Source organism: Jaculus jaculus, chromosome 17 (assembly GCF_020740685.1).
Source record: "Jaculus jaculus isolate mJacJac1 chromosome 17, mJacJac1.mat.Y.cur, whole genome shotgun sequence".
NCBI lineage: Eukaryota > Metazoa > Chordata > Mammalia > Rodentia > Dipodidae > Jaculus > Jaculus jaculus.
This window is the reverse complement of record NC_059118.1, coordinates 60,150,569-60,221,319: the sequence shown is the minus strand read 5'-3', so window position 1 is coordinate 60,221,319 and position 70,751 is coordinate 60,150,569. Positions and strand designations below refer to the sequence as shown.

The window sequence follows — 70,751 nt, the reverse complement described above, 5'->3', positions numbered from 1 at the left end:
TACTTTCAGTCACCCACTGATAGCCTAAAGTACTGGTCTTGCTTTCATTCAGCTTCAGTTCTCTCATTTAAAAAAACATATGTTTTTTTTTTTAAATATGAGAGATGGCTTAGCAGCCTAAGGACCCAGGTTTAATTCCCCAGTGCCCACATAAGCCACATGCACAAAGTGGCCCATGCCTCTGGAGTTCATTTGCAGTGGCTAGAGGCCCTGCTGTGCCCACTGTTTCTCTCTCTCTAAAATAAATAAATAATATGTAGAGTTGGAGAGATGGCTCAGCAGTCAAAGGTGCTCGCTTGCAGAGCCTGACAGCCTTGGTTGAATTCCCACATAAATCCAGACACACAAACTGGAAGCACATGCAGCTGCAGAACACCCTCACACACCCACATGCACCTCCTCTCTCTCTCTCAAAAATATACTTACAAGCCAGGACTGGTGGCGCACACTTTTAATCCCAGCACTGAGGAGGCAGAGGTAGGAGGATTGCCGTGAGTTTGAGGCCACCCTGAGACTATGTAGTGAATTCCAACTCAGCCTGGGCTACAGTGAGACCCTACCTCGAAAATATAAATATGTATATATGTGTGTGTGTGTATATATGTATATATATATATGTATATGTGTATATGTATATGTGTGTATAGATAGATAAATAGATACATACACACACACACACATACATGCATACTGAAGTTAAAATAAAGGGCTGGAGAGACAGCCCAGTAATTAAAGCAGACTTCCATTCCCCAGTATCCACATAAAGTCGGACTCAAAGAATGAATGGTGCATGGGTCTGGAGTTCCTTTGCCATGGCAGAAATCCCTGATGACCCATTCTCTCTCCCTACTTTCCTCCCTCCTCTTCCATCTTTTCTTTCTGTTTCTTTTCTCTCTCTTTTTGCTTTCTGTCTACCCTCCCTCCCTAATAAATAAAGAAAATATTTTTAAGCTGATGAGCAGGAAGAGGGGAGTAAGTAAAAATTTAAAATGAGAGAGAGATAGAGCAGAGGAATACCTGAGACAGAACCGAGCACTCCCTGGGGAGAGGTAAGGGCCAGCAACGGGGAAGCAGGGTGATGGGGGAGGGCAGTAGGGGAAGGGATGAATGAAAGCAACCATGACATATGCGTGCGAAAATATCATAATGTTACTCAAAAATAAATACAATAAATAAAGTTATCAGCATTAGTACTTGTATTTGGATGGCACGAAATATTAAGTAATATTCACAAAGCCAAAATGACTTGATTTTTTTTGTACTTCTCGAAGGGGAATGGGCATAGTTAGGCATTCCTGTAATCCTAGCGCCTGGGAGGTGGCAACAGGAGGATCAGGAATTCAAGGGCAGCCTGGGCTATATGAGAACCTGCCTCAAGAAAAGAAAAAGGAATAGGACATTTTAAATATTTATTTATCTATTTAAGAGCGAGAGACAGAATGGGCCCACCAGGGCCTCCTGCCACTGCAAATGAACTCCAGATACATGTGCCACCTTGTGCATTTGGCTTATGTGCACCCTGGGGAATTGAATCCGGTCCTCTGGATTTGCAGGCAAGTGCCTCAACTGCTAAGTCATCTCTCCAGCCCCAGGAAAAAATTAAAATTGTTTTCAATGTCTAAAAAAAATAAACAAATACTTTTTTCTTCCCTCTGCAATAACGCCATAGACAAAATTTTAGCCCATTAAAGAAATAGAAGACATCTACCTTGCAAATATCTTATTTCTGTGACTTTGAAGCCCCATTTAAAAAAGAATAATCGAGAAGGTAAAACTGAAATATTTTCCCAAAGTTAGACAGGAGGCCTTCTGATTGGCTGTGAACGCAAAAACACAATTATCAAAACATGCCAAATCAAAAGCTTTGTGAGAGAAGGGTGTGAAAACAGGCCTGGTGGCATATGCCCGTGCCTAGCACGTGGGGGGGTGGAAGGCAGGGGAGCAGGGGTTCAAGGTCACCATTAGCTACGTTTTGAGGTTAGCCTGGGCTGCATAAGATATTGTCTCGAAAAGGAGTGGGGGATAGGATTTTAATTGTTTTGTTCTGTTTTTGCTTACTGTGTCCCCATGTTCAAAAACATTCCTGGGTCAATCATGGTGTCTCACACCTGTTATGGTAGCCCTCAGAAACTGAGATAGAAGGATCACTATGAGTTCAAGGCCAGCCTGGGTTATAATAAGACCCTGCCTCAAAAAGAAGCAAGTAAGAGCCGGGCATGGTGGCACACACCTCTAATCCCAGCACTCGTGAGGCAGAGGTAGGAGGATTTCAGTGAGTTTGTGGTCACCCTGAGACTCCATAGTGAATTCCAGGTCAGCCTGGGCTAGAGTGAGACCCTACCTCGAAAAAATAAAATAAAATAAATAAATAAACAAGCAGCAAAAACAAACAAAAATATTGTAAAATATTGAGTTGCCTGCGTTTCACAATTTCATCTTTGAATCTTAACAAGCAGACTGTACCTTAAGTTTTTGCCAACACACACCTACCAGCACCCACTGTGGGCTAAAGCTGGGAGAAGAAATGTCAGAATAAGGTCTGGGCCGAAACTCTGTGAGCAGTAAAACAGGTGCTTAGCGAGTTTGTAATGGGCCCTGGGTTCAATCACAGGAGAAATGGAGGGAGGGAGGGAGGGAGGCAGAAGGGAGAGACGCAGGAAGGGAAGGAAGGAAGAAGGGAAGAAGGAAGGAAATGTCAGAATGAGTTCTTATTTTGATGTGCAGAGGAAAAAGCCAAAGAACTTAACGCAAGGTGGACGCGGAACTTCCCCAGGTCTTTCCGGGGCACTGCCCGGGGCTCCCTTCGCTACACGCGTTCTAAAGAGGGGTTGAGTGGGCCGGGCCGCGCCCCTTGTAAGTCACAGGAGGAATGAAACAAGAGCATTCATCCACTCTTTGTCCCTCTGACCACCTGCCTTCTGCACTTCTACGTTTTTGGTTGAGTTGCTGCTGCCTTAGGCTGTCATTGTTCCTGTCCAGTGAAGAGCCCAGTGGCCAACCCGGATGGGGCAGGACGGGCCTGCAGCCCGTCAGCCGCCGGTGCTGGCGCGGCAGTTATTTTAATTATGATTGCACGTTAAGCACCACCTTCCTTCCTCTGCCTCCCTTCAGTGGCAATGATGTATGTTACTTTTTGGTAACTGGATTTCATTAACATTTATGAACTCTCATAAAGTAGTAGAAAAAGCAATTTGTGTGGAAGAATTTTCCACCTCATTAAACAGTGTTCTTTTGGGGGTCAAGCTGATATTTTTGTTGTTGTTGTTGGATTTTTTTTTTAATAGGTCCTTTGTCCTTGCCCAAGCCCTGAGGGAGGAGAGTGGTTCACCTACAGCCAGGGCTCATCGGCCTGTAGAGGGCGCTAGACAGAGGGCGCGTTTCCCATCCCAGGACCCCGGGCCTCACCTGATGCCTTTTCCAGCTCCCCAAAGCCAGGTAAGCGCTTTTCGCTCCTTGGCCCAATCTCTTTAACCGCAAGTGGTGACAGCGGGCTACTGTACCCGGGTGTGACTGTGACACGCTAGGAATCTACAAGGTTTTATTTTTTTTCTTTTCTTGAATGGAGGATGTGCAACTTTCTCAGACCGTTTTAGAACCTTCCCTAGGAAAGATCCAGCTCTTTCTTGATCACCTCTCTGGCCCGAGCATGTGAATGGGCCCATCCTAGCCACCAACCAACCTCGGGGAAGCTAGGCTACTGGGCACCGGGGAAGAGACTGGGGCAGAGGCCCGGGCTCTGTCTTTGGAGAGCTGAGTTGCACGCTCCTGCCCTTTGTTTATCCGGGGTGCTCCCCCACACCACCAAGCTCCGGGCTAGGAGAGCAGATCTCGCCCAGGACGCTAGAGACGACTTCACTCTCCAGCTGTCCCCTGACCGGCATCCACCTCCCAGTCCCGGGCTCTGGAGGGACCGCTGCATCTCCGGAGCCCCTACAGTGAGGTCCCGGGGCAATGGAGGTGTAGCAGCTTACTGTCAGGGACCTGGGTTAGGGACCCTCTCCTGGCCCGATCTGTCCCCAAGCTGTTACCCACCTCCAGGTTCCCCACCAGGAAGGAAAGGGAACCAAGCAGAATCTCCCCACCCCAGGCAGCTTAAAGTAAACGAGGACCCCGGGCGGGCGACAGGTGCGGAGGGAAATTCGCATTTAAAGGCCCGCGTTCTCTATTGTTAATGTCACATAGTGGTCCCCACTGCATGCCCCTTGGTAAGAAACCAAGTCAGCCCGCCAAGAAACCAGCTATGTGGTGCTTTGGGATACTGCTCCCAGTGAGATCATGTGAAGCCAGACCTATGAGGCCTGTTCGCAGGTGACCGGGACGGCGCGGCTGCTTCCCACCCTGGGAGGAGGCGCCCCGGGCCGGGTTCCACGCGTCTAGGGGCTTTCGGATCTGCTGAGTCAGGCCCGGGCGCCCGGGCGTTCCAGCCCCAGCCCCCAGCCCCCAGCCCCTGCGCTTGGCTGGCTGGTGTGTGGACGCGGCGGTGTGGCAATCGTTTTGTTTTCTGATATGTAATTACTCTTCGCCGTCGCGACTGTGAATTCACCGAGCATCACTGGAACAGCAAGACGGATTCAAGTTGGAGGTTGGCACTTGGCGCAAAGGAAACATGCCGAGAACCTGGGTGTTTGTACCACACGTCGTGCTCACCGAGAAAGAGGGTCCTGAGAGGTCCCCCCACTGACAAGAGGCCCTTAAGCCTGATCCCCACACTCCGCACTCCCCGAATGGTCATGAGCAGGAACTCCTGTGGATTTTTTGTTGTTGTTGTTTGCTTGTTTGTTTGAAAACACATAGTTTCGTAGGTTCCAGACGGACTTAGAACTCTCTATGTAGGGGAGGATGGACGACCCACTTCCCAGGTACTGGGATCTCTGGCCACCACATCAGGTTGATGCCGAGATGGGAACAGAACCCAGGACTAAGTGCACGCTCCGCCACCTGCGTGGGCTACATCGCCAGCTCCTCCTTTTCTTGTTTGTTCTCTGACTCTCCCCAGCATATTTACAGAAAGAGGGTAAGGAGCCAGGCAGCTGTCGCTTAGATTCATTTCCACTTGATTTACTTCTCCCGGCTTTAGCCAGCCCTCAGAGCAAGTACAGCTGCATCCCTAGTCACCCCAACCACGCTTCCTTCCATCCCCACCCCACAAGGTGACCCCACAGTAGCCTCAATTGGAGGCCCTGAAAATTCCAGAACAAAGAGCAGGAGGCGGTGGGGGCTTCAGGCAAGAACCCAGCAGTCTGGGCCCACTGGCAGCAAACCTCACCAGGTCCCCAAAAGGCCACAGGAAGAAAGAAGCCCAAGGACGTGCAGTATCCGCAAGACCCGCACTCAGCCGCTGTCCCTCCCGGGTCAGTGCCCTGCCTGGGCAGGATGCCGGACCTTAATGGTCAGCCTTACAGAGGGAACCCCCCCCCCCAGTTGAAAACGAGAGGTTCCCGGCCCAGAAAGCAATCCATTTTCCCTAACTATTTGCCCCAGAGCTGTCAGGGTGAACACTGCCTCCTCTGCGCCTCAGAAAATGTTTTAAAATTGTCTTCGCTTAGGGAGTCTTCCCCAGCCCAAAGCCACCATACTGTGGCTTTGGCGCGGCCACTCCCTAACCTTGGCCACCTTCTCCCGTTGAAATATGCACGTCGCTCTTCAATAATTTAGACACCTGAGAGATTGGACAAGTATAATTTTTTCCCCAAACACATGAGCATCAATCATGCTTTTGTTTTATGTGATATGGGCTTTGTGTGTTTAGCCGCCTGGCTCTGTCCATTTGCATATGGCTATTCAATGGGCATTTATTCCAGCTTTGAAGATCTGTTGAAAAATCTAAAACCCAGAAAGGGGGAGGGAGAGGTGCCCCTCTTGTGCTTTCGGGTGGATTTGCCTTGGGGCGTCTTGCTCTGAGGAGCCGGGTCCTGTGGGTCTCCATTCCAGATAATTTTTTGATTCTGAGGTGGGGCAAGTCATGGACCAGAAAAGATACGTTCTGTTTCCCAAATCTCGGTTTCTTCCTAGCCAACAATGCTCCAGTCAGTATTTGTGTACCGAGACGAGTAATTGGGCTCCAAACGTTTAAATAAATCATGGATGGGTGAAATCACACGTGCTCACTTAAAGTGTAATGTGATTAAGAGATTATGAGATTGAAGCTAATATCTTGCCTCCCAGCTCCTGGCCCCCAAATCTTGACATCAGAAATTTATCAACAACTGTCCTGAAATGCACAGATACAATGGGATTCTGCGGACAAGTGAATCCAAGAGACTCTCTTAAGAACTAAAGCAGAGGGGCGTGCGTGGGTGTGTGTGTGGGTGTGCATGGGCGTGTGTGTGTGTGCCCGGTGCTGGCCGCGGTGTGGTTTTGTCGCGAAGAGCTCGGAGCGGGTGGGGACAGGCTCTCGGCTTGTTTCATCTTTTCTGTTCGAAAAGTCCACGGAGACGGGGGGGGGGGGTGGCGGGGGAGGCGGGGAGTGGGTGCCGGGGCTGCTAGCTGATTACAGCGCCCTGCGAGCCGAGCCGAGCGGAGCCGGCCGAGCGGCTCCACGTCGCGCCCGGTGGGTAAGTCCTTTATCGGGGGAAGCCCCGGCCTCGCCCGCAGCCATCCGGCGCCCCGAGGCGCGCGCTGGGCCGGGGCGCGCGAGCCGCTCGGAGACTCGGTAATGACCCGGCTTCGTCGCAGCTGCGCCCTGACCCTTTGTGATGGCGGCGACAGCGCTCGGATGAAATTATGTCCTTCTCCGGGTGTGAAATTACCATGTTTATTAATTGAGCCAGACATTAGCTCTACCTTTTGCTTTCTAAGCCGTGAAAATTTGTGATTCAGGGCGAATGATGCTCCGACAGACGCGGCGCTGGGCATCCCGCCCCTCCCCACCCCGGGTCCCCTGTGTGCCCCGCCCACCCCCACCACGTCCCCCGGCAGTTCCAGAGCTTTCTGGATTCCCGTGCTGGAGCACCCTGCGAGAAAGAAAAAAAAAAAAAAAAAAAGGCTGCAGGCCAAGAGGCCCTGGAGCGTGGGAGCGCGTGCGCGTGGGAGTGCGCACGCGAGGGTGCCGGCCCCTCCTTCAAGTGTTAGCAAACAGTCCTAACGACCCCTGACTCTGAAGTACTGCCTTTCCCTCAGAATTCTTGCTCAGTAAAACCCAAATCGTTTCCAAGACAAAGAAACATCAATCAGCGACAGAGACAGATTTAACGTATTAAATCTTTATTAAAGTGAAGTCATTCTTATTGGAATGATGTATTGGGTCTCAGAAAGATTGGATACTTTTTTTTTTTTTTTTTTGGACAATGTATATAGAATGGGAAAGGTGGAGAACCGCTAGAGCTGGCTTGTTGACCGGGGCTCTGGTTCCCCTGTGGACTTTGGACAGATGTGCCACCTCCTTACAGCCTGCACTTTGATGACCCAAGAAACATGACCCTCACCCCGGAAAAAAAATCTCCCCTTGGTCTCAGAATTAGGGAAATTGAGTCACTGCAGACCAGATTGTCCATAAGTTTAAGAAATTCGTTTCTGGAGACCTAGAAAGCAGAATGTCATGGGAACAAGACTGCTCCAGGCAGAGCCTAAGGTCCCTGTGCCCCAGGTCGGAAGGGAGAGTGGTGTGCTCCCAGAGGGCTAGCAGGCATCTCCACAGTCCTTCCCTACCTAGGGGCAGGATTGAAGGATGGAACTGGCTGCTGTCCCCGCCTGCGGTGGACTTTCAATTAAATTGGCCCTTCAGACCTTATCCTGTGGACTGCGAAAGCAGACCAAGAAGGAACTCTAGGGAGAAGTCCTCTGCCGAGGGATGACCCAACGAGTTTGCTTCTGAAATGGGTAGAACTTTTATCTCCCCAGGATCAAGAGCAAAGGCGGGGGAGGGGGGAGGGAATCTAACACAGCAGGCGGCTTTTCGGAATGGCAGTCTGAACTCCAGCAAGATGTATTTCTGTCTCCACCTTCAGACACGCAGGCATCCACGCCGCCTGAAAATGAACTGTTGGAATCAATTTCCTTGGAATACCCAACTTATTTTTTTCTATCATATTTCAGCAATGGGCTGAACACTCTAGCCAGTTGATTCAATTTAGCGTTTGCATAACCACGAGAAGACGGTGGCTTTGCAGGACTCAATGAATGGGTCTCTTGTGTGTGTGGGGGGGGGCGGTTGTTGTTGTTGTAGTTGTTGTTCGGTTGGATTTTCAGTACAGGAAGGGGAAGGGGACTTAGGGGTTGTGTTGATGTCCCATACATCAGAGACAGAGGAGCTACTGCTGAATGGACGACAGACTATCCTCCCCACCCCAGGTGCTGGCTGCCTTTTCTCCTACCCACACACAGAACCCTCCACATGCCAATTCCAGTATTCACTACCAATACATTTCATTCACTCCATGAAGCCTTGCTCTTCAATTGTTTTGGTAATTTGTCCTGTCAGTGGCAAGACAGGACTATGTTGTCCCACACGTTACACATAGAAAAATGACATGCAGAATTTTCCAGAATAGAGCCTATTTTAATAGGATTCCAACCAGTGCACTAATTAAATATTTCACAGTTTCCTGAGTTAATGTGCTAACACTGAGAATTTTTTCCACCAAATCATACAAATTGGCCTTCTATAACACCATCCCCCACTCCCAAACCCACCCACCCACAGACACGCACTCTGCCACAAACTCCTACCGACCGGTTTTCTGAATGGTATTACAAAGAATTTTGTTAAAGAAAAGTCAGACTAATTGCTGCCAGAAGACCCGACTCTTAGAGAAGTCTGGTTTTCATAAGCCAGATTCAGTAAAGGTTGTGGTTAAACCTAAGCCTAGTGGAAGGTTCTTAAGGTTTTCTCAGCAAAGAAGGGAAACACAAGGAAACATTAAGTTCAGTCAAAACACTAGGCAGGGAAAAGAGAAGATGCTGGGTGGGAGAGATATTCGAGAGAGTTCTGTGAGCTGTCCTGTCTCTTTCTAAATTCCTCCCTTTAGGAGAGTTTTCTCAAACTTACTAATACCTCCTGACATGGTTGTCTGAAGTAAGATCTCAAAATTGCCAGTGACTTTATTCTCTTATTTTGGAAGGGCAGGACTTTGCACAGAGGATACAGAAGGATTTTTCAGGCCCAAGGTTTCCCACAATACCTTGATGATGAGTCCCTGCAGGCTTCTTTTGGTTAGCCCCTGAGAAATGAGCAGGTGGCTTCTCCCTTCTCTAAGTTACACCACTAGGAAGCAAGGGAGTCCCTGGAGTTTGTAGAGCACCACTCTCAGGCAGGCTGGTGATGCTGGCCCTCAACTTGGCTTCCTAGGACCAAGCCAGCAGGAGACTCCTTGGTCTTGAAACAGACAGTTGGGGGGGGGGGGGGAGTGATGATATAGATGGATATTGAGTGGAGAAGAAATGGAACTGCTCTATGACTCATCTTGTTTAGAGGTTGGATTCATTCTGTGTTTTCCTCATCTAAATTTTCCTCTCTCCTCTCATTCTTAAAACTTTCACTGGTGCAACCCTGGGAATGATGATCCAAGAAGTGGGAACTACTTGATCATGCCTCAGGATACAACATGACCAGAAACTGGTGGAGTTTCCCAGCCTCTGAATATCCTGAGAATTTCAAGGCCATTGGAGCTTTGAAGAAACACCCTGATTTTAGATCATGTCATTCCTAAGCTTCCTGATTTGCCAAGGAAGCACCTTCCTTCACTTCTGTGATCCATCACCTGGAATTCTTTCATTTAACTGTCTATGGAAGATAGAGTGGGGAATAGTTTTAGTAGAAACTAATATTAATGCACATGATACCTCCCAAAGGGGAGGGGGGCCTCATAGCCTTTCTGTCCTGATGGTTGGTACTAAGCTTCTCTTTCTTAGTGAGATTGTTTCTTTTCCAGCCATACTATTCTCCATATAACTTCAAATTAAAGGCTGAAGATCTTGCTGTAAGAGTCTTTTGTCCTATATTTATAAAACTGTCATCATACAGGCAAATGGATAGAATAGACAACCCTTGAGGTTGAGATCCCAGAATCTTATCCATTCTTTACTTTCCTACAACCATTAGCAAGGCAGTGTTCTTGTTCCAAAGATGTGAAGCCACTGAGCAAACAATATCTCCCATTTTGTAGATCCCAAGAGGATTAAGGACAGCCCTTTCTCCAAAATGTTGTCACTTGCCATCCCAGAGCCTAAACAGTTTAGAGGCTTAAGGAAGCAGGTTTCCAAATTCTGGCTAAAACTCATCATGAAGGTTGCCTTAACATACAGACCTAGACATTAAGAGTAACAGTGAACTGGACCCCTCTCCTTGGTCCATCCAGGAGACCTCAGTTACCTCATCTGACTCCGGAAATGGAATGAGAGCCATGGAGCTGGCATTGAAGAGCCACGCAAGTGGGAAGACCCTTCAAGTTCTTCTAAAGCCCCAGCTGTGTGAGCTGGAGGAGAATCACCAGAGAGCTCCAGACAGCTCCGTGCCATAAGGATTCGCTGTATCCTGGGACTGCAGGACAAAGGACAGGTCCATTCACCTGAAATAAATAGTTGCAGAAAGAAAACCACCCAAGTCACTGAAATCAGTCTCAACATAGGATGACTTGAGACTTTAAAAAAAATAAATAAATAAACTATTCATTGCCCTGGCTTTCTCGTTTTATAAACAAGTAACAAAACTGTGTTCTCATAATAGAACTGCAATCTCTCCTGCCTGTATGTATTTGCATAATAATTGCTACACAAAATCAAACCTCATGCTTCCTTTTACATTGGCCTTCCTGGTTTGTTTGTTTTTGGTTTTTGTTTTTCCTTTTTCTCTAGCATCAAAAGTATGTTTTCAATGTACTTCTAAGGTGCTTCCTAAAGTTCTTTTCACTCTGCCATCCCATCGTTTCTTTACTCGTGAATTTCAGACCTCAGAACATTAAATAGGGTGTGGTAAGAGACATGTAGGGAAGTAAGGTAGAGATTGTCACATGCCGCTTTTGGTCACCAGCAACAATAGACATGCAATGTGTATGAGAGAATCGGCCTGGGGCTGAGGATGAGGCTGGGGATGATGATGATTTGTCTCCACTTTCAGAGGCAGAATCCACCCCCCAGCTGTTCAGTTAGGGCCTGTTCCTGCACCCTGTCCCTGAACCTGCCTCTGCCTGTACTGTCAGGATTGCTGAGCTGCTCAAACACTCAGCAGAAGCAGTGGATTTCTGAGATTTCAACGAAAATATAAATAAATAACTGAGATGAAACATGTTTTTACTTTGAGGCTCACCTTTGACCTTCCTTTCCAATACACCTGACACGGAGCGGGGGGGGGGCAGCTTAGAAAAAATACTATTTGTGTCTGCTCACGCTCTCGCTCATATATCTCTCCCTTCTCTCTCTTTCTCCCCCCCCTCTGTCTCTGTCTCTGTCTCTCTCTCTCTCTCTCTCTCTCTCTCTCTCTCTCTCTCTCTCTCTCTCTCTCCTTTCCTCCCTCCCTCTGCCTTCCACTCTCCCTCTCTCCCCTCTCAGAACTGAACTCTGAAAAGTTGGGGCAATCATCTGGGCTCCCCGCTCAGGGCCCAGGGAGGCCTGCGGAACAGGCAGGGTGTTTTGTTAAATGCTCCCGTCGTTCGCAGGGGCTGGGACTTGATAAAAGGAGACAGTTTTCTGAAAAGATTTGATTGAAATGGCGTGTGCCGGGGCTGATGGGAGCCAGCGAGGGACAAAGCGCAGAGAATCCGTGGACACTCGAGCAATTACGCCTCCACGCTGAAGGAGGATTAGCGCGCTGGAAAGAAGCATATGTTTGGCCCGGGGCGACACTTCCCCCCGGCTGAGCTTAGAGAATGGGAGCGCGGAGAGCGGCTGGACCCGGAATATCAACGATCTGCGAAGGCCCCCAGCCTGGCTCCCCGCCCCCGCCCCAAGACCACGGCGGGGGGAGGAGAGGGAGGCGGGGAGGGAGGGGCTCCGAGGTGCCCACCGGCCCGGGGTGGCCCCGGGGCAGCGCCCACGCCTGCCCACTGGGGTCATCCTGAAGGCGCTCCCGGCCTGGGAGTGGAGACGCAGCCCGGGCTAGATAAACGCTCCCAGTGGAATTTCCACCCAGCAAGGGTCGCTCCAGGAGGGGTGTGCGCTCCAACTAGGCTCGGAAGGAGAACCAAACAGTTGCAAGAAAACAAGGTCTTAATGACTTTGCAAAATTCCGGGCGCCAACGGGCCCGAGGTGCTCTGATGGGGCTGGAGCCGGGCGACGCCCCGGGTGTGTGGATGGAGGGGGAAGGGGCGTGGGACGGTCCTTGTGTGAAATGGGCAGGGAGTGGACAGCTCTGACAGACGGACGGGGGACAGAGGGGAGGACACGGGGTGACTCGGAGCCCCACGCAGCTCCGTCGGTTTAGAGCCACGGTCCGGGGAGGCAGAAACTTCGCACGGTCGGAAACTTCCCAGGCCCGGCCTTGAGTCCTTCATTAAAGCGCTATCCCCGTTAACGTGGCCTTCTACACCCTGACTCGACGCCCCCTCACCCAGCTCTCACTCCCTGCACCCGCGAGCACTCGCAGTGGGCTGAGGGGAGAAGGCAGGTCCGAAATCTTCTTCCCAGGGCTTCGCAGGGTGACCGTGTCTAACCTGGAATGAAGCGGGCCCAGCCGCCGGCCAGGCTTCACGCACCTCCCTCTGGGGGCCCTCAGGGGCCCCGGTTCAGCCCAACCCCAGGTAGGGTTCGAACCTGCCGCCTCCTGCGTTTCACCTCCACTGCCAGGCCATCAAAATCGAGTTGAGAACTGCTCATAGCAGGGTGGGGTGGGGTGGGGTGGGTGGGTGGGTGTGCTGCACGGAGGCAGATCCTGGTGGGTTGGATACAAACCTTCCCCACAGGCCACCTCCTCCCAGGGCAAAGAGCACAGCTCTAAGAGCCTGGGAGGATTCCAGGCTGAGGACAAAATCGCAGCCCAGACTTGGGGCTAAAAAAAAAAAAAAGACTAGAGACAACCTGAAGTGGGATTTGGTAGCTGACAAAGCAAACGGAAATTTGATCCTAGCATTAACTCAGTGCCTCAGGAAGAAAAATTATTTTAAGCTATATTAGCTAAATTTAGTTTGACCAAAAATATATCCCATATCCCCAGGATAAGTTAGATTTTACAAGGGTGATGAGCAAGAGAGATCTGAAAGATTTCTTCCCAGACCAAAACAAAGGCCTGGGCTTCTGGCTGATAAAAGTTGAGAATGAGGGTGTAGTCTGGACTTCAGGCCTCCGCAGGTTCCCTCACAGTCCTAACCGCTCTTTCTGGGGCGGCTAGTGTTTAAAGTCGCTATTGAAATTCAAAAGATGGAGTGGGGTGCAGCTTGGTTGGTTTTGTTTTCACAGTGGCTGGGAGTGTGGACGCAGCTAGGTAAGTGCTCTACCACTGAGCTACATCCTCAGCTCCAGGACATGATCTTTATTTCCACAAATAAAAAAAATCCTTTATTGCAGTTGACAATATTCCCACTTCTAAGTAGATGTTAATATGGAAAGCAAAGCTTCCTCAAAGACCGTCAGACTCACTGTGAGTGGGAAGAAGGGAGGAAGAGGGAGAGAAAGGGGAGCCTGCTGGAAGTGTCCACAGTGGACACCCCTTCTCCCTGGGCTTCCTCCCATGGTCAGCAGATGATGCCAGCATTGCTGCTTTGTTCAGAAATAACCCTCTCTGAGAAAGCTGCATTGCTTCTGTCGCTTTTCAGTCATCAAAGATAAAATGAAAATGCAGTCTAAACTTTATACATGAATTAAACACATAGTTTAGAGGCCCCCCAATTCAGCCTATAATCTCTTATCTCCCCTCTTTTTATTCACAGTAGACTGTAATTCTTAAACATATATCTGAATCATATAGTTTCCTATCCCAGCACCTTCCTCTCTGCCCACTCTGGAGGCAAGCCTGCTGTCTCTGTCATGGGAAACACCAGGGACTTCTCTGGAGGAGAGCAGGAATAAAGCTGCTCAGTGTTGATAAACTGTCCACCTAGCTCATCCCTTTCCACCAGGGGGGGCGGTTAACGAGACTCTGATCACTCATAACATCTTTAGCTCTGACTCATGGTTAACTTGGCCAAGGGTGTTATTAAAGAAGAGCTTCTTCTAGAAGGACTGCCTAAGAGGGTCACGCTTTTTCTGTTTCTCTTCCTAGGCAGGTCACTGGGAAGACAATGTCATTAAGAACACTAGAAAACTGAGATGACATACTCAGCAACATGCATACATGCATCTTGAGTCTGAGGCCAGGTTTCATTGCTCATTGAAACTCAGAAGGAATGATATTCCAAAGTATCCTAAGACCGGATGCAGAGGTGTGAGAACCTGCTGTGTTCCATGGCTCCATTCTTCTGGGATGGCGTGATTCAGGCATGCTCAGCATTGCCTTGGATTTGTCTGTAGAGAGCAGGATTCTCTGTCCACATCCCTCCCTCCCTCCTTTGCTCCCCTACCACCCAGCAGCGACCAGTGGGGAAGCATGCTTATGTTGCTTTTGAAATCTCCAACTTAGATAATCAAATAACTTAAAAGGGTCAGTGGCACATGCCTTTAATCCCAGCACTTGGGAGGCAGAGATAGGATGATCACCCTAAGTTCGAGGCCACCCCGAGAGTACATAGTAAATTCTAGGTCAGCCTGGGCTAGAATGAGACCCTACCTCAAAAAAATAAAAAGGAGTAAACTTCAATGTTCTTGCCTTAGAACCTTTCCATCTCTGCACCTGTACCTCAGAGCATTGAAAAACCCTGTTATTTATGAGGTGTGGTCCACCTCTGACATCTCTAGTGGGTTGACCCGGTTTTTACAGCCCTTTTCCCCACACCATGAAGAGTCTCCCCCTCTCTGCCTCCCCTCCACCCCATAACTGAGCGGCTTAGGCTCTCCGTAACTGGGATAAAGCAGCTGCTGGCTGCATTCCCTTCTCTAACTTGATTACTCTTTGGACACGTTAGGCAAGCTTTAGTGATTGATAATGACGCTAATTAACCCCTTTCCTTCCCAAAGAGTGCACTGCTGCCAGCAGGAGCTGCGAACAATAAATATAAAACACTGCATACATCAATATCTGTTTAAAGCACAGCTTCATTGGAGCATCCTGGATGGGCCTGCTTTGCTTAACAACTCCTGTTTATCCCTGCTCTTCTCCAAGAGCCAGAGGGTGGAAGGTGGAGGAGGACAGAGGGTTAAGAAAAGGAGCCTGTAGCTTGAAGAGCTGGAATGCCTTCGTACCTGTCAGCGGGAACACAGTTAAGCTCTAATATAAACCATACAGGATGTTTCTGCTTTTAAAAAAAAATTTTAATCAGGTTTATACTTTCTCTTTAAAAAAAATTAAATTAATCCAGCTTTGTTCTTAACATATTTAAATTTAGCACAAGGTTGATGACCATATCTGATTGCTTCTTTCTGGGGAAACTCAGCTATCTAGCCTGACATAAAATTAGTGTGAATCTACTTTTAGTTAAAAGAGTAATGGGGAGATAGTGTTTTGTACAGTGGGTAAAATTAGGATTTTGGGAAAACAGGGCATACTGGATCTGATTGAAAAGTCCAACATAACCTGAGTTGTAAGAAAACGTACATTAAATTTGGAATTTTGATAAATGAATATTCCTAGCAAGTGAATAAAATGTATTCAATTAACTAAAACCCTGTGCACTTCTGAACTGAAGTGGAATTGACTGTAATTGATTTATTTGAAACCAGAGGTTAAGGACTGAATTAGCTAAGTACAACTGGGTATTTCAAGCCACTGACTTCTCAAATGTCAAATCCCTTCTATTTTAAATATTATTTCAGCTGCGGGGCATTGCAGTCCTGATGGTAGCTCCATCAAGGACGCAAATTATATTAATATTCGATTTTGGGGAGGAGTGGGCCAGATTGTGATTTTTAAAGCGTGTTGGAGAATAGAGTGGGCAATGGTGACTGTCAACCTAGAAAGAGCTTTGTGTTTCCATAAAAATTGGGTGTGGTAATTAGCATAAGCATCTTTATCATTCAGCTATGTATCCAATTTGGTTTAATCCAAAGAGAATCACTAACGTTAGCATATAAACGCCTGACATGTCAAGCAATCCCCACAGCTTTGGAGAAGTATATATTGGTCACAACAAACCCAAAATCCACTAAGGTTTTGGTTAGTTAGTCCAATTTTTTAAAATAATAACCTCCCAGAATCCTCATCCCTTAAATACATAGAATTCCTGTTAATTTTTTCATTTAAAAAAAAGTGGTACTAGCACGCTCTTCAAAAAATGCCCAACTACAGAATAAAAATAACTAATCTCCAGCATTTGGAAACCATTGTTTATTACGACCTTGTAATGTTCTAACCACTGTTTCCTTTCTGTCTTTCTCAGGATGCAAGGATTATACTAGGTTCGGGTTTTCCAACATAACAAGCATCTGTAAATCCAGATATGAATGGATGGTATTTAATAAGATTGTTTTCGTTTTAAAATGAGTATTTATGTGTCGTTGGAGAAAGAGCAGCAATGTATAGCTGTTTATGAATGCTATTGTGCCTGAGGTTAGGATCCCCACACAATCTGAGATGCAGCCAAGAAAAACAGTCCTGATAGACAATGCTTCACTTCACCTGCTACGATGCTGTGTGCATTTCATTTCTGTCAAGAGTATGTACAGTTAGGGTTCATTCGCCTCATTATTTTGTTACATCTACATTATAGTTAACCAGTCTCTCTAGGAAATAATAAATAACCGCTTTAAAAAACAATTGCTGCCTTGCGTTCTGAGAATACACTTTCCATTTGAATTAAAAAAACAAAAACCTCACCATTGTTATGAATTCTTTTTTAGAAAATAGAATTTAGACCCTCACCAATTCTTGTTGGTTTGTAGACGTTGATTTTACACTGTCTTCCATTAGGAGATTAGAAAGCAAATGGCTGCAAAATGGACACTCCAATGGTTTGCTTCCTCAGTACTTCCAAATGCCAAAGCATGTGAACAAATCTCAACCCCCCACCCTCTATGGCCACCTACACACCTTTTCTACTTAGCTACCCCCACTTTCTTGTTTAAAAACCCTTTTCGCTTCCAAAAGAAAGAATTCCACATCAGCTGACCAAGCTCTGAATTCGCCATCTTTTTGTGCAGAAGTCCTCACTTTACTCAGAGCAGGCACCCAGACCTTATTGTAGCAGATCGGGAGGTTTGCAGTAGTGGACTTCACAGCCCTCCCCCACACTCCACCCAGGACTGTTTTGTGTTTCTGAAAGGTCCAAGGAGGAAGCCAGTGGTGACAGAAATGGGTGGCTCTGCATTTAGGGGACAGCCCTGATTTCCCACTCCCCTCTGCTGGCCCAGGAGCTGCTGAAGAGCACAGCAGTGACTACATAGCTGGTGAAATATCAAAGTAAATGAAGGACAATTTGCCCTCTGCGTGTTCTATGCATATTTCTACCACTGTTCCTTTATTCCTCCCAGAAAAGTAAAGCCAGTTTCAGTCACAGAAGCCTGAGCAAACAAGTGAAGGCTGCAGTGGGTATTTCCTTTATGCTAATGCACTAATAATTTGAATTTCAGTTGTCTTCTGAGACAGATTCCAATGCAGGTGGGGGAGGGGTTCTTCCGTTCTTCCTGCTCCACCACCCTTGTCACTCTTAAGGCTTGGATCTGAGAGTTTCATATTATGGTTTCCAAAACGTAAATGAAACCCTAAAGGGTCAACATAAATAAAATAAAACTTTATTTTTCTAATGATAAAAATTAATGCTTCTGATAAGGAAAGGAAAGTATGTCATTCCTTTAGCAGTACAATCTTTCATCCAAAGAATACATTGGGTTTTATTGTGTCATTTGTCTGAGTACAGACTCAGTGGGATATCTAAGTGATACCCTGCTCTGAACTCCAAGTTGAAAGTAAGTTTTTATTATACTTGAGGGAAACAATGGGTTCAGCTGCTTATTGCAAGGAGCAATTGCCAAGGGAGAGTTAAACTCAATTACTGTAACCATACTGAATAAAAAATACTGCCAAGAACAAAAATACGCCTGGGTAAAGACAGCCACTGAATAAAAAAAAATCAACATAAAGCGTATCAAATATTTATTTATCTGGGCAACAAAGGCCTATGGTACATTGACAGGCATGGAGACAGACTACTGCCGCACGACTCAACACAGCACAAGGTTTGCTTCCAACATGACCAGGGCAGAGACGGAAGACCAGGTGGCCCCAGATGCTTGATGCTCTTTGAACAAAAAGAGAGAGAGAAAGAGAGAGAGAGAAGAAAATCCCTAACCCTTGGTTTAAAGACAATATTCATTTATTGCTGAAATGATGTTTTTAAGAGAGGACAGTGAGATAAAATAAACTTTTTTTTTCTCCATACATAGAAGGTTATCAAACCAATCAAATTTAAAAAAAAAAAACTCTCCAGGGTTCAATATCACATTTTTTTCCCTTTCAGTTCAATGAAAAGCTAAATGTTATACTAATTATATATATAAAATTTTATTTTACTTCTTAGAAAATTTATTCAGCTGTTTCATCGTGGTCTTTAACATGCTACAGCCGGGGTAAGTTCATGAGTCTTGGGGGTGGGGGTCACTCAGACCTTGGATGTCTAAATAAGTAGAAACACATGAAAAACTAATAGGGAAGATTCAAACCCCACTAAACAAGAGGTAAACGAGATCACCAGATAAATAAAAAAAAATGCTTAAAACAGACTCACCATATTTACAAATCCCATTAAATTACACATAAATAAATATATACAAAGACATGAACACTGATTCCCTTATAGAGTTGTGAATCGTGTTGCCAGAGAAAGTTCAAGTGGGTGGCTTTACCTTGCAGAGGGAAACCTCCTACAACTGAAGACAGGACATGGAACTTCGTGTGTTTCTGTTCAAGTTTATTCACAATACTGATAAAAAATGTCATTATCCTCTTTGACTTTTTTAGGTATGGCTACAATCTGAACTGAAGTAGCGAGGGAGAGCGATGATTCAGTCCCATGAAGCTCATATGATTTTTTTTTTTAATTTTTTAAGATCTTTTTTTAGAAAAAAGAAAGTTTTAATGTTTGTTTTTTTGTTGTTGTCGTTGCTGTTGTTGGTTTGATTTTTAAAAAAAACGGGGGTGTGTGGGGGGGGAAGGTTCATGAACTCAACAGAACTTTTCTTTGCTGGCTTCACGGCCTGTTCTGTTCTCTTAGGCTCCACATGAGGGCGCGGGGGGCTGTTGGTGCCGATGGGGAAGTTGAGGCAGGGCGCTGAGTCGGCGGTGGGGGGAGCAGTCGCTCCCGGGGGCGCGGGGGGCGCTCGGCGGCGGCGGCGGCAGCGAGGAGGAGGAGGAGGAGGAGGAGGAGGGTGCGGAGGAGGGCGGCGGTGGGCACCTGCCGGGGCGCCGGGAGAGCCTCACTTTCGGTGCTTCTCTTCTTTGTCACTGCTTTTGGCGCTGCTGTCCGTGTGGCTGTTGGGGTTGCTGCTGAGGTACATTTTGTCCATGGCCTTGAGGGCCTCGGTGAGATAGTTCTGCAGGGCGGTGACCGCGGCGCACACGGCCGGGCTGCCGAAGCCGTGCGAGATGAGGTTGAAGTGGGTCAGGCAGCTCTGGATGCCCGGCTCCAGGATGGGGTTGGGCCGCGAGTTCCCCAGCGGAGATCGGTCCTGAGCCAGCAGGTCGGTGAACTCTTTGCAGATCTGTCTGCAGCCGGGCAGAAGCAGAAAGAGAGAAAGAGAGAGAGGTGAGGAGCCAGCCCTTCTCCCAGTGCCCCCGGGGCTCAGCCAGCCCGCCCGCCGCCGCACAGGGCCGCAGGCCACGGCGCGCACCGCGGCCCGCCTGCCCGCCTGAATGCACAGCCAGACCCTTCCAGCCACACGAAAAAGGGACCCCTCCCTCCCACCACACACAACAAAGTTCTGTCCCCACCTTTCTCTCCACCAAGCATCCCAGACACGGGAAAATATTCATATGACATGAGATAAGTAAGAAAAGTGAGGCCAGAGGACAGAAATGGAAGTGCATCGCTCTCCAGCATGCTGGAACCATCAGCCTTGATGCCCCGCGTGTCATCTGGGGGGCACCTCCCGCCCCTACACAGATCTCAGCAACAGTTGTGAAATGAAGTCTCCCCTCATTCAACTTCAAACCACACAAGGTTTGCACTTGATCCGAAAGGCAAAACTGAGATTATTTTGCCTAAAACTATCTCTCTCTCTCCCTCTCTCTCTCTCTCTCTCTCTCTCACACACACACACACACACACACACACACACACACACACACACCACGGGCTGGAGAGATGGCTCAGCAAGTTAAGGCACTTGTTTGCAAAGCCTAACAACTCCGGTTTAGTTCCCCAGTACCCATGTAAAACCCATGTAAAGCCAGAAGCACAGAGTGGAGCATGCATCTGGAATTCCTTTGTAGAGGCCCCTGGCGTACCCATTATGTGTCTGTCTTTCTCTCTCTCTCTCCCTCTCCTAGCAAATAAATAAATAAAAATAGAAGTAAAAAAAAAAAAAAAGCCAGGCATGGTGGAGTACTCCTTTAATCCCTGCACTTGGGAGGCAGAGGTAGGAGGATCAACGTGAGTTCAAGGCCACCCTGAGACTACATAGTGAATTACAGGTCATCCAGGGCTAGAGTGAGACCCTACTTTGAAAAACCAAAAACAAACAAAAATCATGGGCTGGAGAGATGGCTCAGCAGTTGCTTGCAAAACCTGATCTCCCAGGTTTGATTCCTCAGTATCCACTTAAAACCAGATGCAAAAAGTGGCACATTCATTTGGAGTTTGTTTGCAGCAGCAGGAGACCCTGGCACACCCATATTCTTTCTTTTTTTCTCTCTCTCCTTGCAAATAAATAAATTAATTAATGTGTTTTTCTTAAAGTCACCTCCCCCCAAAAACTTAATAGGTATTAATCAATTCAAACTGTTTGGGGTGGGGGAGAAATAAATATTTCACTTTCCTATTCCCCTCATTTAACACATAACCCCAAATAAAAGTTCTTTAGGAAGCTGTGAATATAGGGGGAAAATTGGCATTTTTGAAAGGCATGATGGCTAAACGGAGTGGATAAAAGTGCTTTCCTTCCTTCTTTTTTTTTTTTTTTTTTTTTTTTGAGGTAGGGTCTTGCTCTAGCCCAGGCTAAATTGGAATTTACTCTGTAGTCTCTTTCAGGCTGGCCTTGAACTCGTGGTGATCCTCTGCCTCCTGGGGGCTGGGATCAAAGAAGGCATGCGCTTGGCTAAGGGTGCTAGTTACACAGCCTGCAGACCCCAGTCCAATTCCCCAGCCAAGCACATAGAAAGAGCCTTTGGAAGCCAGAAATCCAGGCAAGTTTCACCATCTTCTAGGAAACTCTGTCCAGACCCTGGAAGCCAAGATTACTGGGGTCTTCCTGAGGTAGCTACAGCCTGCTGGGGTGAGAGGAGCGGGAGGAACAAATAGCGACACCAAGGCTAGCTGGTGTCCCCAGGCCACAAACAACAGTGTGCCGCCCAAGGTCTTAGCTTCTACCCTCTGCCACCCTGCCCTCCCGTGACACCGACTTTTGATAATTAAGGGCTTCCAAACAAGCCTTTTAATTTTCAGAAAACATATCAAAACAATCATTTTCTTTTCACACACCACCTGGAGAAGCCTATTCAGCCCAGGCACCTATGGGAATATAACTTGAGCCATTTTGAAACCCATTTGACATCTCGCCTGTAGGCTAAAACTTGCAGTGGGGGGGGGGCACTTAACAGGCTGGCAGAGCAGGAAGTCAAGGATCAGGGCCCAAACTAGGACAGTTTCTGCCTGGCACATTTTGTAGCCCCCACTTGATCTTGACCTTTGGACAACACTGATAGAGGGCCAAGTGGACCCTGTGGAGGAGTTGAATCTGTCTTCTTTTTTTTAAAACATAGTCACAAATCCACATTCAGCTTACTTGAAACCTCTTCTGACCATCCCCTACACCCCCATGCACATTCATGTAAACTTTAGCCAGTGAGAAAGTGTGGGGGAGGAGGCAAGTATGGGATCACCTTAACCTTCCCACTTGTGTCTCCCCTGAGTGCAGACAGTGGCCTGGGAGTGTGGGTGCTGTCATGGGTGCCAACAACAAAGCTGGTGAAGGCAGAGGCAAAAGAGGAGAGAAAGCACAGAACCATTTTTGTCTGTCAGAAAGAGCAGCCGACCCGCAGAGGTCAACGCCTTACTTCGTAGCCAGAAGCATGTTTTTTCTTGTCACTTGCTCGTTGGGATCGGAATGCTGTCGGTTGAGAAATTCTGCTACTGCTTTGGCAGGAAACTCAGTTTCGCACACGTACCCAAAGTCCCTGGCTAGGTGGACGGCTTCTCCTGGCAAGAGGTAGGGGGAGGGGAGAAGTGAAGGCCAGAGAATGAAGAAAATTGGGATCATAGCTTCCACTCCACAACATTCTTATACTCTTCACCCAGAAGGTGGAAGAAATAGAAACTCCTTGTTTTCTCACTTGAAGCATTTTATTTCTTTCTCTAGAAAAACTGGTGGATGTATTCACCAGGAAAAAATGGCAACCTGTCCTACAAGGCCAAGGTGATTTGAAGATGTCAGTCCTACCCACTTACCCTCAGCCCCCATCCCCGACATTTCCCCAACTCCTGTTTGAAAATGGTTCTGGTATTCCAACCTCACACCTATCAACACATTCATCAATGATATTCATAATTACTCCTTGAGCTTTTCTGCAAGGAAACAACGGAGGGTTTACATTTTAACTTGATCACATATAATTATCTGTTCATCCAAACCGATTAACCAAGAGGATTTGAGGGTCACTCCACTGAGTCAGTCTGTGTTGTTGATTTTCGAATCTTTGGTTTTAATTTCCTGAACCAGTTGGTTTTTACTGCAGGGCTTCCTGCCATTAGCTCCAGCTCCGGAAGAACGCATGCGCCAATTAGAGCATCAAAGCTCTCTCCGCAGAGCTTGTTTCCATAAAATGGAGCGGATCACAAACAATAACAGTGCTCCAGACACTGCCTCTCCATGCCAGGACTCACCCCCAGACCCAGACCAACCCTCACGCTCCACCCTGCACCACCACCATCTTCATGGCGTATAATTCTCTTGGGGACATGAATAGTGGGCTCTCAACATGGTATCATTACTTTAATATAATGTTACTGCATTTGAATTTCTGGACCTGGACAACTGCTGGGGTGTTTGTTTGTTTGTTTGTTTGTTTTTAGCACTTATCATCTCAGATACCATTTAACACATGGAAATCATAGAATTCCTCCTCAAAAAAAACCCACATTGTTTCAGTTTTAGTAACTTACAAAGTTAGAACTCAACTTCGATTGTCATATACAAGATACAAATAAGATAGGGGGAAAATGCCTCCTTGATATATGAATACTAGTTTTAAATAGGCCTGGTAATAAATTCACAGTACTGTTTTTGTTTTCCTATTAGCATGAGACATAAGAAGACATAAAGAAAAGCTCAGCAAGCTATGCATTTATTTCAACACTTAATCTCAAACTTAAGCCAACTTAATAGCAGAAAAAGTTTGGAATATAGAAGAGATAGGAGAGGGAATGGATGCTGATGACAGTTTATCTACAGCAGGACAGGGTTGGCATTTTGTTTTGAGAAATTTGGAAGGGTGTGTGTGGGTGTCAAAACCTGCTATGAGAAACTTTTCACAATGCATGTTTCCTTTTTCTTTCTGCATCAAACAATTCAAAGTCTAAAATTACTTTCTTCCACCTTGGAAGAGAAACAATTAAACAAGAGATAGGAGAGCATAGGTTTGAAAAACAAAAACTTACAACAGCATACAACCCTGAGCTTTCAGGACAGGTCTTAAATCAGGATGCAGGTCAAAGATTCCCAAATTAATTCAGGAAGTAATGGTCACGCATTTCTCAAATGCAGATGTCAGAATAACTTAAGTGATTTACTGCTGAGTTCTTTAAAGGAGACAGGAACTTGGAGAATGTGACGTTCTTAAATTTGTGCATTGTTTAGGTCAGTTTTGTGCTGGGAAGGTATAATTTTGTGGTAGAAGGGGGAAGAAGGAAATAGATGCATAGGACTATATGGAAATAGGGTTCAGAGACATTCAAGAATTCAGTTCACTGGCAGCTATATTCTGTGAAAACGTAAAGCTACCCAGTTTGACTCAAAATGCACCCAAACATCTACCACCAAATATTATCCATTTTCCCAGAAGACAGCCCCCTCCTAGTTAGCAAGTGGATTTGCTTACCCTCCACTAGTGATGTGAGCAGAGTGACGTTGGCAGCTTTACGCCTCCCTGCTGGCAGATTTAATCCTATTTTGTCCAGTTTTTCTCTTAAAGATCTTCCTCCATTTTTAGACTTCGCCCTGTTTCATAAATATATGTGAGACAGGGATTTAGAAAACATTGGGTTGCTCTGAGTAATATGAAAGTTATTTTGAAAGCTTCCTCAAATGTATTTTTAAAAACCGAGAAGTGTGGCCCCAAGATATTCAGAAGGTGAGGCCCTAAGAAGGAATGGTACACAAAGATCAGACAGATAAATGCTCCATACACAGCAAAGAACCCCCCCCCCCCCCCCCCGTGTTCAGTGAGACCGCAACAGGGGCAGGCTGGGAACCTCTGATCTCTCAAAAACAGCCAAGAACAAACACAGCCCTAGTCTCTAGAGTTGGAGTCATTCGTGAATCAGCTGATTACTGTATATTTTCCCTGTTATTTCAATCATATTTCAAACATAAATCCCAATGGAGTCTTTAAATTGTCTCTGCAAGATCTGCTGTTAGGTTGTTCCAAGTAACCAAAGTTATCATCACTCTCTCATTTCCTGCTCTGGCTTTGGCCCCAAAGGGAAACGCATTTCACCAACTGTTTACATGTCATGTCACCATTGTAACTGGAAATGTCACAAGGCTGGTATCAGCCTTCAAAAATTTCACTGATTTCAGAGACAATGGGGGTAACTCTAAGTAGATGTCTAGGCAGACTCCCATAGTCAGAAAGCGGTTAAGATAAACTGTTTAAATAAAACAGCAAATTAATTAATTTCAGATTTTATTCCCTACTCAAGTGGTTCTTTAATTGTGTGGATTAGATTATGCTCCCCTAGGTAAACAGTCTCCAATACTGGGGATGGAAGAAGGGGAGGGAAGGCAGAGGGCAGAGAATGACAGATTACTAAGGGAAAGCCACTTAGCTGTGAAGGAAGAAAGAGATGAGAATCGCTGATGTCAACTTTCCCAAAACAGTTTCATAGGATTTGTCTGGGACATACCCAACCAGGGCCCACAGGCTAGTCAAAACTATAAGGATCAAACATAAAGCTAAACGAAGAAATTCTGGGCCTTATTTAAGAGGAAGAGGATGAACAAACATATTATTTGGCTGAGTTCAACGCAAGGCCCAGATCACAACGCTAGAAGGAAGCCCACAGCAGGCTCAGAGGGAAGGTGCTGTTTTTAATCTCCTGGCCCTGAAGAAGTCTTATCTAGGAAATGAATCTCGGCCTCCCTGGCCACGTGCGTTAACAGATGCATTCCTTGGGAGCGACTACAGCCTCACACGCTGCCTGGCACACATCACCGTAAGCCAGAACCCTCCAAAGCCAGCGCCTGTGGCACCGGGGGGTGGGGGTGGGGGGTCGCCTGGCGGCGGGAGATGCCCGCCACTGGGATGGAGGGGGAGACAGGCCCACACCGGAGGATGCCGCCCTCTTGTTTTGGTTAAAAAGCCTTTCTGTTAACTCCTTATTCAAAGCACGGGGACCCCACGGGGTGGTCGGACAGAGCAAAGCTCCCTGGAAGTTCTCCTGGGCTTGCAAGGTGGGCGCACGTAGGGAAAAGACGGCCGCACGGCGCCCCGCGGCTGCCACCGCTGGGAATGAGCCCGAGGCGCGGCGAGCTGCGCGTGCGCGCCGAGACCCTGGACCCCAGCGAGCGCGCGGCGGCGCACGGCGAGCGCGGCGGAGAGCGCAGGCGCGCAGCCCTGACCCCGCCCCCGGCTCGGAGCTCTTCTCCCCGCCCCTTTCTCGGCCCGCGAGGGGAGGGGCTGTGCGCCGCCGCCGCCGCCGTGGCCCCGGCGCAGGCGCAGTGCGCCCGCGGGCGCGGGGCGGGGCGGGGCGGGGCGGGGCCTCACCTCCGGAGCACTCCGCCCAGCAGCGACGCGTTGAGACACTCGGGCGGCGAGAGGCGCCGCTGCACTTCCGCCACCGTGACCTTGTACTTCGAGGTGGAGCTGAGGAGCGAGAGGCGACCCGGAACTGAACAGAAGACTTCGTTGGGGTTCACCACGCCGCCGAAGAGGTTGTCCTTGTTGATGGGGATGGCGGAGACGGCGTTGCTGTTGGACTTGGACAGGGACACGGGGCCTGCGGACACAGACGGGCGGCCGCTGTGGGGTCGGGGAGCCCCCCGCAAAAATAACCCCACCAGATCCCGGCCGACCCCAGCGCTCGCTCGGGGCGCGCCGGACGGCCAGTCGGTCCTTCCGCGCCCCAGAGAAACCCTGGCGCCTGCCCCCCACGTCCCTCCCCAGCCCAGCCCCGAAAGGATGCTGCGGAGGGGGGTGGTGCCCTACCCTCCGCCGGGCTGCGAGCTTTCGAGCCCAGGAGTCACCTGGGGCAGGAGCCCGCAGGGAAGGGACTGGGCACGGGTTTCCTTTGCAAAGAGAAGGGGCAAGGCCTGAGGTATACAGTGGGGCTTTTGCAGGCCGAAGGGCTTAATGCTGGACAGAAATTGCTGTTATTAAAACCAGCCGACAGTTTAGATGGCTCCAGCAGCCAGTAAATGAGCATTTCAGTTAAGGCACCAAGCTGGGAAGTGGTGGATTCCGCTGTCGCACACCACACGTCCGGTCCTTTTGATCAATAGACCCTTTCTTATGTTCCGTTTTGAAATAGACTCAAGCGATCCTTTCCAAGCCAAGTCTTGAACTGGGAGGTGGGGTCGGGAGTCAAGAGCAGAACTACTGTAGGGCACTAGCAATGTGTCCTTTTGTGAGGCAGATTCTAAATGGCCCTGACCGCTTAAAGGGGGGGAGGGGGAAGGATGTATCATCAGCTTCCCAGTTAAAACCATAAGCTATTCATTGTTGGACCTACCATTGTTAGAAAACAAATTCAAGACCAGCAAAGGAGTGTACTTCATGAATTCCACTTTTCAACACCAGGGCAATTCAGATGCATCCGAAAGCATTTAAGAACAGTACATTTGTTTCTTAAAATTCCACATACAGACACACAGTAACATGCACACGGTCTCGTCACAGTGCTCCTCCTAGGTTCTGTAATGGGGATATTCTAGCCGTATGGGGCGGTGGGGGACTCTAGGTTTTGGATAGATCACTTGTGACGTTAATAGCTCTGGGGAGGCTAATAGAGACAATAGGAGTTAAACGAACTCTTGAGAGATTACTAATAAAAGAGCCAATTATCATGTCGATTTGGAAAGAGCATCTCTTAAGATTTATCCCTTGCACATCTAATTTGACATGACAAAGATTTCACAGATGCAAAAATGAAACTTTAGCTAACAATATAGTGATTGGGGTTAAAAATGAGAACAGTTTTATATAGTATCGTCCTCTGGTGGAGCTTAGGATCTTGATGTGTGACATTACCGCTATAACAAAAAAAGAAAATATCTACTGAGGATGAGTAGCACTTAATCCAAGAAAGTTTCTTTCTACTCACTAAACACAATATAAACTATAAATATTCAACCACTTAGCACTTCTAACAATTTCTGTTCTGAGTAAATATTGCTAATAATGACCAAAAGTGAAACTGTTGTTAACCCAATTCACAAAGTTTTAAAGCCGGTAAACTCAAACAGCCAACAGAAAACTAAATCAAACACGAAAGATTTTTTTCCCACTGTGACAAGTAGTGCTGCTTTTCCCCCCGTCGTTCATTAACGTTATTTACACTGTTTCAGCATGATACACCTCAACCCTCATGGTCTCAACTCCGCACAGTGAATTAACTGTTAAACCATTTCCAAATTGAAATGCCACTTCCAAATCATGTTCGTGTGTTTGTCCAAATATCATTAAGCTAAATTAAATGCTCAAATCATGAATCAGAACAAAGCTAGCCTGTTGCCATTGTCAAGATCCTGAAAGCCGATGATTTAAGCATTGCTCTTCTATTCCTATCTATTTGCTAATTCTGAGCCTTTAGGAAATCCTACTTAAAAAAAAAAATAAATACAGCTCTGCAAGCTCTTTTAAATAGCACTCTGCCTGTAAGGACATGCTGGGAATGCAGACGGAAGTGGCTTACCTTTCTTAATTACAGTTTGATCTGGGATGTTAATACCCGGGTCTTCTACATGCTGCAACAAAAGGATACACATAGATGTAAGTGTATAATCAAAACAAAAGGAAATGAATATTCCCTGCAAAGTGGGGGAGGGATGAGGAAGAATCGAAACCCCCTCCCCCAGAACATTTATATATATATAAACATCTATCTTGGCTTATTGGAATTTGAAGCTTTCCAACTCAAGAGGTTTCACTGCACCCCATAGCCAATTTCTCCTCCCACGTTGAATATCCCACCTTGAAGAGGGTGGGGTGAGGAATAAAACTTTCTCTGGAAATTAAATGAAGTTTTGGAGTACCTAATCTTTCTCACAGCCAGTTCAACCCTAAGCAATGCACCCCAGCTTTAACGTGGCGCCTCAGCAGCTTCGGACCTCAGTGTTGAGGCAGCCAAAGCCAGGAAACACAATAGAAATGACAGGGGCGGGAGTAATGGCAGAGTGTTGGAAACTGTGTAGGTAATGCCATAAAACGCGCACATTCACACACACTTCACCTCAGAAAAACGACAGATAATTTCTCAAGACTACTGCCCTCATTAGGTATGGCAGGAATGTGGAGATGATAAAACAAAAATCCTTTGAGCTTGCTTTCCTGTTGTCCAGCAGCAGTGTGGTGTTTTTCCCCCTCCCTCTTCTTTTTTTTACAGATGGATGGGTATATGTGTGTGTGCTAGAGTCAAAACGTGATTAGAAAGTAAAATGAAATCATGTTTTCTAATGCAGAAACTGACAGGCAATATAATGTCTGGCTGTGTTTACAAATTAGCACCAGGGCTGCTGAGATAGAAGATTTCGCAATCGTTACCAAACACAGGCATTACCATTTAAAAAACTATTACTTCCTTCTCTAGTCTTTGTCCAACAATAATACTGATTCAAACATTTTCCATTCTGTCTTGGATTTATGCTCCTGTTAATTGTGCCTGATCTCAATGATTCCGGGTGGATGGTACTAAGTTGCTTTATTACAGGTTTTATTATACTCAATGCTCTCATTTGTAACTTGCCTAAAGTGCTTCTGGATTTAAGTATAATTAAATTGAGAAATGTTCAGAAATGACTACTGCCACAGTTCTTGTGTTTTAACTATATGGGGAAATATGATCCCTTTATGCATGCACCCTAAACCCATAAAGTAAATGTAGTGTGGCATAATACTTTTATTTGTGTTATTTCTAGCTAGACCTTGTCTATACAGGGAAGACTGTTTAAGTTTAAAACCCCACTGAGATATTAATGATTAAATAATTTTCACCATTGATTTGATTTTCTTAAATATTTAGCAGCCATTCTCATTAAAGGTTAACTGTTGCAGCAATGAGAAAATTGAAAACAACCCCTTTCCTGACCCAAATTCCTTTGAAAGAATTTTTTTTTCTTAAAAGGTGGGGGAGGGAAAGGGAAGATCAAGCACTGGAGTTTCTTTGCTTTTATTTGATCTTTTGGTTAATTTCTCCTGCTGACCAATATCACCTCAAAGAGAACCACATTAGTAATAAGAATTCCCACCAGCCATCAGCAATTCTTGCAAAAGTAGAGCAATTGGAATGCATATGCTTTGCAATTCAAGTATCTCCAAACAGGCAAGAAAAAGGATTCAAAGACTCTTCGAAAGGAAACAAAAATTATCATAGCTCCTAGTTCTTTTTAAAAATTGCTCTTTTATGCATTATTGCTGCTCTCATTTTCTACCCACCCCCACAATGCACTAAGTATCAGTTTTTAAAAACATGCAAATATGAGCACACAATGCTTACTAAGCCTAACACTGGATATCAAGTGTCTGCTTTTCGGTTTTTCATGCAAGGCTGTTAAGCTTACCCAACAAATTTCAGTGATTAACTGGGCCAAATGAGAGTAGTAATAAATTTTCCGTTTTCCTATAGAACTTCAATAATGTTTAAAATCCGCCAAGCAGGCAGGTAAGTTCATGTGACCATTTTCCTTACAGTCTAACGCAGTGATCATTAAACTGTCAGCGGACATGCTGCTGCTGTATTTGATGCAGTAATTTGGAATCGCATTTTAGCAAAAATCACATCCAGATACATTTCCCTTCCAAAGTAAAGCAGCTTCAACCGGAGCCTTTACAGCTTTAATAAAATTATTGGCTTGCTCTGATTCCATTTCAGAAAGGTTGCGAGGAAACCATAAATATCAAGACCTGAACCTGAGATGGTGGTTTAAATTTAATTTTAGAAAGTATTTTCGAATTATCAATAGGCTGGTTTGCATTGTAAATACAACATGTGCTAATGCCAAGCTTACTTAGAAATCATGTTCAACTGCATTTATTGATGACTGAATTAGAACTCAAATAACTATTACCCAATAGTCTCCAAACATTTAATTTAATACAGAGTGTAGCAGGTTCTGGTCGGCGTTGGGAACCTAGCTAATGATTTATGAGGTCACCACTTAGCACCCCTAGGAAGAGGAGAAGGCTACATTTTAATGCCCCTCGGCCTGGATCTACTCCTGGCTTTAACCAGGGGAGTGTAGCCTTCACTTTTGGATTTCTCTACTACTGCTCATAGCATCCGGTTCAATGAGCATTTGAGGTGCTCTCTCGGTTAAATTAACATCCTTCTCTGAACAGGGAGAAATCCCCACTCCAGACTCAGCGGGGGAATTAAATTCTTCCAGATACACACAGGTTACGGTCCTGGAGATGGGGAGCCGCTGTGAATGGTGACAGCCTCCTGCTTTATTTCTGTGTCGGTGGAAGTGGCAACGGAGGTATTGTTGAGGGGGCTCCAGGACGCATTGTTCTCAATTACTTTTAAATTTTTAATTCAGTTGTTTGTGTGGGTCATCGCCCCTCCCCCAGCTCTCACTGTGGAAGGTCCCAGGGGCCCCTGCTCGGGAACCTCCCCACCCACCCCCAGGGCAGGTGAGTCCGGGCCGCGTTCCCTTACCGGGACGTCTTCGATGGCGTGAGGTAAGGAGTGGATGGGGAGGTCTCCGAGTCCGGAGCCGAGCCCGTGTGGGCCGTGCAAAAGGTCCTCGTGTCGCCTGTAGTCCCTGCGAGGATCCAGGCCCGACAGCTGGTGGGGCAGCCCCCGGTGCGTGTGCAGGAGCCCAGACTCTTGGCTCTGCCTCTGGCCGGGCCAGCCCGGGTGCTGCGGCTGCGGCTGGGCATGTAGGGGGTTCAGGCTGTAGGGGTCGTTGACGTGGGAGTAAGGATCTTGCGACTGAGGGTAGATAGGCTGGTAGGGCGGGGGAAAGTAGGGGGGCTGGAAGTCGGCATTGGGGGTGTGGGACAGCGGCGGGGCGCTGGTGTAGGGAGATTGACCTACAGTGCCCAGCTGGGGCAACCGTGCCGTCCCGTTGCTGGTGCCGTCGTGACGGTCCTAGAAGAGAGCCGAAGGAAGGGGAGAGAACAAGAAGTGAGGCGTCGGGTCTCGACTGTCCCCACTCCAGCCAGTCGGCCAGCAAGGATGGGACATCTCCGGGTCCCCTCCGCAGGCCGCGGGCACAAAGTCAGCTCTACGGTGTTCATTTCGGAAAATCCCCCAGAAGTGAAACGGGTGCCGACGCCGAGGATTTAGACTGTGTAAATACGGGGTCACCAGAGACCCTCCCTGGGTGTTGCTCTCAAAGGCGGGGAGAAGACCAAAAGGGGTCACAGGGAATACACCCGTTAAATGGCAGCACAGAACCTCCCTAGAGCAAAATTAAAACTGCCACCAAATACTCCACAGCGAAAGCGGCCTTGGCTTCGCTTCGGCATCCCGACCTGTCTGCCACTGACTTACGGTTTTCTCTCGTGCGCTAGTATTTTTTTTGGGGGGGGGGAGGGGGCAAATCCTAAACCTTCAAGGACCGTTACCACTTCATGACTATTTAAATACAAACATGCTTTTGCACAGGGGCTCTAAGAAAACACACATATAAATGACCAGTTAAGGAAGGTTTTGACTGCAGGGTTGATGGGGGGGGGGGTGTCTGTCTTTTCCGCTTTCTCGGTAAGCAGGCTTTTAACTCGATAAAGTCGTTTTATGATCTGAGTGGGAAGGAGAACCAGAAAGATCCAGCCTTGCTGGGTTCTCTTGTAAGAGAGATGTGCACCCCGGGGCAGAGCCCCCCCACAACTCCCCTTTCACCCCAGCCCCAAAGAGCAAAATAAACGCCGGACATTATGTTTTCGCAGTGCAATTGCTTGCAAAACAAGCCAAGAGTGGGTTCCGGAGAGTGCGGACCCTCGGAGGTTCGACCCCGGGGCTCCAGGGGTAGAAAGGCATCCCGGGGTGCGCTCTTCCGGCGGGGAAGGCTGAGAGCGCCGCCCGAGGACGCCAGGGCGGAGGGAAAGGTAAAGGTGTCGAGAACTCGCGGGGGAAGCGACCTCGGCGTCGGTGTGCGTTCCGCGGAGAGGCGCGGCGGGGACCAGAGTGGTGACAATGCATCGGGTTTAGGAATGGAAAAGAGCGAGCGAGCGAGAGAGTGAGAGCCAGAAAGGGAAACGGATGTAAATGGAAAGGGGTGGTCGTGGAAGGAACCGTGGCAGAGGAGCCCTGGAGAGGGGAAGTCTCCGTTCGCTTCTCAGCACCGGGTTTCCAGACTAGAAAACAGGGTTTTGGGGATGGGGGAGTGGGACTCACCATAGCTGAAAAACTGTGAACTAACATCTGCGAAGATTCTGGGGTAACGAGTCAGGGTGAGAAAATAAAAAATAAAAATAAAACCCAAGGCGAGCACGCCGGGGAACAGCCCGAGGGCGCCGCACACAAAAGGCGCCGCGAGCCCCGCGCCACCCGGGGGCTCCCGGTCAGCGCGCGGACGCTCCCGCGGGCGCCCGGGCCCCGCTCGGGTCCATTCGAACTCGTGCCGCCGGTTCGCGCGGCGCCTTCCGCTGCTCCGACCCGCAAGCTCTGATCCTGCCGCGATCGCTTAGGGTCCAAAGTTCTTTATATTAAAAAAAAAAAACTTAAAAAAAAAAAGAAAAGAAAGGCAAAAGTGTGTGTGAGTGTATGTGCGCGCGCCCCTCAAGTCCGTGTGTCCCCCTCTTTCCTTAGCGGCGGCTTCACGTGAGCTCCTAAGGACCGCGCCGGCCGGTGTCCCCGGAGCCTCCTAATAGCAGATATTCATGACTATTAATATGACACGAACACTTAATCGGGGAAGAATGCCTGGAAATGGAGCGTGAAGCGGAGCCGGCTCTCGGGGCGGCGGCGGCGGCGGGCCGGAGCTCAGCGGCGCAGAGCGGACGTGGGGACCCCGAGCGCCAGAGACAAAAAGCGGGCTGCAGAGGGAGCGGGCGAGCGCGCGGGGGGCCGCGGCGCGGAGACTGGCGAATCACAGCGCGGGGGCCGCATGTTAAAAGGATGCGGGGCATGCAAAAGTGAAAGAGAAAGAGGAGCGAGCGAGCGAGGGGGAGAGAGAGAGAGAGAGAGAGAGAGAGAGAGCGAGGGCCCGAGCGCGGACCCCGAGAGCGCGTCTGCGTGCGTGCGTGCGCGCGTGTGTGTGTGTGAGAGAGAGAGAGAGAAAGAAAGTGTGGGCGAGGAGGGGAGAGGCAGTGAGGGAGGGTGGAGGGAGGAGGGACGGGGAGGGGGCTGAGCCGGAGCCGTGGAGGGGGGAGCCCGCGGGGGAGGGGGAGGGGAGGGGAAGCCGGGAGTGACAATCAGACCTAAAAGGCTGGGGCAGACCTCGGCATGCGGCGGGGGTCCCGGGGAGCCGGCGGGAGCTGCCCGGGCCCGCGTCCGGCTGGGCGTTGGGCTCGGGGCGGTCGGGGAGGTGCCTCCCGGTGCTCTGCGGCCGCGGGATTCTCGGCTCCGATGCGGGGCCTGAGACTCCGGACTCGGATATCCTCGGCCGTGCGGGGACTCCATGGCCCGGGGTCCCCGCCTGGACCCGCCCGCCTCGCCGACTCTCTTCTCTCCCTCTCTCTCTCTCTCTTCCTGGCGAGTTTCCTTCTCTCGCGTCCTGGAGCCCTGCGCTCCGCGGCCGCAGCCGCTGGTCGGCTCTAGGTTGTCTCCGGACCGGGCTCGGGGAGCCGGAGCCGCCGGGACGCTGCCCCGGGCGCGCACAGACGCGAAGCGGCCCTGCCCGGGCGCCGCCGGCCCAGGCTCCCGACTCCCGGTACAAACCCGTCGGACAGGCCGGGCCACTCCCGCCCGACACCTCCCCCCCGGCCCATGCCAGGGCTAGCTCCCGGCGCGCGCCGCCGCCGCCGCCGGTCCGCCCGCCCGGTTGTCACAGCACGCGGCGCCTCGCCTCCTGCGTGTCCCTGCAGAGCCCCGGCCGAACTAGACCGCTCCGCGCCGCTCCAGAAACGCCACTGCCCCGCTTCGGCGGCGGCCGCAGTCACCAAAGTTGTCGAAACAGCCTCGAGTTTATCCTCTCGGGGCAGAGCTCTCGGCTCCCGCCCCCTCACTCTCACACGCACCCCACGGAGTCTCTCCGGGTGTGTGAGTGTGGAGGGGTGCAGGCTCATCTCCTGCCCACCCTCTCCCAAGAGTCGAGCCACCCAGGTTCGGAACCCGCCGGCCCAGGCGGCCCGCACCTTAGAGCTGAGTTTAGGGCTCCAAGAAAGGGGTTCGGACGCTACAAGTCTGGGCAGGAGCCCGGACCCCTCCAAAGTCTATGGCCCTAATAGGACACTGGGCCGCTCAGTCATTCTGACCTACCAGCAAAGGGCCCTTCTAGCCTCGGAAACAAAGCGATGGACGGGCGCTGTATGGGGTCCCTACGCCCCCACCTCACGCGTTTTCATGAGCCCCTTAGAGTAGCGCCCAGACCGGGTTGGAGCTAGGGGAGACAAAAGGGGGGAGCCTGGACGGAAGAAGACGTAAAACAGTATTCAGAAAGTAAAGGGAGGAGGGAGTGGGCGACAGACACGTCGTTCACATAAACCCAGTTTCTGATTTCAAGTAAAGACACGACTTGCCGCTGCGCCCACACACAGACGTTTCTGCCTGAACTCCCAGCTCAAAATTCCAAAAGAAAAAAGAAATTAGGAAGAAAGAACGGCAACAGTTAGAGCTGCTACACATTTATTTAGAAAAAAAAAAAAATACTCAGTCTCCCACCTCCACCCTCTCCCTCCGATCATCAGCTCTTTTTCAACGGGGTTTTGCAAAGGAGAAGTTGAGGCCGCCTCCTGCGGGCGGCTGGAGGACTTGAACCGGCTCCCTTGCTGGTCAGAGAAGTCGAGCTCTGAGGCTTTGGGCTTTAAAACCAGTCCCAAAGGGACTCTCCCGTGTCAGCCCGACTGACTCGCTCCCTGGGGGGGGGGGGCGGTCGGCCGTGGGGGCCAGGACTCTCCGGGTTCGGTAGCTGAGAGCTGGCGGGTACTGGGGCGGATTCCCCGAGACCAAGAGAAGCCAGCAAGCTCAAGGCAGCACGTGTGCACCCCACCACCAACGCGGGGTGTGTCCGTGCGCCCCGTAAAGCGAGCTCAGCTGTTTCCAACTTCAGACAGAGGCGTGCAGCGGGGGTGGGGGGGGGGGGGTCTTGCGCCCGAGCTGAACCCGCTTCCAGGGATGTGGGACCGAGATGAGAGAAAAGTGTGTGTGGGGGGGGGCTTCTCCAAACACCAGAAGTGAGCCTTTCTCGAACAGAAGCAAGGAAAGCAGGAGTGTTACACTTCAGAGAGGAGGTTAAAGGATTTTCGTGTGCCTGCGTGTGTGAGTGAGTGTGTGTGTGTGTGTGTGTGTGTGTGTGTTTCTTCCTGCTAACTTGGGCCCCCAGAATCTAGCTTAAGAGACACGCGGAGTGCACAGGCACGTGCCCACTCTCCAGTAATTCTCCCTTTAAAAAAAAGCCAGTCTTTAGTCCCATTCTCAGGCACAAACCAAAAATGGTCAGGGAGGGGGGGAAAAAAAGAAGAAGAAGGGAGGGAAGTGGAACACGGGCTGGAAGGAGAGGGAAGAAGGGAGCGCTCACGTCCTCCCCTCGCCAGCGTCTCCCCCGCGAGCGTTCTCCGGGCGAAGCGGAGGGGCGGGCGCCGCGCGGAGGAAAGTCGGTTCCACCCGCGTTTCTCAGCTGGCTGCGCCGACAGGAGGTGGAGGAGGAGAGGGAGGGTCGATCCCCGAGACCGTGGCCGCGACGACGCCGGAGCCCGCGCCGCGCTTACCTCGCAGTCCTCGTATTTGATATTATCCGTCAGTTTCCAAAGCATTTTCATGGATCGCCGTGAACAAATTTGCCCCTGTGCACCTCACACCCAAGTGGAGCTACTCTCTGGGTAAGCGCAAAGTGCCGGCTGCTGGCGGAGAGCTCGGGAGGAGGAGGAGGGCGAGGAGGAGGAGGGTGAGGAGGAGGAGGAGGAGGGCGAGGAGGAGGAGGAGGGCTAGGAGGAGGAGGAGGAGAGAAGGGTACCGAGCTCCCGTGCGCGCTCAGAGATCTCCCTCTAATGGTAGAAACTTTTCCCTTTTCCAGCTCTTCCCCCAACAAGCCTAATCGCCTCATTAGCATATCAACAATAGTCCAATTGCTCGCCAGTGCCGCGATCTGCCTTGGGCCGCTCCGACCCAGGTATAAAGGCCTTTCCAAGCCACGAACTGGCTCCCAGAAGCGCGAGCCTGCACCCCTGCTTGCCCGCCCGCCGGGCTGCGGATCTCTCCAGGACTCCACCTCTCCACTTCCCCGGCCCCAGCAGCCCTCACTCCGCTCAGCTCCATGCCCTTCCCCTCTCTCCGCTCCCTCCAGGCCGGAGGTGTCATCCGTCAGGTCCCGGACTACAGGGTCCGAGTTGGCTGCGCCTTGGGACCGAGTACTAACTACCTCCCACGCCTGCCCCGGTGGCTGCCAGCACTAATCGATCTGCCTTTTGGGCCCAGTCCGATTTTATTAGAAACCATTATCCCATTCGCAACGAAACCCAACCACTAACCCAAGAGCAGCGAAGTCACTCCAGGATTTCTACCCAGCAGGAGATCGCCTCCGCTCGCGGCGGCTCAACCCTCGGGCCCAGCGCCGAGGGAGTTTTATTAGCTTTGCGCTTCCCACCCCCACCCCCTCCGCAGGAGACTCTGCCAAACGGTTGGGGTGGCTGGGCTGGGGTTAGCGATCTCTTAATTGCTGCGTGTAAAATAAAAGTTGTACCCTGAAGAGGTTACTCGACAGCTCCGGGGGTTGAAGGATCTTCTTCCCTCCCGAAGGTATGAAGCTGGGGTCAGCAGACAACCCAGCTAGTAGTTCCGGCTACAATGTTTCCCAGATACCCGGCGCACCAGGACCCGGGACTAAGGAGGGCAGTCCATTCTTGAAGGAGCCAAAATACAGACCCGCGAGCGCCTGGGAGGCTCCGTACCTGTCAGACTTGCATCAAAATAAATCACTGGAAACCAACTCTTCTCTGCTAATCTGTTCCAGTTTTCCCAAGATTCCCCCTTTTTAATTAAAGAAAGGAGAGTTCCTTCATGATTTGATGTCACTAACGCGGCGCAGGCGGTGCGGTAGCCGGCTAACAGGAACCTGGAGGCAGGAGGGCCACCTTCCTTGTCCAAAATGACCGCTCTACGCTCCTGGGCTCCACACAGGGGCTTACTCGCTCCACAGGGACTTTTCCCCCTTTCTCTTTCAGGAATATTTCCTAAAGTGTGATTTTTTTTTTTTAAAGGACCTAATGTGAAACTTTGAAGAGCATACTTTCTCAGGTTGCTTTTCCATGGGCCCTCTAAAAATCTTGTCACCTGTCTTTTCTCCTGTGACAAACTCCTTGACCACAATAGGTCTTGCCTCACAGAACCCTGATTCATCTGGTGGACTTCTGGAAAATCCACAGGCCTCTGCTAATGCCTGTGAGGGCCTTGCCATGAGGGGGTGGAGGAACCTGCAAATCCAAAAGGTTCCCAACAGGTGGAAAGAAGGCAGAAGGAGGGGAAGACACCCACCTCAGCCCCTTTCAAAGTGGAAGAGAAGCGGTTATCCCTGCAGGAGACCTTTGCTAAACTCCAGCCCCCCCCCCAAAGCTAGATATTAGGCGAGACCTGACTAGGGGATTCAGTGCCAGAGGCCTTGGGCACTCCCTGGGGCTTGCTTTCGGCGCCTTGGCTGACAGGTCTGAAGACTTGGCCCCATTCTGCCCAGAAAATGGGCCACTTCCAGGCCAGACCCTGCCAAGCGGCCTTAAGGTTGGCCCAGCACAGGGGCTTGAAGTTAGGAGCTGGGCCTAGGGAAGTCCACCACCTCTACCTTCCCAGCAGCTGCCACAGTCCCAGTGGCTCCCAGGCCTCAGCCTAGGCCTGCGAGCGTGAGTTTTTACACACCACAGGCTCTCTGGGGTGTTTAAGGGAACTCTTCGGTTTCACTTTCTTTTCGTTCCCTGTGTGAGCTAGAGAAGACGCTGAAAGGTTTAGCACTCCCAATCCCCTACCCTCAGCCCCTCCGCAGTCCCCGCTGCGCTGCGGCCCCTGCAGACCTCTGGCTCCTAACACTCCAGGGTGCTAAACTGTTGTTGCATTCCCACTAAGGGCGCCGCTGGGAGGAAAATTGAGGTCTGCCAGCTCTGGGCGGTGCCTGTAGGGTGGGCACTTGTGAAAGAGCCGGCGCTAGCCCCTACAGCGGGCAAGGCTTCACTACCACAGCTGACTTATTGCCAGTCAGTACTCCAGCGGGGCAGGGACCCTGTGTCCCAGGACATCACCGCCAAACCTGCGCTTAGTGCAGGGGTTTTAGGTCTGACCTGGGGGCATAGAATACTCACTGAGCAAGAGCTGGTATCAGTGTAGGATACGAACACAGAGAGAAACCACACACACACACATCAGGATGACCCTAGGTTCTCTGTCTGGAAACCCTCAGTGAGACTTGGGTGTCCAAGTGGTGGAGCCTAGAGGATTTGGTCGCTTCGGGCCCAAAGCCACTGGCCCTGCTTGCTCCCTAGATTGAGTTCTCTAACCACTTGCCATTTTGTGAGCTCTCTGGAGCAGGCCCTGGACTCCCCGCTCCCTCATTTTAATAATCTCTGGCCTTCCAAGCCTCAGCAGAACTGCTGGAGGCCCAGCCACAGTTTTTCCTTGGGGCATGTCTCACCGCCTCACAGTTCTTGGGAGCGCAATAATGAAGAACTCCCGCCACCTCCAGTCCCCAAAGAAGAGAAGAAAGAAGGCCTTGGCCCACGGGGGTGGAAGGAAGGGGGTGCATTCCAGGACTTGGGTTCAGTGTGGAACTTGCAACCCTCAAATCACAACTGTCAGTTTAACTTTGGAGAACTGTGTTTAGTAGGTTGGGCTGGGGGAGGGTTGTAAAAGTACTCAATAAATAAAGTGATAAATACAAGAAAAAAATAAATGTGAAACACCTTCCTTTCTCCAGCTCCAGGGAGGAAAGTGAAGATCATACCACTTGAAAGGCTGATGTCTGGAACAGAAAGAAAAAAAGAAAGGAAGAAAAGGAAGGAAGAACGAAAGACAGAAAGACCCAGGTCCACTCTCAAAACCGTGTGTCCCTTGTTTCCTTGGGAAGGCGGAAGCCTTTGGTTTGAATTACTCCCCAGGCTTGTGGTGTACAGAACCTCACTCTAACCAGGCCTCAGTTGGCTGAAGCGAAAACAGGGCCCCGCGGTTCCGATTATGAAATTGGCCACAGGGGAAAGCAGCAAGCTACCACCACCCTACCAGAGCCGCCCTTGTTTGCCATAGAGGGAAAAACAAAATGTCTGGAAGTTGAAACGGAAAACAATGGTCAAATGTTCCTGGAGTGGAGGTCCAGGTCGGCTCGGTGGGACCTGCAGCCCACTCAGCCCTGGGTCACCGCGGCCTAGCAGGGTCACCTCTGTCAGGCTCTGGGCTGTACAAATTTGTGTCTCCTTTCTTCGTCACCCACAATCCGTAGCCCAAGAAGCGACAGCCCACTTGAGGAAGCAGACTAACTGAACAGCTAAAGTTCAGGCAAACTCTTCTAAGTATCCAACAACATTCTCCTCTCCACAAACCCTGCTACCTAGACTCATTTTGCCCACAGCCTGGGTCCCCAACGCTCAGAACATGCAGAGAGGCAGGTGTGCCCCAATCCTACCGCAACGTACGGCCCCGGGGACTCGGGACGAAGCCCGGGCACCGCACCCCCAAACCTGCGTTAGTCATCCATCCAAGTTTCTATTGGGGTGGGGGTGGGACAGTCAAGTAAACGCTTGTAACTTAAACCACAAATGGCTTGGGGGGGCACCTGTGAGGCCTGCGCCGGACACTTCCCCCACCCAGGCCGGGAGGGACGCGGCTGTCGCCTGCGCGCTGGTTTTTCCCCGTCTCCTCTCTCTCCCAGGGGCATTCCTGGGCACTGCCAGGCCAGGCGTGCCTCTCCCGTCCTGGGCCACGGCGCTTCCCCTCCTCCTCCCCGTCTTGGCCCCCTCCTCCACTCCACCCCCGCCCACCTCGGTCCCAGCCAAGGCAACCCCCCCCACCCCGTACCTGCCAGTCCCCCATTTTGGCAAGTATGGACATCACGGCTGGGCGCTCCTGGCGACGGGTCCCCGCCGGGCATGGGCTGGAGGGCTCGGCCTGGCCGGCTCCCTGGAATCGCTTAGGCAAATCCTCCTTTTTTTATACCTGCTCACCAACATCTCACCTGGTCATAAAGAGCTGGGTTGCTACCTGCCGACGCATGCGCGCTGGCCCAGGAATTCACTCCGCCAGCCTAGTCCCAGCGCCTCTCGGAGCTGACCTGGGAAGTGATGGATTTATAGCCCCGGCAATCTCGCCATCAGCTCCAGCTTTTTCCCAACAGCCCCAACCCGCTTTCCCGGTCAGTCCCTGGCCAGGGAGCCGAAGCCAGGCACTCACCGCTGGGGGGTCGCCGGGCCCCACGCGGGTGTGAACCAGTGTTTTCGTATTCGGGTGTACTTGGATGCCGCTGCGCTCATTCCACGACTCTCTAGTCCTCACAACTTTGGGGCTAAGGATGTGGGGGGGGCGGTGGGCAAGGCGCGGGGAAGGGGCCCGACCTAGAAGCCGGGTGCACCTGGACACACGTGGGTCAGGGTCCCCGCCCACGAGGCTCAGGGCACTGCCCGCCTTAACGGATCTGCCACCCCCAGGGCCGCCTGCGCGGTGAATTCCAAATCAAATGTTGCCCAATAGGTGAGGACGCTGGTGACTCCGCTGCACTATTTCTGTTCTCTAGATTTAGTCTCCTCCCACCGCAGCCAGAGGGAGAGGCCGAGGGAGAATGAAGTCCGAACCCACTCCTCGGCACGCAGCACTGGATTCTGCACCTTAACTAAAACCCACCGTCTCCCGCCGTGGCACATTCGCGCCCTTCCTCCCACAGCTCCTTGCCTTTTTTTCCACAAGAAACTTTTTAAAGGGATAGTGGGGCATCGGTGGCTCTAGGATGGGCAGCCGAGGGTTGGAGTTGGGGTTTGATTTCCCATGACAGATAAAATCACTCAAGTGATTTTACTGCGGCTTCTAATTAGAGGAGTTTTTTTTTTTTTTTTTTTTTAAGAAGCCGCAGGATTTGGGGCTCCCGCAGAATCCATGTCCGTCAGGAATCACACCTGGCCCGAGCCTGCGAAGGGAGGGGATCCCCCTGGGGCCTGGCTCCCACCGAGACTGTGGCAGCCCCTTCCCCACGGCCGCCAGGTCTCGGGTTGTGCTCAGCTGCGGCCTGCACTCCCGCGGACAGTCTCAGTTTCCCTCCCCGGTCTACCACCTCGGGGACGTTGACGGAACAAAGAACCGGTTTCATATCATCTTTTTTGACATGTCAGCAAATATGTGTAAAAGGTCAGCTTTGCAGGCAGAGTGGGGAAGGCGTCTCCACCCCCCAAAACTTCCCCTTCCAATCCTGGGGGGCTTGCTTAGAAGGTACACCCCGCTGAGTCTTCAGGGGCGAGGTGTGTGTGTGTGTGGGGGGGGTTTCTTCCTGGGAACCCTCGGTGTAGATTCAGCATTTTAATCGTCCCTCAATCTGCTGGACTTTCATCTCAGGGCCGATTTTCTACTTGATTGGAAGTCTTTCTTGGACTCGTCTTAGAACCTTGCTGAACAAGTTTGGAGTTTGTAGGTGGGGTTTGGGGGTTTGTTCTTCCTTCTTTTGTTTTGGCGAGAATTAATAATGAAATGGTGTTGTAAACTCAGGAACATCAGAACTCCCCGGGCTTTTCACTGACTGTTGAAATACTATTGTTGAAACTTAACTTTTGAAAGAGTCCCAGACGCACGTGGATCCAGCGCCTGCAGCGCCCCGGGAATCCCACGGGGGGCACTGTGTTCGGAAAAGTCACCTTAGGTTTCAGGTCCTGCCAGCCCTTCTCACCAGCCAGTGAGACCATCCCAAACCAGGGGAGGGGGCATGCGTGTGCCGGGGACGGAAGAAGTACCATCTCCACCCTGGGTACGTTTTGTTGGAGGGCCAGGGGGCTCGTACAGAAAAGACCCGCAATGATGCGAGTGCGATTTCACCCAAAGCCAGGGTGAGCAGCGTGCAGGAGACTGAGCGTGGATGTAAAGCACGCCACCCCCCCCCCCCCCCGTTAGGTGTGGGGTGGAAGGAGGAAGAAGAGGTGAAAAGAGAAAGAAGCTGGAATGTGGCTTTGGAGTTAGACCACAGTTCTGTCTTTTACACTGGGCTGCCATGTGATGCTAGGTCCACGGTGGAACTTGTCTGAATGTTGCTTTCCTTGTCTGGTAAGTGGGGAACTGGTGAGAATCTATCCAGTGGCAGAAGTGAACGTGTGGCTGAGGACACCTTTGGGGTAGCCACAGCAACCCGTTCTTTTCCAGCTCCATTTTCCTTTCCTCGGACCACAAAAACTGGTCAGTTGAACTTCCTGGCCAGTACTCCCTCCCCAACCCTGGCTCAGCCAGATTTATGCCTTCTCTCCTTCCGACATCTGCTTCCAGCCTCCCAGCTTCACACACCTGGACCTTCTCCCAGCTCCCTCCCTCCCCCTCCCTCAGCAGAACTCAGCCACCCCCAGAGCAAGATGGGCCTGGTGAGCTGGGAAGCAAGTCTGCCTCGGGGGCCCTCATTCCACACCTAAACTCTGGCCAGCCCTCCTAGAGAACCAGCGCCAGTCCCTGGGCAGGCCCTGGGCCACTAACTGAGTCCACAGTGGCCTCTGGAAATGAGATCTTGGGCCTCCTTCAAATGAGAGACCTATGACTTACTTCCACCCCATCCCCAGGATGGGAAAGAAGGAGAGAAAGAGAGAGAGACATCTCCTCCACTAAAGGCTCCACCAGATCTCAAACTTCTCTGTTTGGGTCTGAGCTGCTGGAAAGGGAGGGCTAATCCAGTGACTGTACTGAGCAGCATCTGCAGGTAAAGTTCTGACTCTCTGAGGTCTGGGCTATCCTCTCCCAAGCTCTCTTCCCAGCAGCACCCATTCCCAAATGGCACCAGGAATACCCTTGTCAAGCCAGTCTCTGCTTGTATCTCATTTGTACCCACAGGGTGTGTGTGTGGGGGGGCACCATGACTTCCATTCCCCATTTGGCTTTTTAAAAGCATTTGAAATTCTAGACCCAAGTTTGAAAAGTGAGTTAACTTGGAAGTCACAGGTGTGGTAACCCCGGGTTCTCTTTTCAGTCTGGGGCTGAGCCAGCATGGTAGGACGGGTCCTCTGTACCTTAATCCCCTGGCCCTTGAACTAGAGAGAGTTTGACTCAACTTTGGGTCTTTCTTGGCCCTCTCCAAGTAGGAAAGCAGAAAGCTGAACTTCTGTAAGGGAAGGGGGACTAGAGTTGAGAGGCGCATTGTCACTGAGGCCTTTGCTGGAGCAATGATTCCAAAGCCCCAAAGCCCTCTGGACGTCCCTGCAGGATTAAGGCAAAGAAGAGGATAATGCTGTAACCGCAGGAAAAAGACTCTGGACCTCTGCAGAGGTGCCCAGGGAGAAGGTACAAAAAGGAGGACCCTGGACTTTGGCATGCACCTGGGCTGCTCCACTGAGGCTGTCTCCAATGCCAGCAGGGAGCAAGTGGGTGCAGAAGGTTGTAAGTGTGTAATCAAGGGGAAGCAAGGCCCAGATGCCAGGAATGCCCTAGAGGCCTCTGGAGCATGTCACCTTCTTCCACAGGTGGCCTGCAGGCCCTCTCTGCCCTAGGCGACAGGTGCATAGGGCTGTCCCAGCCGCCTGCTGTGCCAGGGCAGCCAAGGCGCACTGGTGCGGAACCACTATCAGAACGAGTTTGCGCTTCTGTTTACAAAGCAATCCTGCCTTCAAAAGAGGAATAAAATCACCACTTATCACACCCCATCATAAAGTCATCTGCCCAGGAGCAAAACCTGTGGTGTAGGGGTGGGGGAGGGACAGGGGACAGAGTAAATCACTTGCCTGAGTCTTGTCCCATCATGTCCAGCCCCAACAGGACAGGAAAGACAAGGGTACCCGGGACTTGAGGGAAGGGTGATAAGAAAGCCTTAGTTGGGGCATCCAACTGGATAAGATGCTGAACTGGTCTCTTGGATCTCTGGACTGAGGTCACCTGCAGTCCTACCCCAACACACATGCACACGCGTGCACACACACACACTGATAACTTTCCTAGAGCTTTTAGATACTCCCCAAGACCCTTCTTTTGTCACAGACCAGAGTGTATTTGTATGTGTGTGTTGGGTGGGGGGCAGAGGTGCATGAAAAACAAATTCTTGAGAACTGTTGGGTCTCTCTTCTCATGTCTTGGCCACAGGGGTGATCAGGAAGGTCCGAACCCATAGCAGAAGATTTTGCTTCAGACACCCAAGGGCTCCTCCTGCCCTCTCCATCCTCTTGCTGCTAGGAGTGGAGGAGTGGTGAGAGTTGTTAAGAGTGAGGTGGTTCCCACTAAATGACAAGGGAAGGGTGTGGAAATGGAAAAACAGCCAACCTAAGAAAGTGCTGGCAATCCCGGACCTCACCCAGTTAGCCTGAGATGGTCTTCTTTCCTCATCCTGCCTGGGACTAGAACAAGGAAAGAAACATTTTCCGTCCCCATCCCCAAGCATGCTGAGGTATTGGGAGTCTCCTCACTGGAAGCCCTTTCTATGAAGTAGCCATCTTTGCTGTCTTGGTATCAGGTATTTACAACTTAATATATACAGCATTTGCCTTTGTACCCATCCTGATACCCAATTCTGTGCCCCAGCCAGCCTCAAAGTAACACAACCACCCTTGTCCTGATCACACTCGTGTGTACTGTACATGAATCAGCATGGATTTGAATGAATTTGAGACTCCTCCCCCCCTTCCGCCACCAGGTAGTGTCTCACTGTAGCTCAGGCTGACCTGGAAATCACCATGTAGCCTCAGGGTGGCCTCGAACTCACAGTGATCCTCCTACCTCTACCTCCCAAGAGCTGGGATTAAAGGCGTGTGCCACCACACCCAGCTGATTTGAGACTCTTAAGTCTCCATAACCCCAGTCTGAAAAGCGTGTGGTCATTGGCCTTGAGAAATCACAAGAACTCCTAATAAACTAACCTGAGCCCAGGGCAGTGAGGGAGCCACAAATTCAGCTGGGATCTAGCAGGCAGAGTTCTCAATGCTAAATTACCATTTACACTCACCAAAGGTCTGGGAGACATCGCTTCACCGTTTATAATTCCTATACAGCTCATGATTGCAGAGGGCCAAAGCTATATTTGGGTCACTGTGGAAAATCTCCGTGCAGTGTGACAGTGTACTTTCTTCCAAAGAGAGAGGAGTCAGGATGGATGATAGCAGTCTTCAAGAGCAGTGAGAATGGACTCGGGTCTCTTCTCCAGCCAAAAGGCTATCCGAGGAGCAGCTTTGTGAGCGAATCAAATGCAAATTTCTGGGAGCAAGATCTAAGCATAGGTATTTTTTTTTTTTTAAGAGGAGACAGGTCGGTAACAGAACGCCTGCCCAGCATGTGGGAGGCCTTTGGCTTGATTCTTAGCACCGAGAAAAAGAAAGGGGGGCAAAAGTGATAGCAGAATGTAAACTTAAGAACCAGTGGCTTTCAAAATCTGCTGCTGGGACCAGCAAGGCCAGCATCTCCAGGGAGCTTGTTAGATAGGCGAATTCTCTGGTGCCACATTACATAGTTCTACTAGAAATGTTGGGGCTGGGGCCCAGCAATTGGCCTTTGAACATGCCCTGCTGGCACCCTCAAAGTTGACTGCCACGTAGGGAAATGCGTACTTCTGCCCCATTCAGAGTTGCGTGACAACTTTTACACCGGTGGCTACCCACACTCTGTGATAAAACCAGAGGCTGAAGCAGCGGCTTTCTCCTTCCACGGTAGGGAACCGGTGTGTTCCTATGTGCGGGGTGGCCAACAACCCCGCGAAGAGCAGATCCCGCTGTGCTGACGCCAAGGGCCTCCCTCTCCGGAGCCCCTCTAGGTGGCCTGGGCGGGTGAGGGGTGGGGTGGATGGAGGTTTAGAACCATCCATAGGGCGTCCACGTCTAAGAAATAGCGTCAGACGTTTTGGAATAATGAAGTTTCTTGGGGACCAGATGTAACTTTTCCTCCACTTCTGGGCTACCTTTTCTTCCATCATCTCTGCGTTCCTTCCTTGCCTCTTCTCTTCACCATTCCCAACTACTGAGCGATCTGGCGTATTAGTGCCTCTTGCTCAGCAGTGGGCTCCCATTCGGAAAACACCCCGAACCTTCCAGTCGCTGGTGTACCCCCGCTAAATTGGGGAGGGGGCAAATCTCTTCCATTCCGCTCGATCTGGGCCCCAAATTCACTGGGATGGAGTTGCTGCTCACGTGCGCGCCCCGTCGCAGCTCCCTCTCGGGCATTCCCCGCCACCCACCCATGGGGGGGGGGCAAGTTTTTTCTGTGGGTACGCCAAGGCGCCTGGGTGGCCTCCAGGAGCAGCTCCCATGCCTCTTCCGGTGACCAGGCACCAAGGCGGTGGAAAATGTCAAGCTCCAACCCCGGAGGCGACCGGAACCGGCCTGGCGTGCAGCTCCGAGCCGGGGGCTGTCTCCTCTCCGAGGGAGGATGTGCGCCTAGGTGGCTCTGCCATATCTTGGGGGGAGGTAAGATCATCGTTTCTGGTGTCGGTGCCTGGATGGCATCCTACGTGAGCCAACAGGTGGGCGTCGCTTCCCGACTGCGGCGGGACCGGGATTTCTGTGCCTCTGGGGCTTGGTGGGGGGGCGTACCCTGGGGATGGACGGTCCCTGCTGCGCCCGGTGGCGCCAAATCCCGCCGGGCCAGGGCGCGGGAGCTCCTGTGTCTCCTTCTCATTCAGTCAGCGGGAGACACAGAGTCTCCTAGAAAGAAGCAAGTCTCCTGAAAGTCTGCGCAGGGATCCTCAAAACTTTTTTTTTTTTTTTTGCCATGCAAAACCCACACTGTGGCCAGCGCTCGGCCCCGAGACTCTTTCCGATGGCCTCAGCCGACCACAGCCGTGTTTTCCCGCTGACGAGGGATACCCTGGCGAACCGAACGACTTTCCTTTCACTAATTCAGTTGACTGTGGCCGGATCTGGCTGTGAGGCGTGGTTGGAGACCTGCCCCAGGACTTGTCACTTTAATCTAGAAACACGAAGTCGGGCTTTATTTTAAAAGTGGAGACACGGGCTGGAGAGATGCCTTAGCAACTGAGGCATTTGCCTGCAAAGCCAAAGGACCCGGGTTCAATTCCCCAGTACCCACGTAAGCCAGATGCATGCATCTGGAGCTCATTTACAGTGCCTAGAAACCCTGGTTCACCCATTCTCTCTCTCTCCCCTCTCAAAAAAACCCTATTAATATAAAAAATATAAGTATAAATAAATAAATAAATAAATAAATAAATAAATATATATATATATATATATATATATATATATATATATATATATATATATATATATATATATTAAAGTGGAGAGGCTAGCTTTGCTTTTCCCGCCTTCTTGCGGGGGACCACCGACGACGAACCTCTCTGCTGGCCTGAGTGGGACCTCAGGAGGCCACAGGCATAGAAGATGCAAACCTTGGTGGCCTTGAAACCAGGCAGCCCCAGGTTTAAGACTTTGGTCAACCCCCCTTCTTTGTTCCCTCCCTCCCTTCCTTCCTTTCTTCCTTCTTTTCCCTCTCCCTCCCTCCCTTCCTTCCTTTCTTCCTTCTTTTCCCTCTCCCCCCCTCCCTTCCTTCCTTTCTTCCTTCTTTTCCTTCTCCCTCCCTCCCTTCTTCCACACTTCCCTCTTCCTTCCTTCTTTGGACTGGGTCTCACTATGTAGCCCAAGCTGAATTTTTGACCACAGCCTTGCTTGTTTCTGCCCATGCGCTGACCAGGACAGCTCCAAGGTGCCAGTACAAGATTATGGAAGGTCGTGGGCATGCTAACTTCCTCTGGACTTCCCATGTCAGATTTCAAAGATGAATGTCATTTTCCCAGTCTGAAGAAGGTGTTTTTTTTTTCTTTTTTTTTTTTTTTTGTCGTCGTCGTTGTTATTGTTTTAAGGTCACTTAATTTTTCTTCCCAAATAAAACAATACTTAACACACTGCTCTCATACCCTGGGGAGACTTGGTTGAAATGGCATTGCTTCTCTCTATTTATTTCAACACGGCAGGTTTTATTCACATTTTAACTGGACAGTTTAGCAATATCAGACCAAGTATTTGAGGGTTTGGGTTGGAGGGGGAGACTTGACAGAGCACCCCCTCTGCCGTGCATTTCCAAACTTGAACTGTTCTGGGTCTCATGCTCCAGAGGAAAACTGTATAACCTCTCTAATTAGATAATGCCAGCCACAGTTCTCTGATTGTGAGAATTACTCCACTTCCCTTTGAAGTGTAGTGCTCCGAAGAATGAAAAAGGAAGTTTTCTCTCTGCAAGTGACTGAAAATAAACACCCCAACCTGGCAACATATACACACAGTTCCTTTTCTGCCTGGCCGAGCCCTGGAGCATTATTGTGTAGCATGCCAACATTATAGGATACTGGGATAACTGTGGTCTTCAACCTAAATATTTTATTTCTAATTCTGGAAAACTGGTTTTCATTTGCTCCAGGACCTTTTGAAGGCACCGTTGCCTAGGAGACTTAGTTGAACAAGAACTCCACGACAGTGTCTGACTGCCTTTGGCTTCCAGTTTGGCTCTTTAAAATTTACAGCAAGAGCTTAAGTGAAACTCTCAAGTGTACAGAGTAAAGCATATGCACTTAAAATTGTATAAATACCAATTTTCTCCTTTTATTATTAACAACACTCAAGCACCATGATGTGAAATTCAGGATTAAGTACACAAAGTAAAAACACATAAAAATACATATCCAATTTACATATTTTTATTTTTTTCAAATATTTAGAGAAAGCTTCCATGACATTGACATGATTTCAACTTTTCTTAAATTTTATTTTTAGAAAGAGGAGCTAACAAAAATCTCTTCAGACTATTATGGGCTGACCATAACTTTGGCAATTTCTGGCATGTTCCCATGCCAACACCAGACAGGAAAAATCTGACTTGTGATGTTTGAGATGAAATAGCAGATTGGTTCAACTTCCCAATGAGACAGAAGTCAGTACCATTTCTACCACTTTATTCAGAGGAAGACACTACCAGAATGAATCACTGGATTTTAGAGCCTTGGAGCTCTCATCATAATGCCTTCATTATAAATATGTGTATACTGGGCAGAGCAACTTTGTTGGTGCCTGAGGAGGTCAGAATTAGATATGCAGATGTGCAGGCTGGTGGCCTTCTCCTCTCTGCACCTACTCACCCCTGAATTCAACAGTTAGTGTCCTGGATTAAAGACTTGATTAAAAAAATATATATATATATATATTGGTTTATATATATATATATATTGGTTTTTGGTTTTTCGAGGTCAGATCTCACTGTAGCCTAGGCTGACCTGGAATTCACTATGTAGTCTCAGGGTGGCCTTGACCTTAAACTCACAGCTATCCTCCTATCTCTGCCTCCCAAATCCTGGGATTAAAGGCATGTACACCACCATGCCTGGCTAAAATACATTAGAAAATTTTTTTTTGTTTATTTATTTTAAGAAAAAGAGAGAGAGAGAGAGAATGGGCTCATGAGGTCCTCTAGCCACTACAAATGAACTCCAGACACATGTGCCACCTTGTGCATCTGGTTTACATGGGTACTGGGGGATCAAACCTGGGTCCTTAGGCCAGTGCCTTAACCACTAAGCCATCACTCTAGCCCTAAAATATTTTCCTTAGTAATGAAAGTTTGTAGGACTAAGCATCCCACTGCTTTTAAGGGGTGCCATGAGATATGGCTTTCTGCATTCCTTGTTAACTTCAGGCAGGAAATGTGCAGTATTGAGAGACATCACTTGCAAAGACTTAATTCTGGACACAACTGAGTCATGTCACTTCATTCCAACATTAACATGCTCTTAGTGGCTGTTTTTCAGGAATGAGCTCATCCTCCAGGACCGAAAACTATGAGAAAAGCAGAAAATGTAAATGTCAGCCTGATTGTGCACACACTTCTGTCTTCCTAATGAGTTGACATGAGATTAATATTTTAATTATTTAATTAATGCGTCTTAGACACAAGATGAATAGTTTATGACATTAAAGTTGCAGCACAAGGACTCCACGTTCAGCATTCTCTCCCTCCCTTTTCTCTCGCCACCTCTCTTTCTTTCTCCCCCAACTCACACGGCACTACTGCCTCAGCCTTCTGAGTAGCTAAGACTGCAGGTACCCAATACGTATCAGGCCATCGTTCCGCCTTTTGGAATCGACAGGGGAGAGAATAAAAGTGGAAATGATCTTTGAAAAGGCCCTGTTTGACTGGGAGTTATTAGGGAGTAGTAAACTTACAGTAAGAACGAAACCATTTAATGATTGAGGACATGAAACTATAGCCATCAAAAGCAAATGCTTTCTTCACTAAGAATCAATGCAGAAAAAATCTGGTTGTCACAACAGCAAGAAGAAAGCTTGATAAAATTCGGTGAGTTTGAGCCCACACGCAGTCCGACCATATTTCATTATTCCTACAAGGAAGCTGTGATTCCAAATTACATTCAAAAGAAGACATTTCCTGTTCCTAAGAGAGTTTTGCTTTTTACAGTTCCTTAGGAAAGACACACTTGGAAGCAAACTGAGCACTTTCTCTGCAGGCCAACCCCGTGTTGAGGGAGATGCATCACAAATGCACTCAGGTCATCAAATAAGCAGGACAACCCCCCCCCCCCATACACACACCCACCCACACACAGCAAACAGCTCCCTTTCAAACACATTGCCAATCATGTATTTGGTGTTAGAACTGGAAGCTTTTCCTGAGCGTTTGCTGCCCCCATGTGTCCCATTCAAAAACGCAATGTGAGATCACATTCATTTCATCATCCTAGAAAACATCCTGCAGTTTATACACTCCCAGCTACACTTAGAAAAACACTGTAACCAGGCTGGAGAGATGGCTTAGCAGTTAATGTATTTGCTTGCAAGGCGTAAGGTTCCAGGTTTGACTCTCCAGGTCCCATGTAAGCCAGATACACAAGGTGATGCACGCATCTGGAGCTCACTTGCAATGGCTGGAGGCCCTGGCCCATTCTCTCCCTCTCTGTCTCTAATAAATAAATAAAAATAAATATTAAAAAAAGAAAAACGTTGTAATCATCCACTCATTACACAAAGCACGCCAGAGATCTTCTGTGGAAAAATGGAGAAAGAACCTGGCTCTTGCACTGACGTATGGAACAATTTTTAGTAATTTCTCTGTGTCCCAAGCTCTTTATCTTGCAACAGGCGGCAGTAGAATGAGCTAGATTTTCTCCAAGGTCCCACCTAAGTCTAAAATTTGGTCATTCTCATAGAGGATAATAATGAACTGCAGGGGAAAAAAAAAATCCAGCTATCCTATTTCTGGCCAAGATATCAAGCCAAAGGTCATTGTGCCAAAAGCATGAGCTACCTGTTTCGTCACTGGAACCCACGACCTCAGTTCTCTGTCATCTTGGCAAACCTGCTTCTCGGTGTCTGAACAGCTCCACACTGAGGAGGACGAGAAGAATCCTTTCCTTTGATGTCCAACAAGTGTGCTGTGGGCTGCTGTGCCTTCGAAGTGGTCCCGGTGGTTATCAGGAAGGAGCTATCCTTCCCTACTCCAGTGCCAGCAGAACCTTAGCTTGTTTCTGTTACCAGCAACTATGTGGTCTCGAGAGAGGCTGGGATCCTCCTTTGCCCAAAGGAAGGAATCTTGGTTTAAGAATTACAAGCCAGGCCGGTCATGGTGGAGCATGCCTTTAATCCCAGCGCTCAGGAGGCAGAGGTAGGAGGATCATAGAGAGTTGGAGACCACCCTGAGACTACATAGTGAATTCCAGGTCAGCCTGAGCTAGAGTGAGACCCTACCTTGAAAAACCAAAAAAAGAAAGAAAGAAAGAAAAAGAATTACAATCCAGGTATGGTGGCACATGCCTTTTATCTCAGCACTTGTGAGGCAGAGGTAGGAGGATTGCCATGAGTTCAAGGCCACCCTGAGACTACATAATAAATACTAAATCAGCCTGGGCTAGTGTTAGACCCTGCCTCAAAAAAAAAAAAAAAAAAAAAAAAAGAAAAAGAAAAAGAAAGAAAGAAAGGATTACAAATTCAGTGGTTTTCACCCCCATCTACCACTATCCCAATTCCGCTGAAGATCACCATAAGAGGGCTGAAGCCTGGATCCACTTCCAGAAAGTTCAAGGCCACCCTGAGACTGCATAGTGAATTCCAGGTCAGCCTGGGCTAGAGTGAGACCCTACCTCGGAAAACCAAAAACTAAACAAACAAACAAATAAATAAATGTAAAGCAGTTCTCCTCATTAAAAAATAATAATAATGTTATTTCCCTATGTTGTCTTCCAGGTTTGATTGTGGGCATGGGAAGAGATGTGATGCCTGGAGCTACCACTGCCACCTTGTGGTGGAACTCAAGGGAAGATCTCTCAATAGCAGACTAAAAAGAAGGAAAGAATTCTGGGGCCTTTTATAATCTTATTAAGTCACTGAATTGGCTGACATTTTAAATCTTCTGCATCTCAGGACTTGGTATATGGATGTGTGAATAAAAAATACACAATTGAGTCTGGAGTGATGGCTCAGCAGTTAAAGGCACTTGTTTGCAAAGCCTGACAGCCCAGGTTCAATTCCCCAGGACCCACAAAAAGCCAGATGCACGAAGTGACACTTGTGTCTGAAGTTGCTTGCAGTGGCAAGAGGCACTGGTGCTTTCTCTCTCCTCTCTCTCTTTCTCTCTCTGTCTGCTTTCTGTCTCCCTCTCTTAAATAAGCAAAGAATCTTAAAAAATACACAATTGAATCCCACTCATGATTTTAAAGACTAGACACGCATAATTTTTGTAGTCCCCAGCTGGAACCCAGCAACCCTTGCAGGCCAGGCAAGCACTCTAGCGTGGAGTCACACCTCTACTTCCTGACTGGAGAGGTTTTCTTTTTTCTTTGTTTCTTTTTTTTTTAAAAAAATATTTATTTATTTGACAGAAAGAGAGAGAATGGGTGTGCCAGGGCCTCCAGCCACTGCAAACGAACTCCAGATTCATGGCCCCTTTGTGCATGTGGCTAACGTGGGTCCTGAGGAATCGAACCTGGGTCCTTTGGCTTTGCAGGCAAATGACTTAACTGCTAAGCCATTCCTCCAGCCCTTTTGTTTTGTTTTTAAGGTAGGGCCTCACTCTAGTCCAAGCTGGCCTTGAATTCACAACAATCCCTCCCTCTCATGCTGGGACGAAAGGCATGTGCCACAACATTTGGCTGAAGAGCTTTTCCCTTTTTTTTTTGTAAAAAAGATTTTATTTATTTATTTATTTATTTATTTATTTATTTATTTATTACAGATAGAGAGATGGGTGGGGGAGAGTGAGAATGGGCCCTCCAGGGCCCCTAGCTGCTGCAAATAAACTTCAGATGCATACCCCACCATGTACATCTTACTTACATGGAACTTGGAGAATCGAACCTGGGTCCTTAGGTTTCGCAGGCAAGTGACTTAACTGCTAAACCCTGGAGAGCTTTAAATTTTTTTTTTTTTAATGGAGAGCTTTGGACCTTCTTTCATAATTTTAGCATGCATTTGTTGCCATATTCTCGTGAACGCATTGTCAGCTGATGGACGTCAAAACCTTTAACACTTTCCTTAAACTTTTATTGACAATTCCCCATACATGTGCACAATGTACCGTGATCATAATCCCCTGCCACCACCCTGTTTTGTTCCCCCTTTTCTATCCTCCCTCCACTGAATCCCTTCTTTTTCCCAACTGGTGTCTCTTCTATTTTGATGCCATCATTTTTTTTTTTCTCCTATTTTTTGCAGGTCTTCTACAGCCAGCATCCGTCACTGTGAGGTCATAAATACCTCAGTTACGTTGTGTCTGGAATACAGTATTGTCAGCTCTCCTGCCTTCATTTGGCTCCTACATTCTTTCTGCCACCTCTTCTGCAATGGTCCCTGAGCCTTGGAGGGTGGGAAAGAACTGCCGAGTGCTGAACATTCCCCTGTCACTTCTTCTCAGCACTTTTGTGAGTTTTGAGTCTCTTCAGTGGTCACCACCATCTGAAAAGGGAGTAACACTAATATATGGGAAAAGCCATAAGTATTTAGAGGGCAGCAAAGCCTTTAACTTTTGCCTTTTGTGCTTTGTCCTTGGCACCTGTAGAATACAGGTACATTTCACTAGATACGGTGGTACACCCCTGTAATCCAAGACACTGAGCGACTGAGGCAGGAGGCTTGTCTAAAGTTCTAGGCCAGCCTGGGATAAAAAGTGGGACCCTGTCTCAAGAAAAGAAAAGAGGACTGGGCATGGTGGCGCACGCCTTTAATCCCAGCACTTGGGAGTCAGAGGTAGGAGGATCACAGTGAGTTCGAGGTCACCCTGAGACTACATAGTGAATTCCAGGTCAGCGTGGGCTAGAGTGAAACACTACCTTGAAAATAATAATAATAAAAAAAAAGTTAGAATTTCCAAGCCCCAAAGGCAGGAAGCACAACATTTCAGGCTAACCCAGATAGATTTTCAGTTCCTTCATACCAGATGATCTAACAGTTAGTTAAGTACAAAACTGATTTACAATGTAAAAAGAATCCATGTATCCTTATCTAAATACTGGACCTTATTTCTCAATATCAAGAAATCAATGGACATCATACCAACAATAGCTGGCAGTACCTGGTGTCAATGACACGTACTTAGAACTTATTTCTCAATATCAAGAAATCAATGGACATCATACCAACAATAGCTGGCAGTACCTGGTGTCAATGACACGTACTTAGAACAAGCTGCACAGCGACAGGCGTGAGGACACGGGTGGAAGAATGAGGCGCCAGGAGCGTTTGTGCCCCAGCCCAGTCTTCATTCCCGTGGTCACTGCAGTTTTGTCACTTTGATAATGATCCCCAAATTCCAACCTCTACGCGCAGGCATCTCCTATTCTTTCCTAAACCCACACAATGGGTTTGCTTGATGTTCACAGTGTTGGTGGTTCTCCCAAGCAGCATGTGACGAGAATCAGAAGAACTGGACTCTAACACCAGCTAGCCATGGGCTGGCCGGATGTCTTGGGCAAGTTTCTTCTTGTCCCTGGGTCACATTTCCTGACTGAGAATGCAAGTTTGTCTGTCATAGTTGTTTCTGAGCCCTTTCTGGACGTAAGGGGCCCCTTAAGTCAGAACTATACACCTGTTGGCAGAACTACCCTAACCACACGGCCTAGAAAGAGTGGTCCCGAAAATTATGAGACTGGAAGACACCATGGAATTCAGTCACTTTCCAGGGGAACTTAGGTAAATAACATAGTATTTAGGTGAGTCAATCTTATATTAGTACACCATTGAAAAATTATTTATGGTTGACACTTTCACACATGTATATTTTGATCATATTCACCCTCGTTACTTTTTCTTGTCTCCCTCCCTCTAAACTCTTTTGTTCTTTCATTTTTCAAGGTAGTCTTTTTTTTTAAAATTTTTTTATTTATTTGCAATCAGAAAGAGAGAGAGATAGAAGAAAGACAGACACAGATAGAATGGGCAAGCCAGGGCCTCAGCCACTGAAAATAAACTCCAGATGCATGTGCCCCTTGTGCATCTGGCTTACGTGGGTCCTGGAGAGTCAAACCTGGGTTCTTTGGCCTTGCAGGTAAATACCTTTAACCACTAAGCCATCTCTCCAGCCCCATGCTTTCATTTTTCTTTTCATCTGTTTCCTTTCCCTTCCTTCCTTCCTTCCTTCCTTCCTTCCTTCCTTCCTTCCTTCCTTCCTTCCTTCCTTCCTCCTCCTCCTCCTCCTCCTTCTTCCTCTCACTCTCTCTCTCTCTCCCTCTCTCGCTTTCTCTCCTCAATGTATTTAGTTAGGGTTGCTTCCATGGGTATGGGTAAGGGGTTATTTACCAGAGAGTTGGCAATTTACTACTTGCTATACCATTAAAGAGAATGTCTCCCCTGTCCTCAACATAAAATGACCATTGTTGATTCAGCAAAGTGTTTTATTTTTTAAATTGATTTTTTAATAAAAAGTTTGTACTCTTGCATCCCCACTCCCTTGCCCCAGTTCTGCTGAGGGTCTTCTTCAGTGGGGTGATAGGTGCTCATGGTGGGGACCAAACAACTTCTGTCTGTGTGAGTGTTGGGGGAGGGGCAGAACACGGTGCCTCGGGCTATTCCCACTCACCCTTACAATCTTTATGCTCCCCCTTCCGCTATGCTCCCCGAACCTGGGCAGGCATGATGGAGATTTGATTTAGTGTTGAGTTCTCTATAGCATCTGGTTACTGTTTTGGTGAGGTTTGAGCAGCCACAGTGTCTGTCGCCATCTCCATCGAGCCGGTTTTCAGGTTCGCCATGACAGGGCGACTCCTGTCACCACCTCCTCTACAATGCCCTCTGGGTCCAGGCAGACGAGGTGGAGGTGACCCATCCCCTGGTAGAGAGCTGACCATTTTGATGTAGACTGCTTCTCCCCAGCATTCTCCATCCACTGTAAGACAGAACAGGTTCTTCAACCAAAAGTGACAGCAGTTTGAACTAAAGGAGAGCGACTAGAGAGACTTGCTGTTGTGAATGCACACTCTTCTTAAAGAGCAGTGGAGGTTCTCTGTTGAACCTATTGATTTCCTGCCCTAGAGAATCAGGCTTGGTTTCCAGAGCCAGATATGATTTCTGCCCCCACTGAGTAGGTCTCAAGTCCAATATGTGAGCAGTTGGTTACCCAAGTCAGCTGTGTGCCACTGTTGCACAAGGGTGTGCTTCTGGCTTGCTTGATTGATTCTGTATCTGTAAAGATTCCCTGCTCATTCACTCTGTTGGCCATCACTGTTCTCCAGTAGCTCTCATAATATTTTCCAGCACTGTGACGGCTGGCCTGAAGGGAACTGGATTCCTTCTCGGTTCCAGCATGGTCACTTGATGTCCTATGGCTGCAGGCTGTGGAGTCTTTAGCAATAGGGTCTTACCTTTTAGCTCCTGCAAGTAACCAATTGTTTTGGCAATGGCCTGTATTATTTTGGGGGACCTCATGTATTTCCCTGACCAACAACTCACTGTGTTCAGGAATCCAATTCTGACTCTGGGGTTTATGGGTTACAATTTCTCCACCTTCTATGGAGCTCTTCTGTTTTCCTCCCTCACCCCCCCCCCCCCTTACTGAGGGTAATGACTCACATAATGGTATCCAGGAGGAATGTTTTATGGAGTTGATCCATGTTACCTTTAGTTTTGTGTATTCCCACCCCACCCCTTCCTCTACAATTTCAATCTCATTCATGTTATTCAGGTGATTTATCTCATCTGGGTTTGGTTTTGGTAGGTGATATGAGTTTAAAAAATATTCATCTATTTCTTCAAGGTTTCCCAATTTTATGGTGTATAGAACTTTGAAATATGTCCTGGTGATCCTCCCTATTTCATTAGGGTCTGTTGTAAAGTCTCCCTTTTCATTTTTGATCTTGTTGATTTGAGCCTTCCCTTTTTCCTTTTGATCAAATTGGCTAGGGGGTTATCAATCTTGTTTATTTTTTCAAAGAATAAGCTTTTTGTTTTATCAATTTTAAAAATTCTTTTCTTGATTTCCAATCTATTGATTCCTGCTCTGATCTTGATTATTATTTCCTTATGTCTGCTACTATTGGGTTTGGATTGCTTTTGTTTTTTGAGTGTTTTATTTTTCAGCTGGATGGTTAATTTGTTGACTGGACAGCTCTGTTTTTCTTTTTTGGTTTTTTGAGGTAGGGTCTCACTCTAACCCAAGCTGACCTGGAATTCACTCTGTATTCTCAGGGTGGCCTCGAAGTCATAGCGCTCCTCCTTCTGCTACCTCCTGAGTGCTGGGATTAAAGGCGTGAACCACCATACCCAGTGGCTCTCTGTTTTTGTAATGAAGGCATTTAGTGCTATAAACTTCCCTCTTAAGACTGACTTCATTGTGTCTCATAAACTTTTGTATGTTATATTTTTATTATAGTTCAGCTCTGGAAATTTTTAAATTTCCTTTTTGATTGTTTTGACTATCTATGCATTGTTTACAGTGAGTTTTTCAGCCTCCAACTGTTGGTGGACTTTCTGTTGTTTCATTTGCTGATCTCTAGATTTATTGCATGATGGTTTGATATAGTGCATGGAGTCATGTTGATTTTTCTGAATTTGTTGAGATATGTTTTGTTGTTGTTTTGTTTTGAGGTCAGATTTCACTCTAGCCCGGGCTGACCTGGAATTAGTCTCACGCTGGTCTCAAAATCCTCCTATCTCAGCCTCCTGAGTGCTAGGACTAAGGCATGCCCCACCATGCCAGGTGGGACATGTTTTATGTCTTAATATATGATCTATTTTAGAGAAGGTTCCATGAGATTCTCAGAAGAATGTGTATTCTGTCGAGTTAAGGTGAAATATTCTGTAGTTGTCGGTAAGTCCAACTGATCTGTGGTATTGTTTAAGTCTCTTATTCCTTGCTTAACTTTCTGCTTAGATGATATGTCTAATGATGATAGTGGAGTATTAACAGCTCTTATAATTATGTTGGGGGGTTATTTCTGCTTTATTGTCTAACAGGTTTTGCTTATAAATCTTGATGTTCCTGTGTTTGGTGCATATATACTTATGATTGTAATATTCTCTTGTATTGTTCTTTTGGAGAGTATGAAGAAGCCTTCTTTATCTCTTTTGATTACTTTTGGTTTGACATCTATTTTTTTTTTTTTTGGTCTGATATCAGGATAGCCACCCCTGTTCATTTCTTTTTTCTACTAGCTTGGAATATGTTCTTTTCTTCCTTTCACCCCAAGGTGGTGTCTATCTTTATGGGTAAGGTAGGTTGCCTATAGACAGCAGATGGATGGGTCCATGTTTCTGATCCAACTTTTAAGCCTGTGTCTTTTGATTGGGATGCTGGGTCTATTGATGTTTAGAGTGATAATTGTGAGATGTAGGTTAATCCCTATCAAGTTGGAGGCTTTGTGGAATTTGTTGTTTGCTCTTTTTAAAAATATTCTATGATTTATTTATTTGAAAGAGAGAGAGGAAATGGGCATGCCAGGGCCTCTAGCTACTGCAAATGAACTCCAGATGCATGTGCCACCATGTGAATCTGGTACTAGAGAATTTAACATGGGTTCTTGAGCTTCATAGGCAAACATCTTAACTGCTAAGCCATCTCTCCAGCCTGTTTGGTGTTTTCTTGAAGTAAATAAGTTTTCATGCCCATTCTACTTTTGATTGATATTTTACCTTCCCATAGATTCTTGAGTGTAATTGATCATATCTCCAGTTTGGGTTATTCTATTCAAAGGGATTAGTGCTCATATAACCATATAGCTGGCTTTTATCATGGAACAGCAAAGAATTTTCACTGATTTGTATGTCACTTTGTAACCAAACTTATGAAATCCAAGTAACTTCTCCCTGCCTGACATGGAAATTAAGTAAGTGATAGTCACACCATCACATTATTTTCTTCACTGACATGGGCTACACAAATACATGTCAGTAATATTCAGTAATATCATAAGAACTGCAACATGTCTTCAGGGAACCCATCCTACAAACCTTGAATGAATTATAGATAATAATCTTTATAATAATATAATATATATATTATAGTATATATTAATATATAATATAATAATAGTCATTATAGGTTGTTGTGTTGTTTTTAAACTTTAACATTTTATTGTGCTATCTTTTGGTTAGTTTCACAATGTTATCCATTGTCTACATACATGATAATGTTGCATTTGTATATATAAATGTATAAGAAGTCAAGTAACAATTGCATTTATTTTATCCATAAGCCTCTGGGCCCTGGGGCACCATGAGAAGTTAGCCAGCCTTTTCTTTTGCATTTATGCACAAGATGAGCATCAAAAGAAAATATGTAATCTGTTTTCCAACATTGACAGTGATCTGCTTGCTTTTCTTCATAATTAACTGTAATACTTTACTGCATTAGTTACTTTTCTCATCACTATGACCAATTACCTGACACAAACCCCTTAAGGGAGGCAGGGTTTATGCTGGCGCACGGTTTAGGAATATACAGTCCGTGATGGTGGGCCAGGCATGGCGCGCAAAACATGGCAGTGAGTTTCTCCATGTCAGCAGGAGCAAGAGGTCGCTTTCTCACATCTCAGTGGGTCATGAAGAAGAGAAAAGAGGATGTGGTGCTCTTATGACATCTCTTATTGTTCTCTTCTTATTCAGTTGGGATTCCAGCCTGAGGGATGGTGCCACTCACATTTAGAGTGGGTCTCCCCCAGCAGTACATTTTCTCTGAAAACACCCTCATGCACACCCAAAGGTGTGCCTCACTATTGCCTTAGGCATGTCTTTCTTTCCTTTCTTTCTTTTTGTTCCCACCTTTATTCACTTTTTTTTTCATTTACATTATTTTATTTGGAAATATTTGTAACAGTACAGCAAAACTAAATTTGAGATAATGGATGTCGGTAGTTTAGATATCACCAGTTGATTATAAAAGGCATGGGAATTATTTACATGAGACATTTCAGAATTTCAGTGGAATGGGCAGCTTCATATGGCGCCATTTAAACAGTGATTTCAGTCTACATACTTGTCAAGAATGTCACCATCTCCGAATAAAAAATAATCCTTGTCGTCTAGACCTACCTTGGTCCCTCCATATTCTGGGAGAAGAACTTTATCTCCAACTTTCACACTGACTGGTTGAATCTCTCCACCCTTTCCTTTAGAGCCCAATCCCACAGCTACTACTGTTGCTTGCAATACTTTTCCTTGAGATTTTTCTGGAAACATAATGCCACCTTTGGTTACAGTTTCAGCTGCACTCCTTTCAACAAACACTCTGTCAAAGAGCGGAAGGAACCTTCTAAGCGTTTGTCCTGCCATGACTCTCGCCAGGGCAGCTCAGACTCTGCTCACACCGCCACCACAAGGAGAGAGACCTGCAGACAGTCCTTAGTAGGGCCTCAGTCTGGCCCAGGATGATCTGGAATTCACTATGCAGTCTCAAGGTGGCCTTGAACTCATTGCGATCCTCCTACCTCTGCCGCCCAAGTATTGGGATTAAAGGCATGAACCACCATGACCAGCTCTCAATTTTTTTAAATTTTATTTATTTATTAAAGGCACAGAGAGGGAAAGAGACACAGAGAGAGAATGGGCATGCCAGGGCCCCTAGCCGCTGCAAGTGAACTCCAGACACATGTGCCACCATGTGTATTGGCTCTCATGGGACCTGGAGAATTGAACCTGGGTCCTTAGGCTTCTCAGGCATGCACCTTATCTGCTAAGCCATCTCTCCAGCTCTGCATTTAATTTTCATATGCATGTATAAGAAGATGCATGTAGATTTTGATCATACATACCCCATACCACTCTCAGTCACACTGCACTCCTCAGCTATGTCATCAGCTCACCAGGGAGGGGCGTGGCCTCCCAAGCTCCTCCCCCACCTCTAACAATGCTGTGTAACCCCCTCCTTCATGCCCAGGTCTGGTGCAGGTGACCACAGCTGCTGTGAGCTCATGAGTGCCCTGGCCTTGTCATGACCAGTGACAGTTCCACAGTGCTCTTCCCCATCCTCCAGCTCGTACAGTCTATCAGTTCCACCTTCCATGATGTTTCTTGAGCCCTGGAGAGGGTGATGTATGTAATGTCCTGTGTAGAGATGAATACTCACCAGCCACTTATTTTCAGCACTTGGCCAGTTGTGATTTTCTGCACTAACTGGCCTGAGGTGTGCGTAATCCAATCCAGTTGACAAAATGAACCATGACACTTTCAAGTCCCAGTGTTTGAGTTTTAAATTTGTATCTAACTGGTTGGAAAGAAGGAATTCAGTGCAGGAGGAATAGTGGAGGGGGAAAGAAGCATGGTGGGAGAGGATTACGATCATGGGGTATATTCTGCATGTATTTAAGTTGTCAATAAAAAGTTAGAAATGTGGGCCAAGGGGAAGGGCTAGGTCAGGGATGAGCCTAATAATGGTACCAAACTGACTGTATTTGCTGAATACAAAACTAATTAATAAAAAAATAAAAAATTGTAAAAAGTTAGAAATGAATAGCTATATAAAATTAATAATTCCCATAGTGATTTATGACTAATTTTTCTTGTTCTGTGTGTGTGAGGTGTAGGCAGCTGTCAGAAAACTTTTCTTTACACAGCAACTTCTTATTCCAAGCAATTATCTATAAGTGAGGCATCATTTTTTTATTTAGTAAATACTCGTGTGTGTGTGTGTGTGTGTGTGTGTGTGTGTGTCTGGACCTCACTCTAGCACAGGTTGGCTTCAAACTCACAGTGACCCTATTCCTTCCAGCCTTCCCAGTGCTGGGATCAAAGGCGTGTGCCACAACACCCGGCACCTTGTGTCTTCTCTGCAGAGCCACGCGCTATGAAAACAAGAAGACCCCTCTGTCCTTCTCGACCTCTTCTCTAGAGGAGAGAAAACAGACAGCAACAAAATGGACAAGGGGAAGTGCAGCATATTGTACGACGGTGTGGGCTAAAGGGATGCATCGTCAAAGCCAGGAAGTGCTAGGCAGGTGGTCGGTTTGCAACGTATGCAGGGCACCCCGAAGGATAACACACCATCTGCCCCACCAGAGAAATATCCCAAGCAGTGAAACCAGCAAGTTCAAAAGGCGTAAGCATGGTTGATTTGTATGGTGGGGACAAGCGTGCCAAGGAGAGAGTAGTTACAGATGAAGTCAGGGGAAACTGGGGAGCGCTAGAGGGTGCAGGAGCTCATGGTGAGGGGCCTGGTGAGTCGGTGAAAAGGCTAGTTTTTCTTCTGACTGACAGCAGAGCATCTGGAGGTGCTGGAGCCAAGGCATTACATGATCTGCTTCATAGTTTAACAGGCTCTCTTTGCTTTGTCACTGTGAAGGTCAAGTGTGGACAGAGGAAAATGTTTGGGAGCTAAAGTAATGACCATAAGTCTGGCTATGATGGTTTGACCCTGAAATGTTCTCCACAGGCTCCTGTTTGGACTGCTGGTTCCCCAGCAGACTGGAGTGTGGGGAGGCTTGGAGGGCTTAGGAGGCGGGGCCCAGCTGGCTGAAGCAGATAATGAGGAGCCAGTCTTTGAAGATTGTAGCTGTCCCTTGTTCCTTTTCCAACTTCTCCTACCTAGACCGTCGGCATGTGAACAGTGCCCACCGTGGGCTCCTTCGCCACATGGAGCCACTCGGCAACACTGCCCGGCTGGGATGGATGGCAACCTTCAGAACCTAGGAGCCAACGTAAGCCATCTTCCCTTAAGTTGGCTCCGTCAGATATTTTGGTCACAGTGGTTGAGGTTTGAGGAGTCGTCACAGCCAAGAGGGAAAAGGCCCAACACCGAGCCTCAGTTCCTTCACTGTTTAGAGTCGAGGAGATGAAGGATACATGGAAAACACACCCAGGGCTGAAGAAAGAGATGACTGAGTGGTTAAAGGCACTTGCTTGTAAAGCCCGAAAGCCCCAGTTTGACTCCCCAGAACCTACATAAAGCCACATGCACAGAATGGAGAATGCATCGGGAGTCCATCTGCAATGGCAGGAGGCTCTGCTGCTCCCACACTCACTCACCCTGTCTGCCTCTTTGTCTCTTTGCTTGCTCTCACACAAATAAATAGATGAATAATATAGATATTTAAAAAAACACCCAAAAAAGGAACCAACAAAGGGAGGAAGATCACTGAGAGGGAAGTTTGGAAGCCAAACTTCCATAAGAGGAGAAGACAGATGTGTCCAGTGAGGCTGAGCTCGGTGACTATAGGAAGTGTACCGTTGGTCTGGCCTCAAAGAGGTCAGGGAGTTGGGAAGACAGAAAATCAGCACGGTGGTTGGAATCAAAGCATGCTGTCAAACTCATCACACAGCTTCCCAGCACTGCAAGCCATTCTCTGTCTCTGTGAGCCTGGTGTGATCATTGGTAAACAGGTAGAGGGATCCCTGCCCAGCTGGCAGCCTCAGAGAGGTCATGTTATCCTATATCATGTTATTGTGCTACGGTGACCATAACACACAAGGCAGATTCAAGCATATTCCAAAGTCAAGGAGTAGATTTCTCCCCCCCCCCCCTTTGAAGTAGAGTCTTACTCTCACCCAGGCTGACCTGGAATTTACTATGTAGTCTCAGGGTGGCCTTGAACTCACAGCAACACTCCCACCTCTCCTTCCGGAGTGCTGGGATTAAAGATGTGCACCACCATGCATGGCTGGCTTTCTTTTTTCCTTCTGTCCTTCGATTCTTTTTCTTTCTCTCTTTCTTTCCTTCTTTTCACTGTGGGGTCACAAATACACCTGTTGGCTCCTGTGGTGTGAGGACAATACCTCACAGTACACCTTTCTACCCTGTAGCTCTTAAATTCTTTCCACCGCAACTTCTGCTAGGCTCCTGGCCTTGGAGGGCGTGTGTTAGAAGTATCCTTCGGTGCTGGGCTCTCGGCAGCCTCTGGTTTTCTACTTTTATCAGTTTTGAGTAGTGTTGGTGTCTACTGCCATCTCCCTGGAGGAAACTCTTTGGTTAGCAGGGAGAGCAGCGCCTCTAGTTAGTCCGCCTTTTCTCCAGGAAGCTTTGCCGGGCGTGGAAGCTGGGATAGAGATGATTCCTCTCACGTGAGGCACTGGGCTTTCTATTCTTGTCGCACTGGAGGGTATTTTGTATTCACCACCATCTGAAAAAAGTAGGTTCTCTAACTAAGAGCGAGAGCAGCATGGATCAATGGACAAATAGACAAATTTAGAAGATTTGAAAATATTCTTATTTATTCATTCATTATTTGAGGCAGGTAAAAGTGGGAGAGAGAACGGGCGTGCCAGGGCCTCCAGCCTGGGGTACTTGTAATCCGGCTTACGTGGGTCCTGGTGGGTCAAACCTGTGTCCTATGGCTTTGCAGCCAAGCGCCTTAACCACTGAACCACCTCTCCAGACCTAGAAGATTTTTGTTGTTGTTTTTCAAGGTAGGGTCTCACCATCGGAGATTTTTTTTTTCTTCTCGCGCAAGCCATTTTATTAGACGGGAAGGCGGACAGGGGCCCAAGACATCGGCGGAGTGCCACGTCCTTCGCAGCCCGATCTCCACGTGCCCTCGTCGCTGAAAGCCATCCGAGATTTTTTTTTTTTTTTCTGTTTTTGTTTTTGTTTTTGTTCTTCGAGGTAGGGTCTCACTCTAGCCCAGGCTGACCTGGAATTCACTATGGAGTCTCAGGCTGGCCTTGAACTCACGGCAGTTCTCCTACCTCTGCCTCCCGAGTGCTGGGATTAAAGGCGTGTGCCACCACGCCCGGCTTCATCGGAGATTTTTTTGGTGGGCATAACCTCTCCTTTTGGTTAAAGAACAGTGGAAACTTCCCTCTAGGGTCTATAACCACCCAAGCCACATGCTTCTGACTTGGTTCTCAGCGCCAGGTATGACGTCCCTCCCACGGAGCGGGTCCCATAGCGAATCAAACAGCAGCTGAGAACCCCACGGCCTGTTCGCTGCCCTTACCCCTGCGTGTGCATCTTGCCTGGCTGGTCGATTTTATAGCTTGTAGGATCCCCTGCTTGGTGCTGGGTTGGTTTCCACTGAAACCTTTCTTCCTGGGTTAAAGGCAGCTACTTTTAAAATTCTCTTTTTCTACATATTTTGTGATTTTAAAACAGAATCATATTATGTATCCCAGCCTGGCCTTGAACTGAGGATCTTCCTGCCTCAGCCTCTAATTCTGGGATTACAGATGTGTTTTATGATGCCTGGCTGGACAACTACTTTCTGGGTATGCCCTCAAGTGGCCTTGGTAAGTGTGCCTGGAAGGAGGGAGGGAAGGATGGAGGAAGGGAGAATGGAGGGAGAGATTTAAGAGTCTTTCTGTCGTCTCCTACCCCTCCTCCTTCCTCGGGGTAGTGGGAACGGATACTGGGGTCTTTCCTCGCTATTGAGCCACACCCCAGCCCTCCTTCCTCTTCTTTGGAGAACACTAATCCTAGTGGATTAGAGTCTCACCATCATGTAATTTTATCTTCCTAAAGTTCATATTTCCAAGTATAATCCCACTGGGAGCTTGGCCTACACCTGTAAATCTAGGGAGAACTCAGAACTGTTAACAGCTCCTAGCACTTAGTGCTCAAAATAATTCATCTATTAATGATATTGATAATTGTTTTTAGTTTATCTCTTCATGGTTTTAATTTGTTTTATAACCTAGAGCACACCCTATAACAAAATACACATACAATTTCCATTCAAAAATCTAGAAACATGTTGATTTATCATCTAACCAAATCTACTTGCCAGAATCAGATTTACCTAAAGAAAATTGGCCAATACTGCCACCTGCTGGAATATTTTCAAAGCTCATTTGTTGGCATTATTAATTTACTGCTATAATTATTTTTTTTCTCTTTCTAGTCAGGATAAAGTTAGATGACATAGCTTCCAATTTAATCCTAAAATAAGTATTCTCATAAATGTGCAAGGACTCTAGTATAACATGACACACGTGGTCTTTTACACTTTCCAGGACCCATTCTAAATTTGACACGGGTAAGATGTGACAGGGAGGTAAAGATGGAGCTCTCTGCTGGAAAAAAATTGGTTTTTCTTTGGAGTTAGGTTAATTTTTAAAATATTTTTATTTATTTGAGAGAGAGAGAGAGAGAACCGGCATGCCAGGGTCTTCAGCCGCTGCAAATAAACTCCAGACGCATACATCACTTTGTGTATCTGGCTCACATGGGTCCTGGGGAATCAAACCTGGGTCTTTTGGCTTTGCAGGCCAGTACTTTAGCCACTAAGGCATCTCTCTAGCCTGAGTTATATTAATTTTATTTTTTCTATCATAGAATGTTTGATATTATGTCTCACAAAATTCATGAATGAAAGGGTTCCTTCCAGAAACCTTGGGTTGGGAAATGAGGGTTTGTGACAAACCTGAGCTAGAAATGTCCCCCCAACAACAAGCGGCACATGTGATTGGAGTTCGTTTGCTATGTCAGGAGACCCTGGTGCACCCATTCGTTCTCATTCTCTCTCTCTCACTTGCTCTCTTTTCCTTCTCCCCTCACCCCACAGGGCTAGCCTCTAACACAGCAATCCTAGTTTAGCTTCCCAAGTGCTGGGATTGAAGACACACACCACCATGCCCAGCTGCCATTCATCCTCTTGCTCTTTCTCTTTGTCTATCAAATAAATAAAGAAATAGATAAATGTTTTAAAAAGAAAATAAAGGGCTGGAGAGATTGCTTAGTGGTTAAGGCACTTGACTGCAAAGCCAAGGGACCTGGGTTCAATTCCCCAGGACCCACATAAGCCAGATGCACAAGGTGGTGGCTCATGCATCTGGAGTTTGTTTGTAGTAGCTGGAGGTCCTGGCGTACCCATTCTCTGTAGTAAATAAATTTTAAAATTATTATTATTATTAATTATTATTATTTTGGTCTCCCTCTAGCCCAAGCTGACCTGGAATTCACTATGGCGTCTCAGGGTTGCCTCAAACTCACAGCTGTCCTCTTACTTCTGCCTCCCGAGTGCTGGGATTAAAGGCGAGCGCCACCACGCCCGGCTCCAGTAGTCTCTTTAGTTTTGTTGTCGCCATCTTTCCCTCCTATTCTGGGGCCTTGTGAAGGTAGTACCAGGCACTGTGAGGTCATGGGATCCAAGGCCAGTTTCCACCTAGATGGTTTCATTGCAGTCAGTCCTGCACTTCCTTCAGCTCTTTCTTTCCGCTGCCTCTTCCGCAATGGACCCTGAGCCTTGGAAAGTGTGATAGGGATGTTTCAGCGCTGAGCGCTCCTCCATCACTTCTTCTCAGCACAGTGTTGCATTTTGGGTCATCCCAGTGGTCACTGTCATCTGAAAAGAGAAGCTTCTCTAACCAAAAGTGACAGTGGCATTAATGTATGGGTATGCACAAGTAAAGTGCTTACAGGACAGTGTGGTGAGCATAATATATGCATGTAGCCAGAGAAGAGCAGGCATTAGACTACTAATGCTCATGACCTCCCCACAATAGGCTTTTGATTAGGTTTTCAGTACCAGACATGTATTCTGTCCCATACAATGGGTTTCCAGTTCAATTAGAGAGCAATTGGTTTCCCCCATAAAAACCATGCCACTATTGCACCTATTGGCTCATTCTGTCTGGCCAAACTTGAGGTTTGCAGTGTCCACTCCCAACGACATTCTTGGTGAAGATAGGCTTGGGGTATCCAATGCCACCTGGGTGATGTGGCGGAAATGGAACTGATCAATTACTGTGAATGCTCACATATCCAGGATGAGACGTTTTGGCTAAGCTGACTTAGGGAGGCTCTCTTGTCAAAACTGAGTCAGAAGTATGGACACCACAGGGCCCTGGTGCACCCACAGTGCTTCCTCTGTCTCTGTATCCTTTGCTTGCAAATAAATAAATCATTTTTAAAAATTAAAGAAAAATTAAAGAAAAATTAAAGAAAAAACTGAGTAACAAAGAACCAAGATGGGTTCAGAAGAAGATTCACAAACCTGCCTAAAGTTTGGCAAAGCACTGGCTAGGGAGATAGTTCAATGATTAAGGTGCTAATTTACAACCAGGGTTTGACTCCCCAGTACCCACGTAAAGCCAGATGCACAAAGTGGTGCATGCATCTGCAGTTTGTTTGTCCTGGTACACCCATACTCTCCCTATCTCCTGTGTTTGCAAATAAATAAATGTGGGCGGTTAAGCGCTTGCCTGTGAAGCCTAAGGAGCCTGGTTCAAGGCTAGATTCCCCAGGTTCCACGTTAGCCAGATGCACAAGGGGGCACATACATCTGGAGTTCGTTTGCAGTGGCTGGAGGCCCTGGCACACCCATTCTCTCTCTCCTTCTCTCTATCTGCCTCTTTCTCTCTCTGTCACTCTCAAATAAATAAAAATAACAAAAAAATAAAATAAATAAATAAATGTTACAAAAAAACCCCACTTGGGTCCAGTAAAGGGTCAGTCAGCAGCCAGTGCTGTGCCGCCTCCCTCCACGTCACGACTCCCAGGACAGCGGGCGTTATCCTGGCTCCAGGTGCCCCAGCGTTTCCCTGTCCAGGCCTAGGGCGAGGGAGGAGGATGACGAGCCTCCTCCCGTCCAACCAAGTCCCTTTGTCCACGCACCTCTCCTCAAGCCCGCCTGAGAATTCTGTTTACATCTTATTAGCCCAGCAGGACACATCCAGCTACGGCAAAAACTGGAAATATCGACTCTTTCTTGGGCCTGTTGCTATCTCCAGTACAATCAGGGTCTGTTACTGAGAAAGAAAGGAAACCAGGGGCTGGAGAGATGGCTCAGCAGTTTAGACACTTCCCTGCAAAGTCTAAAGACCCAGGTTCAGTTCCCCAATACCCACATAGAGCTAGATGCACAAAGTGGCACATGTGGCTGGAGTTTGTTTGCAGCAGCTAGAGGCCCTGGAGTACCTATTCTGTCTGTGTGCTTGCAAATTATTTAATTTTAAAAGGGGGGGGGGTTGGGGCTGAGAGCTGGCTTAGCAGTTAAGGTATTTGTCTTCAAAGCCAAAGTACCCAGGTTTGATTCCCCAGGACCCATGTAAGCCAGATGCACAAGGGCGCGCATGAGTCTGGAGTTAGTTTGCAGTGGCTGGAAGCCCTGGAGCACCCATTTTCTCTTTCTCTATCTACCTACCTATTTTTTCCCTCTCTCTCTCTCAAATAAATAAATAAAAATAAAATAATAAAAAGAGGAAACTAATGTTAGTTACACCTAGCACTATCTACCACAGCTGCTATCAATAAAATCTCCCTTGACCAGGGAAGCAGCCCTGCCTTGTACACTGAAGGAGTTCAGGAAATAATTGAACTACTTGAATCCATCATGTTTCGTTTATTTTATTTTTTCAAAGCAGGGTCTCGCGCTAGCCCAGTTTGACCTAGAACTCACTCTGTACTTACAGGCTGACTGAACTCACAGAGATCCTTCTGCCTCTGCCTCCCAAATGCTGGGATTAAAGGTGTACATCCAGCATGCCTGGCTTCTTGTCACGATATTATTTTCTATGTTTACAGGTAGGTGCAGAATGTGTTAGTATTTGAACAATGCACTAGTTATTAATAAACACAGCCCTGGGTTTCCAATGTCCCATTTTTTTTTTTTTCAACGTAGGGTCTCAGTCAAGTCCAGGCTGATCTGGAATTCAATATGTAGTCTCAGGGTGGCCTTG

The 70,751-nt window shown here is 48.1% G+C and overlaps 2 protein-coding genes across 4 annotated transcripts; both read right to left on the bottom strand.

Annotated features, from left to right (window-relative positions):
* Nucleotides 1-18,386: 18,386 nt before the first annotated feature.
* On the bottom strand, nt 18,387-40,755 carry Tfap2a (transcription factor AP-2 alpha). Of its 3 annotated transcripts, none has more exons than XM_004666145.2 (7): nt 40,636-40,755; nt 31,201-31,635; nt 28,240-28,291; nt 26,094-26,325; nt 24,207-24,325; nt 22,167-22,308; nt 18,387-19,658 (listed from the first exon to the last, which is right to left on the bottom strand). In XM_004666145.2, the coding sequence occupies exons 1-7, from the start codon at nt 40,666-40,668 to the stop codon at nt 19,370-19,372; spliced, it is 1,302 nt and encodes a 433-aa protein (XP_004666202.1). In that variant the 5' UTR covers nt 40,669-40,755; the 3' UTR covers nt 18,387-19,369. The 3 variants fall into 3 exon arrangements, with proteins under 3 accessions (XP_004666202.1, XP_004666201.1, XP_004666204.1); XM_004666144.2 differs by lacking the exon at nt 40,636-40,755 and adding an exon at nt 36,357-36,654; XM_004666147.2 differs by lacking the exon at nt 40,636-40,755 and adding an exon at nt 32,884-32,999.
* A 20,414-nt stretch (nt 40,756-61,169) lies between these two features.
* LOC101612987 (10 kDa heat shock protein, mitochondrial-like) lies at nt 61,170-61,478 on the bottom strand. The gene has a single exon (XM_045136257.1). The coding sequence runs from the start codon at nt 61,476-61,478 to the stop codon at nt 61,170-61,172; it is 309 nt and encodes a 102-aa protein (XP_044992192.1).
* Nucleotides 61,479-70,751: the final 9,273 nt, after the last annotated feature.

Excerpts from the sequence above, each read along its gene's own strand:
- Tfap2a (XM_004666144.2), bottom strand. The coding sequence starts at position 36,407 with ATGAAAATGCTTTGGAAACTGACGGATAATATCAAATACGAGGACTGC. Across the intron at positions 24,326-26,093 it reads CTGGGCGGAGTGCTCCGGAG|GGCGAAGTCTAAAAATGGAG; the intron begins GTGAGGCCCCGC and ends TTTATGAAACAG. Across the intron at positions 22,309-24,206 it reads GCTCACATCACTAGTGGAGG|GAGAAGCCGTCCACCTAGCC; the intron begins GTAAGCAAATCC and ends ACCTCTTGCCAG.
- LOC101612987 (XM_045136257.1), bottom strand. The coding sequence starts at position 61,478 with ATGGCAGGACAAACGCTTAGAAGGTTCCTTCCGCTCTTTGACAGAGTG.